We start from the raw sequence: 70,243 nt of genomic DNA on the forward strand, positions 1-70,243 counted from the left end.
GAACCGGCGCCCATATGGAATGCTGGCACTGCAGGTGGCGGCTTTACCAGCTACCCCACAGCGCCGGCCCCTGGTTCACTTCCTAAAAGCCTGCAATGGCTGGGACTGGGCCAGGGTGAAGCCAGGAGCCAGGAAGGCAGCCCCAGTCTCCCCCAGGTGGTGATAGGGACCCAGGTACTTGAGATCTCACCGCTGCCTCCTGGGGTCCACATCATAGGACACTGGAGCCAGCAGCCTCAGCAGGGAATCAAACCCAGGTGTTGTGCTGTGAGACTCCGAGGTCCCACCCTCCAGGCTAAAATCGGCTCTCTGGTTTTAATTAATAACCCCTAGACTAATTGATTTTTGTCCCCTGATCCTTTATGTTTCTAGATTTCAGATCCCAGAATTGTCTAGACTTTCACCCCACTTCCAGCCTGGGGACCCAAGGCTAGGACAGCCTGGTCTCAGGTGGTCTAGCGCCGGGACCCCCACTCCCAGGGCAGGGTCTCCAGCGCGCCGGGGCGGGGGGGCGGGGGTTCACCACCGGGAGTCTCCTTCCCACCCAGACCACACAGGGGTACACTCAGTCTCAGGCTCTCCAGTAGAGGGGGCGTGGGCATCACAGCCAGGATGGAGGGGGAAGGCTAAGGAAGGAGGGTGCAGTGTGAAGGAAAGAAAGCCGATGTCACCGGCAGAGAGAAAAGGAGAACTGGGGTCAGTGTGGGAGACGAAGGCTGGAAAACGGAGGGGAAGGGAGGGAGGGGGAGGGGAGAGGGGAGGGGAAGGAGGCGTGGAGCGGAGTGCGGGAGGGAGGGAGGGAGGGACCTAGGGACAGAGGAAAGGAGGGAGGGAAGAGGGAAGGGAAGGAGTGTTGGAGAGCGAGGAGGAGCGAGCCGGGGGCGGAGACGAGGAAGTGGGTGCGAGGCGCGGGGCGCGGGCCGTGCGCGCCGCCCGCTCCATCCCTGCCCGGAGCGCAGCCGGCGCGGGCGCGGGGCCGAGGCGAGCCCGGCGCGGAGCCCCCGCCCGCGGCCGCAGCACCAGGTAAGGCGGTTGCCGCCTCCCTGTGGGGGCCTCGGCTCGCGGTGGGGACTGAGGCGGGCGCTGGTGGGGCCGTCCGGGGCGGCTGCTCCCGGGACCCCGGCGGCCGTCGTGGCTCCGACCCCCGGCTCAAACCCGGATTCCGCCACCTCCCTGGCTGTGCCTGACCTTGTGGCAGGTGCCTCCAGCTGCCAACCTCAGTTTCCTTCTCCGGGGTCGTGCCTGCGCGGCCGGGTTAGCTTTGCGCCCCCTCCGACCACGTAGGTGGAGCTTGCTTTGGAGAGTCCCTGGCTCGTCCCCGCGCCTGGGAAGTGGCATTTCCCCGGGGCGCTGTGCTTGTCGTGGGCAAGGGGTGACTTTGTGCCTAAGGCAAGCCGGTGGAGAGCCCGGGGGTGGCGGGCAGGGGACCGCCGGCCTTCACCCTCTCGGTGAATGGGACTAGGTGGCACGCGGGCCGGGTAGGGGGTCTTCCCCGGGACGTGGTGAGAGGGATTGGCCCTGGGGTGAGAGGGGGCAGTGGCCTCTTAATAGTGCGGTGACCTTGAACCTCCCCCCCCCCCAAGGCCGCCGTGGGAGTGGGAGGCTCTCGGAAAAGTGACTGGGCTGTGGTAGCCCTCTGGGCACCTGCGGAACCCTGAGTCGGGGGAACTCATTTGCATGTGCCAGGTCTCCTCCTTCTCCTTGGTCAGAGATGGCCAATGGGTGAGGCCGGATGGGGGCCCAGGGGAGCAGGGAGCAGGAGCCCCACCCCTCGGCCCAGACACATCCGGAGGCCCGGCTGCTTCTCAGGTGACGGTGTGGGTCGGGGGAAGACTCTGGGTTCAGTTTCTCAGAGCCTGTTTGTAATGGGAAGCTATGAATTCCAACTAGCAATGAGTTCTGCTGCCGGGAGTTCATCAAAGGCAATTGGATGGATTGGGTTTCTTGACATCGCTCACCCTAGGATATCAGGTGAATTGAATACAGCGAGAAAAAGAAGCATCCCTCCCGTTCCTGCTCCGTGCGAGCCGGGCACTCCGTGCCTTGGGTCTACAATATTGGCTGCAGTCCTCACGACGGTCCTGGGAACCCGGTGCCATTAAACCCCAATTTACAGATGAGGACACTGAGGCTTACAGAGCTAAGTCGTTTCCATGTGGCCACTCTGAAAAAAAAAATAATACTAATGCTGGGGCTGGACCTAGGTCTGCCAGCCTCCAGAGTGCTTCCAACATCACCACCCAGGCCCCAAACTGTGGCAGCGTTAGGTGCACGCCACAGGGCACCTGGCGTGGGCTGGTCAGCCTGGCTTGCTGGTCCCTCCTGTAACAGGAAGAGCTGCTATGTGATCCCTGGGTGGGTGGGTGGGGGTGGAGAGTGCACCTGTGGGTTTGGGTCGTTTGCCAGATGACTGATTCCCCCAGGGTCCAGGAGGCAAGAAGGTCATTCTTCCATGCTACACGGGAAGCAGATACCAGGCTGACCCACCCACCCCCCCAAGCCCCAGCCCGCCAGCTTCTTTCCTTTCTGCATCCCCTTGTCCCCATCGTGCTCATCTCCATTCATCTCAGCCTCCACCGGCTCTCCCGGTGCTTGGGCGGGCACTTTCTGCCCTCTACTCTCGGGCGGATGACAAGCCGAGCTGACCCAGCCAGCCCACAGCTCTGTGGGGGAAACTTGACAGCTGTGGTTCACCAGGGCCTCGAAGAAGGGAAAACAACATTAAGTTCCAATCCCAAGGACTTAGCTGAGCCTTGGGAAAGAGATCCCTGATGATGGGGAAAAGGGAGTCCCAGTGGGCCAGAGGGATTCCTTTGCCAAAAACGCTTTAAAAGACGGGGAGTCCATCCAAAGGAACAAAGGTCCTTTCAAAGGCCAAGATCTTCCCAGTCCCCAAGGGCTGGAGCGCGCCTGGTTGGCCGGTAATGGGGGCGGCCGTGCACCCACTGCAAATGGGAGTTTTTAACCAACAGGGAATGCATTTGAATGCATGCAGATTCATGGCGCAGTCCCAGTTGTGTGGCAAGAACTTAGGAAAAAAGACTAGAAGGAAGCGGACCGAGGCACGTGAGCAAGGTTTGCCCACAAGCGGTGGGAGTAGGGGAGATTGGTTTCCTAACTGTTTATTATGGAGGACTTTTCCATAGTGTATGTGTCGAACGTAGTCTTTAATAACTAGCAGACACAGAGCTTTCTGGCTTCCAGTGCTGTGATTTTGTGGAGAGCAAAGAGGAGGGTCCCTGGCTGAGACAGCAAATGGGTGTGCAGCTCAGAAGATCTCTGGGAGACTGAGTTGTCTCTGAAACAGCGCCCTATGTGTTTACCAGATTGGATGTTTCAGTCTTGTTTCCTATCTCATCCCCTGCAGTTCTGCAACACCCTTTGTCCCATCGTGAGTTTGCTACTATAGGTCTGAAGAACGTGCTTCCTCTGTTAGAAATAGCCCAAGGCGCCCCAATCCTGAGTGAGTCGTGTCCAGAACCATTGGACCGGCATTCATGGCCCACCCCAGTGTGGGTTCTGCCCAGCTGCTACACCCCACCCCCACCCCCTGCTGGTCCATCTAGCCATCTACACCCAGTGGGCTGCATAAGCCAGGTGCCTGTGCACGCCTGAGGCTGTGCCCTTGCCATCTCTCCTGCCTGTGATGCCTTCTTTTTGCTTAGCAACCTCCTTCTCACTCAGCTTTCAAGATTCCATTCAAGCCGGACCTCCTTGGGACCCAGTGATGTGTAGGCATGCTCCTTCCCCAGGGCTCCTCGAAGAAGGGGACAATAGGATTGGCTCCCCCTGCCTCCCCCTGCCAGCACCCAGATCAAGGCAGCCACATACATACTTATCAACAGCAGTGCTGCCTCTGTGTTGAGGCCTGGCAGGCCCCTAGAGGATGATGCAAAATTACTAATGCCAAGAAAATCCGACATTTGTTGCATTCTTCCTATGTGCCGGTGCCTACCCGAGGAGGATGGCACCACCAGCATCCCCACTTGCAGAGAGGTAGACTAGAGTCGGATACATTCAGCCTCTCACCCGACGTCACACAGCTTTCAAATCCAGGCCACCTAAATCCACAGCCTATGCTCCTCACCTGAGTCCGGGAGAGCCGACAGAGTGGATCAGCCAGTGTTTAAGTACTCATCAGAGAGTCCCTGTGAGAAGAAATGAGTCTCTGCGAGCACTGGCTCCATGGTGACGTTGATGGGCAAAGGTTTGTGCCAGATGCTAGGGACCCAGACACCTAAGTGCCACCTTCACAGGGAGCTCGCAGGCAGCAGGGTGGGGGTGGAGGGGGTGTGGGGTCTAGTGCAGCACTGCCACGATGCACGGCCTGCCTCCCCATCCTCAGAACATCATCCTGTCCCCGCGTGTCCACTGCACAGGCTGGAGAAAGCCTGGATTGGAGGAGAAGGGCTTTCCCGGTCAGGGAGCAGCTCTTGGGTGGCATCCGCAGGTGTTTCCCGAGCGCCTCTCATGGGTTGGGCACTTTGAGTCCTGATGGGCTGCCCGGCCTCCCTGCTTGCCGACCATCAACCTTCACGGAACTATGATACTGTCAGATGCACCCATGGTTTTTAGTTTCTTCCCAGAGCTGTGCCTCCAGCCCCACTGTCTAATTTCAGAGCATTTCCCTCCTCCCCAAAAGAAACCCGCAGACAGGAGCTGTCCCTACCTCCCCACTCGAGGCTGGCCAAACTGTCTTATTCTGGATATTCTCTGTAAACGGGATCCTGCAATATGCAGCCTTTGGTGATCATCTTCCGACCCCTCGCTGACTGTTTGCAAGGCGCAAGCACAGCTCGTGATGTCTGGATAACGCGGCGTGTATAGGAGATGCGGTACCGCCGTTCCCTTATCTCTTAGGTCCTCCCTGGGCACTTGGGTTCTTTCCACTTTCTGGCTATGAGGCATAGCGCTGCTGTGAGCGTTTGTGTACAGGCTTTTTTTGGGAAGCATATCTTTTCCTTTCTCCCGGGTAGTTACCTAGGAGAGAATTAGTAGGTCATATGGTAATGCGGTGTTTCACTCTTTGAGGACTTGCCAGATTTTCTCCCCAAGCAGTTGCACATTTTTTATATTCGCAGCAACCAGCGTGCAGGGGCTCCAGCTTCTGCAACGGCCTCACCGACGCCATTCTGGCAAGGGTGAAGTGGCATCGTCAGGGTTTTGATCTGTGCACCTCCGGTGATGGGTAGTAAACTTGAACCCTGTGGTGTGATTGTGAACTTGAACCCTGTGGTGTGATTGTGTGTGTCTTTGGAGGACTGTGTCTTCCCATCAGGATCCCCCTTTTAAACTTCCTTCCTTAGGCTGAAATGCAAATGAGGCCCCTCCCCATGGGGCACCCCGACTTTGTCTCCCCCCCCCCCATCTCCCCTGCTGTGGCCCACTGGTCTCAGCAGCCTCCAGTGCTTGCGCTCACCATCTCCTCTGCCTGGATCCCTTGCATCGGAGCTCCAGCTTGGGTCAGCCTCAGAGAGGCCCCCTCCCTCTTCCCACTCCCACAGGCCTCCCACCAGGCCTGCTCCAATGCATCTCAACATTTCCTTTGATTGTTTTTTTGTCTTTCCTGATAAGATGTTGAAAACCTGGGCTCCAGATATGATACTTTTGACTCTTGTATGGCCCCGGGCAAGTCACTTCCTTTCTCTTGGCCTCAGCTGCTCCATCTGAAAACCAGAGTGGGGCGTTGGCGTGCATTGAGGCTGTAGGCCAGCATTGCTCTGGGAAGATACTCTTCTAACCACCAGCCCTTCTCTGTCAGAGCTCTTCATTTGCTTAGTCAGTCATTCAACAAACATTCCCCAAGGTCCTGTTTGTGCTAAGTCCGGGGCAGTGTGCTGAAGACACAGACATGGATAAATGTAGCACCTGCCAAAGGAGTCCAGAGGGGTGCAGGCCTGGCACCATTGCAGTGAGAGAGGGGTGGCTGGAGCCACATTGGTCACGGATTAGAGCAGGCAACGTGGCCAGTTATCACCAACCTCTGGGGTCCATCTCCAGGAGCTGGTGGTGGCTTTGGCTCGAACTCAACCTGCAGAAGCACCAAGAACTGGACATCTTGGCCACTTTCCACTCCAGAATCACCCAGTTTTCCTGGTAGAATCATCTTCCAACCACCAAACCCCCTCTGAGGATCAGAGCTATTCATTCAACAAACAGTTTCCAGGATCCTTTTGGTGCCCAGTCTGAGGACACAGAGACGGACAAATCTAACCCCTTGTGGAAGGATTCCAGTTAGTGACAAAGGTGTCCCCCTGCGGTGGGACAGCGCAGCCCCTCAGCTGCGTGGGGAGGCCCCGCATCCTGTACAATTCGCAGAGTCGGCTTTGCAGGGGAATGGGAGAGCAGCAGGTGGAAGAGCATGCGCAGAGACACAGAGCTGCAGCACCGCCCTGTGTGCTCAGAGCATTGGGAACACTTGGGCTTTGCCTGAGGTCTTGGGGCAGCAGCAGGAGGTGCCAGAGAAGCAGCAGGGCACAGATCCTGAGCGGTCTCCCGGCCAAGCCCAGACATCTGGGCTTTGTCCTGCAGACTGCGGGAGTTGCAGCGAGATTGGGAGCTGAGGACAGAGGCCATCGGTTTGCATTCTCTGAAATGCTCTTTCTGCACAAAGGAGAGTGGGACTGGAGAGAGAGAGAGGAGAGAGAGAGAGAGAGAGAGAGAGAGAGAGAGAGAGAGAACAGGAAACTAATCATGGTGCCCTGGCTCTTGTTCCTCGCTGGGACAGGGCTGAAGGCCAAGCGCTGCAGCTGGAGAGAAGGGAACAGGTTCAAAAGCTGCTTGGGAGGTAAAGCCACCTGAGGAGTGAATGTCACGGAAACAGCTGATGGCAGCCTCCTGGGCTCCCTGCGACCGTACAGGAGGCACAGGGCTGCAGGCAGCTGGAGTTTGTGTGCGGCGCTTTCTAGGTGGCTGGAGGTGGGGGAATCGAGGTAGCAAGAGACAGTGGCCCATTCCCAGAGATGAAGATGGGGAAGGGCAAGAGGTGCAAGGAGCAAGGGTGAGACTGGGTGTGGAGCACAGAGAGCATGCTGGGAGGAAGGCAGGGGAAACAGAGGCTGCTGGGGGTCGGGGCAGTGATGTTTGGCTTTGGGGAGCCAGGAGCGAGGGTCCTGGCTGCGAGGCCACCGAGTTTTGCTTGCAGATGCAGAGCAGGCAGCACCCCCAAGGAAGCCGCGGCCAGGGTTGGACAGCTGCTCCCAAGTCCTTATCAGCTCTCAGGGCCCACGTCTGTCTCAGGGTGAAGGTCCCTACAGGCAGGGGTGAGTTCTGGGGTCTCAGTTGGCTCTTTGGAAGCCCTGCCATCCACAGCCCCTGCATCACAGTGCCCGCTGGCTGGTTCAGTGAGGTCCACGGGGGAGACCCCAGTTGGTGGGACTCACCCCTGAACTCCAGCACAGATTCTGTTCCTTTAACAGAGCCCTTGGGTGAATGCTGCTTCCTTCTGAAGCTTTATCAGATGGCTGTGTGTTTTTTTTTTTTACATTCAGTTTTTCAGCGGGGTTCAAAAGTACATGACACAAAGGCACACAGAGAAAGGCCTCACGCCACCCTGGTCCCCACCTGCCCAATCTCTCTCCCGCCAACCAACACGAGAGGGCCACTTTATTGGTTTGTGGTCGTGTATCCTCACACCAAGACGAGCAGAAGTGTGCAGTAGCACACCCTGTATCCTTGGGGGATAGGTTCTGAGACCCCCATAGTGTGCCGGAAACTGCAGAGTACCAAACCCTGAAATATTCAATGCTTTTCCTGTACATATGATAAAGTTCAATTTATAAACTAGGAACAATAACAGATTAACAATAACTAATGATAAAATAGAGCAATTATGAGAATAGACTGCAATAGTAGTTACATGAGCAGGATCTCCCTCCCTCCCTGTTTCTCGAAATGTGTCACTAAGCTAGCCTCACTCTTCTTGTGTGATGGGGTGAAATGGAGGGAGCCCCAGAGGCACTTCCAGGTAGCTTTGGGCTACTATGAAAGGGTTCCTTGAACACAAGCCCTATACTATACTATACTATACTATACTATACTATACTATACTATACACCTATACTATACTATACCATACTGTAATATAATATAATGTAATGTAATATAATATAATATAATATAATTATACTATACTATAATATAGACCTGATAACTGAGAAGGCTCCTAAGTGGCTGATAGGTGGGTAATGTATACAGCATGGAAACGCTGGACAGTAGGAGGACTCATAGCCCAGGTAGGGCAGAACAGGACAGTGCAGAAGTTCTTAATGTACTCACACATTGCACAATTTAACACTTACGAATGATTTAGTTCTGGAATTTTCTGTTTGGTATTTCTTGAATTTTCCGTGTGTGTATGTGTGTGTGTGTGTGTATAATGTACTTTCCTAGTTTTGACACAAAAAGGAGCATATTAAACACACTGCTCTGTTCCTTTCATATTGTTTTCTAGTCATCATAGAATTAATTTTTGAGGGGCTGGTGTTTTGGTGCAGTGGGTTAAGCCACCACTGGCCACTCTGTCTCTCCCTCTCTGACACTTTGTCTTTCAGATATATAAATAAATCTTTAAAAGACAGAATTAACTCTCAATGTAGAACATTTTGAATAATGAAATATGCAAAGACGACGGTAACCAGTACCAGTAGCCAAAGAGAACCACAGTATTCTTCCTTTCTGGGAAGATTTTAGCTGTTGTTTTTGCCCTGTAGGTAACAGGGGAGGAACTCACAGTTAACAGTCATTCTCTGCATACAATTTGAATCCTGCTGTTTCTTTGACCTACATATAAGCATTTCCCCTGTTATTACCTCATAGTTTCCAAACTGTGATAGTAACAGCTATTCTAATTCCTGTGACACAATCTACTCAATGACTCTGCTAGTTTTGAACATGGAAGGACCAGTTGTGGGGCCGGCATTGTGGTGTAGCTGGTAAAGCCATTGCCTTTGACACTGGTATCCCATATGGAGGCCAGTTCATGTCCCAGCTGCTCCACTTCCAATCCAGCTCCCTGCTAACACACCTGAGAAAGCAGCAGCAGATGGCCCAAATGCTTGGGCCCCTGCCACCAATGTGGGAGGCCCAGAAGAAGCTCTTGGCTCCTGGCTTCAGCCTTGCCTAATCCAGCCACTATGGCCATCCAGGTAGTGAATCAGTGGATAGAAGATTCTCTCTCTCTCTCTCTCTCTCTCTGTCTCTCTCTTTCTCTCTCTCCCACTCTCCCTCCCTCCCTCCCTCTTTCTCTATAACTCTGCCTTTCAAATGAATAAATAACTCTTCATTAAAAAATAAAAGGTAATTTGCCCTGAGTGCGCATGCATCAAGAATGTGCGGTGTTTACGCTCACTGAGTATGGACTCAGCAGTAAGTTCTGGGGCTTCACTCACAGCAGTCAGATAATCTGCTGGGGGACTTTTGTTATTGAGGGATCTAGTGTGGAAAGGCATCAAGCCACTGCTCAGCCACCAAGAGCAGCAGGTGCAGGGACAGAATGTGACCCCCCTGGTTGGCTTCAGAAGTGCCCTGTTTTTAACCCCCATATTCTTCTCAACACCTTGTGAGGGTGGGATTCTTGTTCCCCACCATGCAGGAGGGGGCATTGGGGCTGGAAGCAAAATCTCTTATCCAAACTGCAGGCTGAGATGAGAGTCGCGGTGAGGGACAAGCTGGTTGTGGAAGGACAAGCGCTGGCCAGTGGAAAGAATTCCAGAGAGTGGTTCTGAGGGCTGACAAGGTTGAAATTGTTTGCTCGCTGCAGCAGAGTGAAGGTGAAAGGCATTCAAAGCAGCTAAAGGGGGAGGCAGCAAGGACATGGGCAGAGTTGTCCAAACTCAGAAGGGCGCTGGGAGAAGCCGGGGAGGCGGGATTTCCCGGGAGCAGAAGGGAGGTTGAGGCCAGCGCTCATCCTGGGGCTGAATTGTGGGGAGAAGTGGGATACTGCTGGTGCAGAGGGGTTCGTGCAGACTCTTGCGGGGGAGTCCCAGTCTTGTTAAGCCGCTCTGTTATTGATGTTCAAAGGATCCTCAGCAGCAGGGAAAAGCATGCAAGGAAAGCTTCCGTTCCCTTTTGCTGGCCAGTCTCAAGCGTTCAACTTTTTCCCAATGATCTTTCATCCATTTCCCACCACCACCTGTATTTTTGTTTGTCCAGATGAGGACTTTAAAGTGAGCCTGGGGCATCATGCACTGTGCCAGGAAGAGTTCAGTGTTGATTTATAACGGATAAGCATACAACGACTTTTCCTGAGCCTGTGCTCAGATCAGGATGCACACAAGGTCCAGGTCGTGTTTGGATGCCCCATCCCTGGAAGGACCCTTTTCAAGCTTCCAGAGAGCATGAATGCTGCACTAAAAGGATTTTGTCTTTTCTGTTCACAGACTGAGCAGAACCTTGGCGATTAGGTGTTTCTGTAACTTCGCATTGCTTTTCTCCTTCTTCTTTTTTTTAAAGACTTGTTGATTTCTTTATTTGAAAGAGTGAGAGTGAGAGTGAGAGCAAGAGAGATCTTTCATTCACTGGTTCACTCACCAAATGGCCACAACAGCCAGGGCTGGGCCAGGCCACAGCCAGGAGTCCACAGCTCCATCTTGGTCTCCCCCATGAGTGGCGGGAGCCCCAGTACTGGGGACCATCTTCCACTGCCTTTGCAGGTGCATTGGCAGGACACTGGGCTGGAAGCAGAGCAGCCAGGACACAGACCCAGCATCCCAAGCGGCAGCTCAGCCTGCTGCCCCACACCACCAGCCCTGACAGTGCTTCCCTAAGGTTCCTGACTCTTATTAGCCTCCTGAGCAGCTCCCTCAAGCTGACAAACTCTGATGCTTCAGAGGCCGGGCAGAGCACAGCACTGCCCACTGTTGTTTCCTAGTGGGTCCATGCCTGTGCAGAGAGGGGCTCCTAGCACTGAGCCCCAGTGTGAAGGCGGCAGGTGAGATGTGGAACAGGACCCTTTTAAGATTTATTTATTTATTTATTTGAAAGTCAGAGTTACACAGAGAGAGGAGAGGCAGAGAAAGAGAGAGAGGTCTTCCATCTGATGGTTCACTCCCCAGATGGCCGCTACGACTGGAGCTGCGCTGATCTGAAGTCAGGAGCCAGGAGCTTCCTCTGGGTCTCCCACGCATGTGCAGGGGCCTAATGACTTGGGCCATCTTCTACTGATTTCCCAGGCCACAGCAGAGAGCTGGATCAGAAGTGGAGCAGCCAGGTCTCGAACCGGTGCCCATATGGGATGGTGGTGCTTCAGGCTGGGGCGTTAACCTACTGCACCATAGGGCCAGCCCTGGAGCAGGACCCTTCTAGAACAGCATGTGCTCCTCGACTTACAGTGGCGTCACATCCCAATAAACCCATCTTAAGTTGAAGATCTCCCAAGTTGAAGATGCATTTGACTACACAGAACCTGCTGAACATCATAGCTTAGCCTGGCCTCCCTTACACGCGTTCAGAACAGTTACCCCAGCCTGCAGTTGGGCAAAGGCCTCTCAGTCAAGCTCTGTTTCATCATGCAGCGTTGAATAGCTCATGTATAACTACTGGACTGACAGTGAAAAGCAGAATGTCTGACTGTGTACAGCTTTCGCATTGTAGAGTCAAAACACCAGGTTGGACCGTTCTCAATCTGGGACCCTTTGTAACTGGAAATCTAGAGTTTTCCATGAAATCCCCCAGTCATTCAGTGTTGGCACTTTTTAAACAAAAAGCGTATACATTCTTGGAACCAACAACAACACTCTTTAACAGGATGAATTCAGTCGATGGCTACTTCTTGTGTCTTTGCCATGTATGTTATTGAAAGGGAGTGACTTCCCCATCTGAGGAGGCAATCTAGGAGAGGCAGCTTGGCCATGGATCTGGAATGCTGGACAAGCGTTACAGCATCCTCAGTGGCCACTGGGTTGTTTCCAGTCCTCCATGCTACTAGTAGATGACCCAGAGAGACCTCACGCCCCTCCTCTCTCGGTCTCTCTGTCTTCCTCTCTCTCACTTTCTCCTTGGGTCATCAGTGTGCTGGAGAGCATAGAAACATTCAGGCTGCAAACCAATCATCTGCCTGAGGCAGGACCCCAAGACCCTTGAGCCCACTGGGGACCATTTGAGGATCTGCACCATTCAGATCGCTGCTTAGTCCTCACCTCCACCCGTGGCCAAAGATCTACCACGTGGGGACAGCCAAAACCTCTGGCCGGTGGACAGCCATGTGGGCTGGCTCAGGAAGCCCCTTGCCAAGCCCTGTGTAGACCTGGGGGTGTAGCAATGCTTGTCAATGCCTCCCCTACATGCCACGTTGGGCACACAGAGGATCCCTGCCCCGTGGAAAGTGCCCTCTCCTGTGGGGTGCGGGGGGCAACAGAGTGGCTCGGGGGGTGTTAAGGACTGGTACAGTAGGTGCTGTGCCGGAAGTATAGGAGTGACAAGGACGTTTAACCAAGGCTGCCCACTGTTGCGAGATCTAGTTGGGGCTGGAGTGATGTTTTGGGGAACTGATAGGGCTCCTGTGGTCAGAAGATCATGAGCAGGAGGCAGAGAAGTTGAAAATTCCTACCAGAAAGGCCACCAGGGGTTGTGTGGGCGGCCGCCTGAGAAGAGGGATGTGCAAGCAGGACACTCGGGAGACAGCTCCTCCCCCGTCTACACGGCCTGCGTCTGTGCCATCCTCTGCTGGGAGGGCGTGGCCACACCTATTCCCAGGGCGGGCTTCCAGCTCTGGAAACAGCCCAGCACCTCCCAGCTGCCCTCCGCCCTGTGTCCTCTGCCTCCTAACCCAAACACAGCACATCTGGCACCCCCGGCACTCAGGCTGTTACAACCTGGGTTTGCCTGGCGTATCCACTGCCTCTCCCAAAACCTGGTGACCTCTGACACAGGAGAGCTGGTTTGCCCAAGAGGAATCTATAGAGTAGCAGTGGGATGGTGTGGGCCATTTACCGTGAAGCCACGATGCGCCCAACCCCGCCATCCTTTGCGGTGGCTGTCTGTGTCCTCAGTGCTGTGTGCTCGCTGGATGTGACAGCCCTGGAGGGACAGTCTCCGAGAGGTCTGACGGCTGCCAAGAAGTGCACAGACCCAGGTTGGCCCAGGGATGAGTGAAGAACTCCCTCCAGGTGGGGGCGGGCAGCCAGGGGGGTCCTGAGATGGATTGGGGTGGTCCATGACAACGGCTTCCGGTAGGCATGCAATCAGGCCGTGGCAACACACCTCTTCCAGTTCTCTTCCTTGCCTTCTTCTTTGTGGCCAAGAGAAAGCACGAGCCAGTGTAAACCCCTGGGTAGCACCAGCCCGGCGCAGGCCAGCTCCCCTTGTAACCAGGAGAGGGTCAGCGGGGAGCCACACGCAATCGTCTTTGTGTGAGGTCCGTGATGTTTCAGGAGCCGGTTTGAAGGAACAGAATCCCGGCGGCTGTTGTGATGATCACACAGTTCCTTGGGCAATAGATTCATCCACTTGAAAGAAAAATACATTTAAAAAAATAGTCTGGGACTGGTATTATGTTTGTCAAAGCTCATGCATGGGGTTTTGGAAATACAGGAGGCAAGGGAGAGAGAGACAGAGAGAGAGAGAGAGACAGAGAAAATCTCAGGAACTGAAAGCTGAGAGGGCTAGGCTCTTCGTGACTCTGACCGGCTGTGTGACACCAGCTGAGATCTTTGGCCTCTATGTGCCCTGTTGGCAGAGTGGGCGCTGGTGACTGCCCTGATGGCTCTCCAGAGCTCTCCCACAAAGCTCACATGCAGGTGATGGGCAGGCTAAAACAGCCTGAGACAGTGGAGGAGGACAGAGAGGGTCTCAGAGGCACCCAGCAGGTCTAAATGATGCCAGCCAGCTCAGCTGTTTGCTATTGTGTATTTATTTATTTATTTAATTGAAAGGCAGAGAAACAGACTCAGAAAGACAGAAAGACAGAGATCTCCCACCCTCAGATTCACTCCCCAAATGTCTGCAGCAGCCCGAGCTGAGCCAGGCTGAAGCCAGGAGTCCAGAACTCAAATCTGGGTCTCCTGTGGAGGGGGCAGGGATCCAAATCCATAAGCCATCACCTGCTGCCTCCCAGGGTGTGCATTAGCAGGAAGCTAGATTGGACAGTGGAGCCAGCGGGGACTCAAATCAGGCACTGTGCCAAGTGCCTGCCCCAGCGCTGTTCTCGCTGAGGTGACCCAGCCCAGCAGTGAACATGCCCGTGAAAAAAATCAAGTTGTACCTTGCTGAAAGAGCAAATCGTTCAAGTGCGGGGCGAGGAGGAGAGAGAGGAAGGAAGAGACGGCTTCGGTGTGGGCAGCTGGGTGTCCAGTTCATCGGGTAGCAGGGGAGGCGACAGTGATGGCAATTAGCACGGTGCTGATGAAAGTGTCAGCAATGATGATGGTGGTGATGAGACCACGTGGAGGACCGGAAGGCTGTTTAGGATGGAGAAGAGCAGGCAGCGGAGGACATGGAGCTGTAGGGGACTGCCGGGATAAAGGGACTTAACACTTGTTCTGCAGGGCTCAGCACTTTTCAAAAACCACACACACACATACACACACACACACATGGAGTCCCAGATCTGAAATGCAGAAAGCAAACTGCCAAATTCCCCTTGATAAATGCCCAGCTGGCCTCGCACAAAGGTCGCAGCATGCCAGTGGAGGGGAGTGGCAGCTGGTGACACGTGTCTGCACGAATCCTATTTTGTGGGATATTTCCACGCGTGTATTAGTTTGCAGTGGCCACAGCCTCCTAAAGAAAGAGTGTGCAGGTCTCTGTAACTGTGGTTAAATGGCTGTGGCTGATGGGTAAGTGCTTTGTAAGAGAGTGAGTCCCCCAGCAATGGAGGTATGCAAGGAGAGCTGGTGGCTGCCTCTCCAGGACACTGTAGAAGGGATTCCTGAACACGGGGTGACCGCTCTGTTTCGCTTCTACCCAGAGCTCTCCTATGCCATTATCTGAGTCAGTATGCATTCAGCCAATCCAGTGAGTCTCCATCCATCCCCAGTTAAGCGCCTGTCAGGGAGCAAGACGGTGCCTTCTCACTCCTGACCCTCATGGAGCTCATATAGCAATGGGGAGAGACAGTGAAGAAATAGAGAAACAAAAAATAAGGCAGGAAAAAAAAGAGTGTGCTCCACAGAAAGGAGACCTACTGGAGGGGCTGTGATACCTGCAAATCGTGCAGCTTTGCTGGGTGGGGCGGGGGCAAGGGGGGGTCCAGGTCTGCCCCTTTGCAGAGCGGATCATTGCATGGAGGTTTGAATGCCTGGCTCAGTGGGCTAGGACAGCAGCACCTCCAGCACACCCCCCACCCCCAAGATACATCAGTCGCTGTCCCCCCACCAGCCCTTAGCTATCTATCATCTATCTAGCTATGTGAGGTATCCCTAAAAAGCTTATGGAAGATGCACATTGCCAAAATAATAGGCATGGATTTCAAAAACTTTTTGCACCATTTTTTTTGTTCTTGTTTTCACCATAAAGAGATAATAAGTGGGGACTGGCATTGTGGTGTGGCGGGTTAGGCCACTGCTTGCATCCCTGGCAGTCCGTCAGAGTGCTGATTCGAGTCCAGGCTGGCTGCTCCACTGCCCACCCAGCTTCCTGCTAGTGCACCTGGGAAGGCAGCAGAAGATGACCCCAAGTGCTTGGATCCCTTGCCATGTTTGTGGGAAACCCAGACGGAGTTCCTGGCTCGTGGCTTTGGGCTGGCCCAGCCCCAGCTGTTACAGCCATTTGGGGAGTGAGCCTGTGGATGGAAGATATTTCTCTTTCTCTCTCTCTCTCTCTCTCTCTCTCTCTCCTTCTGTCTGTCAATCTGCCTTTCAAATACATAAATGTTTTTTAAAAATGTTTATTTATTTACTTTAAAGAGTTACAGAGAAGGAAAGACAGAGGCAGAATGAGAGACCTTCCATCCTCAAATGGCCTCAGTGGCTGGGGCTGGGCCAGGCTGAGCCAGGAGCCAGGAGCTTCATCTGGGTCTCCCATGGGGGTGCAGGGACCCAGGCATTTGGGCCATCTTCTGCTTCTTCCCCAGGCCATTAGAGGGGCACTTGATCAGAAGCGGAGCAGCCGCGACACGAACCCAGTGCCCATATGGGATGCTGGCATTGCAGCAGGCAGCTTTACTTGCTACCCCACAGCCCCAGCACCAAATATTTATTTATTTATTTATTTATTTATTTATTTATTTATTTGAAGGGCATAGCTACAGAGGCAGAGGCAGAGAGAGAGAGTGGTCTTTCATCCACTGGTTCACTCCCTAAATGGCTGAGGCTGGACCAGGCTGAAGTCAGGAGCCAGGAGCTTCGTTAGGATCTCTTCATTGGATACAGGGGCCCAAGGACTTGGGCCATCTTCTACTGCTATCCCAGGCCATGGCAAAGAGCTGGATAGGAAGTGGAGCAGCCGGGACTGGAACCGGCGCTCAGATGGGATTGCAGTGTTGTTGTGGGCAGCGTAACCTGCTGCCCCACAATGCCATCCCCCGAGATGCTGTTTTAAAGTCTATGCTTTACAGTGGCTAATTGTGTGGGATGTGAATTTCAGCTCAGTTGAGAAAAAGTGAAAGAGAAATAAAAAGCTTTCTCAGGCACACGAAGAGCATTGGGACATCCTCATGAGACTGTGGAGAGGCCGGACAAATGGGGTACGCCCCTCCCTGGTAGGAAAACACCACAGCAGGAACCCTCACACTAGGAGGCAGTGCTGGAGCCCGAACAGGCTCCATGGCTTCTGGGTGCGTATGCAAAGTCACAGCCTCTGGAACCAGGCCAAGTTCAAAGTGTTCCCTGCCTCGTCACTAAATGTGCAGGCTTGGACAAACGACTTCTCTTCTCTGAACCTCAGTTTCCCAATCTGCCAAGTGGGAATAGCAGCCATCATCTCTGCCCCACATGGAGCCTGGCCCACAGTAGGTACCTGGACAATGGGCGTGGTCAGTGTCCTAGCATCAGGCCCAGGTTTTGTGCTCCCTCTCTCTGATGCCAGGGCGTTGACAGCCATCATAGTAAAGCGTCACCTTGGCTGCCAGCCTCCCGCTGGGCTGCAGGAAATCTGTCTCCGGGATGCAGAGGCCCTTCCCAACCTGAGCCAACAGCAGCAGTTACAGAACCACCTCCACGGTCGATTCCTGGATGCGTTCACCTTTCAGCCTGTGCCGGGGGTCCCACCTACAGGGCAAGAGGCTCTTAGGGATGGAAGCAAAAGCATGCAGGGCTTTGGGCCCTCCAAGGCTCGGGAGAAATGAAAGAACGGGAGCAGCGCCGCTGCGGGCCGAGCCCTTTCTCCCTAGTGAGCAGCCTCCAGCGAGCTCTCTTCCAGCTGTTCAGGCTTCGACCAACGCCCAACCCACTAAGAGGAATAAGTTAGAGACTGGCTACCATGGAGATGCAGGACGGTTCTCGCGTGGGAAGAAGTGGTGTGTTGCTGCGCACACACAATGGCCCCATCCCTTATTTTAAAAGTACATGGGGACTCTGGAGGCAGACAGACCTGGGTTCAAATCCTGACCTTTCTTCTCCCTGGCTCTGAGACTCCGGGCAAGGTCTGTAAATTTTCAGAGCCTTGGTTTCTGCATTTAAGAATGGAGGGGAGAAGCATCCGCTGTCCTCACAAAATCGTGGGAAAGCTGACACGGGCAGCATGCTCAGAGCCGCAGACCCGCTGTGCAGTCAGCACGTGATGTGCGCCGGTTCGTAGTCGCGGTATCCGCGTTAGCGTGAACTGGCTGGGACCGGGAGTCATAGGTTCCCACAAATGCTGCCGGTGACCTTCTTTGTGCTCCCTGATGGTGGCTGCCTGCCAGGAGCTGATGTGGTTGATCCTCCTGGCCTGCTCCCGGGCGATCTTGAAGATGCGGTAGTAGGTGACACACATGATCAGCAGAGGCAGGTAGAAGGTGACCAGGCCGTCCACCAACCCATACACCTCATTGACCTGGAATTTGCACTTGGGGCTGGTGTGGTGGCCCTCGCTGGTCGTGTTCCTGCTGTTCCAGCCCAGGTGGATGGAAAGGAAGGACAGGGTGATGGAGATGACCCAGATGGAGACCAGCGAGATGGTGACCCGGCCGGGGGTGACGAGCACAGGGTACCGCAGCGGGTCCGTGACGGCGCAGTACCGGTCGATGCTGATCATGAAGAGGTTGAGGATGGAGGCCGTGCACAGCATCACGTCCAGGCTGATGTAGATATTGCAGAAGACCTTGCCGAAGCTCCACCTGCAGGACAGCTGGTAGATGGCCAAGAAGGGGAGCACCGGGAGGCCGAGGAGCAGGTCGGTGATGGCCAGAGACACGATGAAGCAATTGGTCAGGCTGCGGAGGTGGCGGTTCAAGCCCACGGCCAGGCATAAGACCGCACTGCCCCCAGGCTAGTCTGATTGCAAAAGCAGTGAGGAGAGAGTGCTGAGTCCTGTGAACCATGAAGGGACTTGTGGAGTGAGCTGTCTTTCCACCCAGCACACCCGACTCCTTCCCTTCATCCAGCAAACCATGTGGCTAGCAGACTTTGAGTAGGTGAAACCCACTCAGGATGCAAAGATTGGACAGGCCCCAAAGGGAACATGGCGAGAAAGAAATCCCCCTGCAGCCATGCTCCCTGGAGGTGGCCACCAATGCCCTGCCCAAGCCAGAGCTGCACCCCTGGGGACGTGTGGAGCTGCCTGCTCCACACATGGGTGCTTGTGCTCCACACATGGGTGCTTGTTCCTCTTTCTAAGTGGCACTGGACACACCCTGGGGCCTGCCTGCATCACCCTTGACCGGAACGTTCCCATTATGCCCGGTGCAGTTTTGCTCTCCCTCCAGACTCTGCTGGTGCAAGCAGGGCTGTGGAGAGACACACAAGACAAATTCTTAGAAATGCAACTGCTTGGGGCTGATGCTGTGGCGTAGTGGGTAAAGCTCCTGCCTGCAGAGCCGACATCCCATACGGGCGCCGATTCGAGTCCCGGCTGCTCCACTTCCGATCTAGCTCTCTGCTATGGCCTGGGAAAGCAGTAGAAGATGGCCCAAGTCCTTGGTCCCCTGCACCCATGTGGGAGACCTGGAGGAAGCTCCTGGCCCCTGGCTTTGGATGGGCACAGCTCCTCCTGTTGCGGTCATTTAGGAAGTGAACCAGTGGATGGAAAATATCTCTCTCTCTCTCTGCCTCACTGTAACTCTGCCTTTCAAATAAATAAGTGAGTCTTAGAGAGAGAGAGAGAGAGACAGAGAGAGAGAGAGAGAGAGGAAGGAAGGAAGGAAGGAAGGAAGGAAGGAAGAAATGAAACTGCCGAGGCCTTGATGTTCCAGACCAAATTGATGCCACCTGCTACAAATGCACGCATAGCCCACCCTCCCAAGGCTGTGGCCCACGGGGCTCATTCTTCCTTCCAGGCCCCATGGACTCAGGGCACCTGCCCACAGACCTCACTACACATCCCCTGGCTCTGTCTGAACTGGCTTTTCCATGTGTCTCCCCAGCCCCACAGTCTGTCTGGGCTCCTGAGTGAAGAGAGAGAGAAGCCTCCGACTGCGGCCATCAGTGTTTCTTCCCGGGGAGGCCGGGGGTCATTCAGGTGTGACCATGGAACCTAAGCCACCTTGGTCAGCACCCATGGCAGGGCGTCTGCAGGGGCTCGGAAATGCGTCTCCTTGAAGAACATTAAGGGGCGGCATCCAAATCGCTCTCAGCTCCCTGGGCCCACTTGGGGCAGCTCCGCAGGGGATGATGCCGGGGAGCTTTTGGGTGCCCTCGGCACGCGGTGTCTGGGATGTCTGAAGCGGCTCACTTGAGAGGAGTCCTGAGAATTCACGGTGCGTGGAAATGAGAATCTGCCTTCCAGCCATCCAGGGGCATCAGTGTCTTGGTATTCACAGTGATGTCTGGGGGTGGACAGTGGTGTCCCTGGGCAGGGGGGTTCACCACACCCCCACCTCCTGATGTGCAGCAGGGACACAGGGACCCTGGAGTTCTCTTGCTGCCTCCCGGTCACATGACCTTCCTCTCAGCCGCCCCCTGCACCTGCCAGAGGCTTCCTGGGTTACAACCCACGCCTCCCTCCTCCAAGCTTTTGCTGAGCTGTTCTGGATCGGGAGTCTGTTAGCTCCCCTCCCCCATTTGCATGTAGTTCCCTGCCACTTTCCCATTGAACACAACTCACACGGCACCTCCAGGAGGGGCCTTCAGAATCTGCAGGGCTGGGTTCCCTCCCAACCCCCATCCCCCCACCCCCACCCCCACCCGCCGCCGCCGCCACCAGTGCACATTTGTGTCTCGGTCACCTTCCCCTTCACCGGAACTCCAGCCAAGGTGCAGTGAAATGCACAGCACCCCAGTAGCTCAGTCTTTGTCATCTCCCCCAGCCTGAAGTCAGGGCTCCCAGCCATGTCTGCCCTACCCTGCCCCTGCTGCACCCCCAGAACCCACCCTGTGCCAACACCAGGGGTCTTTCATGCCTTACTCTCTGCATGTTCATAGCCACAAAGTGAAGACAGACCCATCATCATGCCCATTTGACAGAGGAGAAAACCGAGGCTCAGAGGAGCGAAAGGGAAGTGCCTGCTGAAGGACGGAGGGAATTACCAGAGTCCCTGCTTTCAGCCCCGGGGATCCCCTGTGTTTTCCAATCGTCTGTTCCAGCAGAATAGGACTCAAACCTCCCACCCTGTGGGGCTGCTGCGCGGCTCGTCGGGAAGGGGCCTCACACACCGGCTTGCTCGGGGAGGCTGGTGTATTCACCTGCTGCAAGTGAGTGCCTGGAGAGTCAGCTTTGCCCTCCAGGCCCCCCGAGAAGCCCGGTCAGTTCACTGAGTCCCCCAGACGGCTGACTGCTGGCATGCCATTCACGTCCCCACGTGGCCGGGTTTCGGGACTTGGACCTCTAAAAGGAGCTCCAGCTGACTTCCCACGGAAAAGAGAAGGGAAAACTCTGGGCTGGGATTGCTACAACTGGAGGCCCCCCCGGCTGGATGCTATCTGGGGAGGCCTCCCCCTTGGGAGGGTGGACACAGTGCCCACCAGCAGCGCTACTGGGATGGGACGGTGGGAGCGAGGCTGTGACCAGGGCATGCCCTGTTTTCATTGCTGTCAGGTGGAAAGATGGAAGCAGGGAATTGTATTCTTGGTCTCCCTTCAGCTCAACTTCCAGACAGGCCTGATCTCATGGAGAATCACCAGGGATCCCCGAGGAGTTCACCTGAGGCCCGGAAAACTCAGGACTCTGCCCAGAAAGGATAAAGAACCCCACTTCCTCTCACCCCAAGAAGCATGAGCCTCTGCCCAAAAGGTGGAAGATGGGAGTGAGAGATGATAAAGAAACTATCCTGGAAGGCTTCCTGGAGTAGGTGCCAGAGGGGGCCAGTGCTTGAAAGAGGAATAAGAGCCCACCAGGCACGGAAGGGAGGGCGTTCCAGGCCATGGAAACAGTGCATGCAAAGGCTCAGGGTCAGTACAGGCACTTCTCAGGACTGGGAGGAATTAAATGCCAGGCCACTAAAGGGTACTTATCAGGCAGGAGTCGAGGCTCAAGAGGGAAGACAGGACCAAGTCACAAAGAGCCTAGAATGCCAGGCTGAGGATCTGTGCTAAGAGTACTGAGGCTAGGAGAGGGGAAAGACCAGGGCACAGAGCCTGGCATGGCCAGGTGCATTTAGCCCAGAGTGCACCAGGGCCTTGGCTGCGACTGCTCCAGAGGACAGCGCCCCAGGCAGCTGCCGTGGGAGGGGCACTGGGGCCTCAGGGCTGGCCAGCTGCCCCCTGTGTGCCTTTGGTGGCCTAGTGAAGATGGCAGGTAGAGGCTCGAAGCCTCCATGGGCCGAGTGGGCTGAGGGGCATTGCCCCCATGGTAAATTCTCCCCAAAGGGCCTCTTCCCAGGCTGCTCAGGCCAAGAGGAGATGATTCAAGAGAAAGCAGTGCATGTGTAACTGAAACATCTGCGGTCAGCCTGCTGGGCGGGGAGAGGAAGTGGCTGGAGCCTGTGTTAATGAATTTCATCTCCTCTCCACCTACGCACACACGCGTGCGCACACACGCACACCAGAGAGGGAGAATAGGAGAGGTGGTAGAGCGGCTGTTTAATGTGGGCAGGTAGACAAGATGTCATTTATGTCATACTGTTTTTTCACCCTTCTGTGAGTGATTGAAAAACATTCGTCATGAAATGTTGGGGGGAAATAGTACCACCCTTGCACACCCGTTCGGACACCTCTCCAGGCCCCAGGGAGCACATCTTAGGCCTCGAGGTGGGAGAGCACATGCACCTGCTCACACATGCATGCACACGATCCACCCAAACCTCTCCTTCTACACAGAAAACAAGAGGTGTTTACTGGATGGGTGGATGACGAATGGATGGATGGATGGATGAACAGACGGATGGACAGGTGGAGGGATGGATGATGGATGGATGGATGGACAGGTGGAGGGATGGATGGAGGGATGGATGATGGATGAATGGATGGATGGATGGAAAGGTAAAGGGATGGATGATGGGTAGATGGATGGATGTGCAGGTGGAGGGACAGGTGGAGGGATAGATGGATGGATGGACAGATGGATGGATGGATGGGTGAAGAGAGGTCCAGTTAGAAAGTCAAGCTGAAGCCTGATCACTGGGCGGGCATTAGAGGCACCAGAGGAATTTGGATTGAGTTTGGATCCTGCTCTGCCCCTTGAGGTATGACATCATATTGGCCCCTCAGTGCTCACCCACCTCGACTTTCCTCTGTGTTAAAAGGGGACAGTGACTCGCCTGTCCTGTGGGGTTGTTGTGAAGACCCAGGGGTATTTCGCTGAACGCGTGTGTTACACCAGGACTGCCCCCGTGCAGAGGTAAGCCATCACCTGCTGATGGGCGCTTATTTGCCATGTCCTTTCCTGCCGGCACAGACATCCTGGTCCATGCATCTTCCCATGAGGTGGTTGCACTGCAATCGGCTGGGTTCCCAAGGGAATTGTGCCTAAGTGCCTAAGTTCCCAAGGGAGTTGTGCCTAAATGACCAAATGGGGCATCCGTTATGTATTGGGAATTTTTAGAGAAATTAAGGCTTAAAGAGGTTGTAGAGTTCTGTGTAGGGTTATGTATAGAAGGGAAATTCAGAAAGGCCCCCATCACACCAAACTGTCACCCAGAGCCGCCTTCCTGACATGAGGGCTTGGGTATGTGAGGGCTCTGACAGTTGGCCCTTCCTGTATACCTCAGGGATACTAGGTTTTCTATAAGCTTATAATCACTATGAAAGTTGGAAAGACTGTTCAAAAGAGTGTGTCTTTCTTTTTTATTTGAGAGAGAGAGAGAGAGCTCCCATCCATCAGCAACTCAATTCAGGTCTCCCATATGGATAGTGGGATCCCAACTACAGGCCCACCTTGTGGTTCAGGGCGTTAAACCGTCCCTTGTGATACTGGCATCCCATATGGGCGCCGGTTCCAGCCCCAACTGCTCCACTTCCTTGCTTGTTCACCTGGGAAAGCAGCAGAAGATGGCCCAAGCACTTGGGCCCCTGCCACCCACATGGGAGACCTGGAAGAAGCTCCTGGCTCCTGGCTCCTGACTTCGGCCTGGCCCAGCCCTGGCCATTACAGCCATCTAGGGAGTGAACCAATGGATAGACGATCTCTCTCTCTCTCTCTCCCCCTCTCTGTACCTCTGCCTTTCAAATAAATCAATAACCAAAAGGAACTCAATGACTTGAGCCATTACACCACCTCCTAGGGTCTGCATCAGAATTGAATTCTGATCCAGCTCCCCGCTAATGTGCCTGGGAAAGCAGTGAATGAGGACCCAAGCACTTGGGCCCCTGCACCTGCATGGGAGACATGGTTAGAGTTCCTGGCTCCTGGCTTGGACCATTTGGGAAGTAAACCAGCAGGTGAAAGATCTCTCAATCTCTCCTCTCTCTCTATTACTCTGCTTTTAAAAATAAATAAATTAAACCTTAGGGGGAAAAAAGAGAAACATTTGTTGAAGAGAGCAGAGAGAAGAAAGGGGAGGAGAGGGGAACCTAATTAGGTAATAGGCTGGTTCATTCAGATTTGAACCCCCAACCCCCGAACACCAGCTAAAATGTCAGCCCCATGCCAAAATGCCTAGACCCAGCTGCTAAAGGAACCCGGACAATTTTGATCAGAAACAGAGATTCTAAAAAAAAAAAATTTCCCTTGTTGCTACCCCCTCCAAAGTTAATTAAGTGTGGTGGAGAGATTCATGCTGCTTGGGCTATTTATGTAATGAAAAGATCTTCTAAAAATAATACCCAGAGGCTCGGCTCGCTCACTGGAGGGCCCGGCGGCGGAGCCAGCTGGAGCGGCAGAAGGCGATGGGGAGCCCTGATCCTTGCTCCAACGCGGTCGTTCTGAGTGAGTGACGCTTCTCAGATTCGGCTTTGCACAACTGCCCCAGGCAAGAGCCTGGGCGAGGCTTCATTCACATCCTGCGGGGGTGGTGGTGGGGGGACCGGCTTGCTCCGGAGTTCTGTCACTGGATTTCTGCACCCTTAGACCTTGGGGGATGCCTGCCGGCTGCGCTCTGAACAGTCGGGAGGGAGGAGCGTGTGGGAGAAGGGCCCCCGGGAACCCAGCAGGGCCTCAGCTTGTCTCTCATCAGGGGCAATCACAGAATGTCATCACCAGGAGGGAAGCCTGGAGGTGACCAGCAGCCCTGATGCAGTCACAGGCATGGTGTGCGCAGCTGTGTTAGCAAAGCCGTGTTTGCGGTGGGGCTGGGAGGCAGACAAGTGCGCCCACGAGGGGGATGCAGGGACGGCCCGCCCCTCCCCCACAGGCTGCCCCGCCCACGCGCCTTCCGGCACCAGCTGACCACAGGAGTTGCTAAATAAGACCAGCGTGAGTCAGGGCTGTGCTGTGAGCTAGCGCGGGGTGGACGGACCGTGGAGACGACAGGTGGAGACCAGCAGGCTGAATCTGGCCCTCTGTCTGTTTTTCTGACGCCCGCGAGCGGAGAACGGGCTTCCCATTTTCCTCCTGTACTGAGCGCTTGCAGAACTCGGTGCAAAGCTGAGCCTCACAGACCCTTACCTGTGGGCAACAATTGCTGGTGTCACCTGAGAACATGGCGGGGGAGGCGCTGTGGAATTCGCCTCTCCGTGTGAAATGAGGCACACGGAGCCTGCAGTGTGTTTAGGATGCAAAATGAGGACTCCGGCATTTATCTATGGCTGCTCTCTGAATTCTCAAACGGGTTTTGTAAGCGGCAATCAGTCTTCCAACATCAACTCGATGACGCTGCCTGCGGTTTTTATTTTAATTTTAGAAGTGGTTTAATTGACATACAATATTTGTACCTATTGATTGGATATGGTATAATTGGATACGAGCACACAGTGTAATGATAAAATCAGGGTCAATCAGTAATTCCAGCTCCCCAAATATTATTTCTATCTGTTGGGGACCGTCAAACTCTTCTCCGCCAGTTATTTGGAAGTGCATAATTAATTGTTGAGGACTATAGTTTTCCTACTGTGCTGTAGAACATGCAAGCCAATTCTCCCACGTCGTTCTATGTCGGTACCCTTTAGCCAAACCTCTGTTTTCCCTCCTCCCCTTCCTAACCTCTGATAACTTCTGTTGGTTTCTATATTTTTAAACTATTCTTAAAATTTCTTTGAAGGAGAGAGAGAGTGTGTGCACAGAAAGTCCTCCAGTTCTCTGGTTCAGTCTCCCAATGCCCACGAGGGCTGGGGCTGGGCCAGGCTGAAGCCAGGAAGCTGGAATTCAATCCGAGTCTCCGATAGGAGTGCCAGGGACCCAGTCACTTGAGCCATCACCACTGCCTTGCAGGATCTGCATTGACAGGAAGCTGGGGTCAGGAGCCAGAGCTGGGACTTAAAACGCAGGTATTCCAGTGTGAGACACATATATCTCAACCACTGGGCTAATTGCCCACTCCTGATTTTCTTTCAATAAAGATTTATTTATTTATTTGAAAGGCAAAGTTACAGAGTGTGTGCAGGGTGTGTGTATGTGGGGGCGGGGGAGACAGAGAGAGAAAGAGAGAGATCGATCTTACATCTGCTGTTCACTCCCCAAATGACCACAACGGCGAGGGCTGGGCCAGGATAAATCAAGGAGCCAGCAGCTGCATCTGGGTCTCCATATGGGTGGCAGTGGCTTAAGTACTTGAGTCATCTTCTGCTGTTTTCTCGGGTAAGTTAGCAAGGAGCTGGATCGGAAATGGAGCAGCCAGGACTCTAACCAACATTCATACGCTGGCACGGCAAATGGTGGCTTAACTCACCATACCACAATGCCAGCCCCACCACTCCTGGTTTTAAAACATCAGAGAAGGGGCCAGCACCATGGCGTACTAGGCTAAACTTCTGCCTGCAGCACCTGCATCCCATATGGGCACCGGTTCAAGTCCTGGCTGTTCCACTTCCCATGCAGCTCTCTGCTATGGCCTGGGAAAGAAGTGGAAGATGGCCCAAGTGTTTGGGCTCCTGCACCTTCATGAGAGACCCATAAGAAGTTCACAGCTCCTGGCTTCAGTCCAGCTCCAGCGTTGCGACCATTTGGGGAGTGAACCACTGGATGGAAGATCCCTCTCTCCATCTCTCCCTTTCTCTATGACTCTGCCTCTCAAATAAATAAACACATCTTTTAAAAAAATTGGAGAAAATCAAAATAAGAAGATTTTGTGCCATGTGAAGATTGTATGAAATTCGCATGTCCATGTCCACCACTGCGTTCTGCCTGGGGCGCAGCCACACTCACGCACTACGTGTTGCTTCACAGTGGCCGTAGCACAGGCAGCAGAGGCATTGCTGGGTGCCCAGCAGACTGTGTCCGCTCCCAGCTCTCTTCTGGAAACCTCTGCCGGGCCCCACTTTAGAGCGTAGGGACACTGCCTCAACAGCGGCAGGCACGGATCTCAGCCTTTGTGGGGGTGAATTTGCATGTGTGTATATTCACTTCTGAATTTTATCATTTACTCATTGTTAAGCATCATCAGATGCTTCGTGCCAGCTCGAGGGCCAGCCATGAACAAACAGCTGCAGCCCCTGTTCTCCTGGAGTGTGGGGTCTGTCTAGAAGGTTCTTTATCCACTATAAATCCTTCCTAGCCCTTCCAAGTGTTGTCCTACAAGACAAGGTGTTGTTGCCTCTGACATCCTGCCTCTTCTTGTGTACCCTGATTGTGACAGTCTCTCCTAAGGAGGGGTACCCACAATGGCCTCCACCTGCTGGTGTCCAGGCGGCAGGTCAAGATCTAGAAGGATCCATCTTGGATCAGGCCGTGCTCTCGGTCTGGTTTCCAAGTGCTCAATGCTCAACCCTTGCATTTTCAGCTCCTGCTATCCAGTGACCTCAAAGGGACACCATCAGTCCAGATGCCGGCTATGGAGGAGGACACGGCCACAAGGTCCCATGATCCCTCCCGCATAAAACCAAAGCCACCTCCGGACATGCGCCCTGGTGCCTCAGGCTCTATGCAAAACCTGGAGGGTGCAGGCCTACCCCAGACCCAGGACGAAGCCAACTCAGCAGGGGACCCTCTTGGGACTGGAGTTTGAGCCCCAAACTTGGCTTCGAGGCTTTGTCTTGCCCTCTTCTTTATTGAGATACACGCCAACAAGTTCCAGACGACACTGAGTCAGGGATCGAAGGCCTTCCGAATTCGCACACTTGCCTGGGCTCCACTGGGAGCCCGAAGGGGTTGGCATAACTGACACACTGGGAGGCTGGAGGAAAGGCAGCCAGGGATCGTGGGCTAAGGGAAAGAGCTGGAGGGTCCCAGGATGGAGCCCAATGACACAGCCAATGACACAGCCTCTTCGTCTTGCCTGGAATCTACTGCGTTCAAGGTCACCCTCAGTGTGGTCCTCACCATCCTCATCCTCATCACCGCAGCCGGGAACGTGGTCGTGTGCCTGGCCGTGGGCTTGAACCGCCGCCTCCGCAGCCTGACCAATTGCTTCATCGTGTCTCTGGCCATCACCGACCTGCTCCTCGGCCTCCTGGTGCTCCCCTTCTCGGCCATCTACCAGCTGTCCTGCAGGTGGAGCTTCGGCAAGGTCTTCTGCAATATCTACATCAGCCTGGACGTGATGCTGTGCACGGCCTCCATCCTCAACCTCTTCATGATCAGCATCGACCGGTACTGCGCCGTCACGGACCCGCTGCGGTACCCTGTGCTCGTCACCCCCGGCCGGGTCACCATCTCGCTGGTCTCCATCTGGGTCATCTCCATCACCCTGTCCTTCCTGTCCATCCACCTGGGCTGGAACAGCAGGAACACGACCAGCGAGGGCCACCACACCAGCCCCAAGTGCAAATTCCAGGTCAATGAGGTGTATGGGTTGGTGGACGGCCTGGTCACCTTCTACCTGCCTCTGCTGATCATGTGTGTCACCTACTACCGCATCTTCAAGATCGCCCGGGAGCAGGCCAGGAGGATCAATCACATCAGCTCCTGGCAGGCAGCCACCATCAGGGAGCACAAGGCTACTGTGACACTGGCGGCCGTGATGGGGGCCTTCATTGTCTGCTGGTTCCCCTACTTCACCACATTTGTTTACCGGGGGCTCAAAGGGGATGACGCCATCAACGAGGTGGTGGAAGCCGTTGTTCTGTGGCTGGGCTATGCCAACTCAGCCTTGAACCCTATCCTGTACGCTGCCCTGAACAGAGACTTCCGCAACGCCTACCAGCAGCTCTTCTGCTGCAGGCTGGCAGGACGCGGCTCCCATGAAACGTGTCTGAGGTTTAACAACGCTCTCCTGCCCAAGAGCCAAAGTCAAGAGCCCAGGCGGCAGGAAGAGAAACCCCTGAAGCTCCAGGTGTGGAGTGGGACAGAAGCCACAGCCCCGCAGGGAGCCACAGACAGGTACCAGCCCTTGCCGCTGTTCGTACGCAGGACGGAGGCATGGTTGGGGGGTGGTCGTGTGCCCTGATGGGGCTGTTGTGGGGTTAAACAAGGAACTAGAGCTCATGGTAGCCTTTATGGAGCACCTGCTATTATGCGTCTGCTCTCGGCGTGGAAGTGCTCAAGTCAGTGAAGGAGAATGGCCAGGTTGAAGAGGTGGGGCCCAGGGCCAGGCTACGGGGGTGGGCCTCCTAGTGGCCATGGTCGGGAGAGCCGCAAAGGCGGGGACAGCCTCAGCACACCTGTGCTTTGGAAAGAGGGCTCTGATGGCCCAGGAGGTGTGGACCAGCACAGGGTCAGTCTGCAGGGGGCTCTGGTCTGTGAGAGAGGGAACGAGAAGGAAAGCCAAATCTGGGAGGCATAAAAAAGCCATAATAACACTCTCAGATGTTCAAGAGATGCGAGAGGAAGCCGCAGGACTCCAGCGCCAAGAGACGTCAGGCTGACAGTGTCAAAACGAGGTCTGCAAGACTTCATGGGGGACAAGGCCAGTGCAGGGTGGTGATGGGAACCACACCAAGGGCCTGAATGTCCCTGAGGAGGCTGGCCATGTGCAGAGGCGGCTGCTGGGCTGGGCTGAAGCTGGCGAGGGCGGTGAAGGCAAGAATGCTCATAGAATGCTCATAGAACACCTGCCACATAGAAGTTGCTCAATAAATGTCGCTTTCCTTTCTCTCCCCACAGACCATGCCTTTGCCCCCCAGAATGCTGGTTTGTGGAACTGACCATTCATTCATTCATTCCTCTGGTCCGTCATTCATTTGCAAACATTTCTCAGATACCCACCACATGCCAGGAACCATGTTAAAAGCCAGGGGTGTAGAAACAGCATCTAGGGTGGTGACTGTGGTGAGAAGATATGGGTAGCCTGGGCCTCAGCTCTGAGCAAAGCCCTGCCCCTCCGGGGGCTCCGAGTGTTGCCCCTATCTTCATGCAGCCTGCCCTGCTCGCCTCTCAAAGTTGCCTGCAGCTAAGGGACGTGAACAGGTGCTACAGGCTGAGGAAGCAATGCTATGCTCCCCCGCTGGGATCTAAATCCTCTCTCCAGCGCTGAGTATCAGATGCAAGAAAAAAAATTTGGGCAGCACTGCATATCCACACCCTGGGGCCCTGGGTTCTGCCTAATTAGACCACTGGGCCTTATAGCCCCTGGTCCTTGTAGCTGACCCCAGACCCCCAGCTGTCCTAGGTCTTCCTCCACTGTCTGTCTGGGGCGAGCTCTTGCTCCTGCACGTGGCCTCTTGCCACAGCCTCCTCCCTGGCCTCCCCACTGCCACACTTCTCACTTCAAAGCCATCCTCCAGGCCAGCCCAAGGTGTCCTTCTCGCACAAACTTCTAGAACCTTCTACACCCAGTCCTGATGGATGGAATGCCCATCTGTCCCCATCCATCCATCATCCCTCACTGAGAAATCAGCCTTGAAGGCAAAGCCAATTTAATTCACAAAGCGAGAGAGAGAGAGAGAGAGAGAGAGAGAGAGAAAAGTACAGGGTTATAGATAGAAAGCCGTTGACCCGATGCAATTTGGTCCTGCAAAACACTTTGTGCTGCTCTTCCCTGTTTGGCCAGAGTAAATAAGCAGCCTTTTAACTCTGATCCTTAAGGAAACTCACTCAAGCAGCGCCTGGCAACGTGGCTGACATTCAGGGAGCACGCACTCTTTGCCAGTCCGACGCTTTCGACATGGTTTCTGGGCATTAATCGGGGTATGAGCCCTCCTACTGCCAGCCCTTGCACCAAGTGCCAAGAGTGCAGGAGGGCATGAAACCAGCGCCCCCCACCCCCCAGCCCTTTCACCCCTTGCAGCTGCTCTCGTCACCTGCAATTGCTCCCAGTCCCACTAAGGAGCAGACTGGTCACGGTGCAGGGCAGCACATGCCAAGGTTGGAAGTCCTGCACCCCTGGCGTCCAGAGGGGCCAGGGCATGGGCCCCGGAGGGGAGCACTTAACAGGTCAGACCTCTGCACTGAGCTTTCTAGCACAAAGGGAATGACCCATGCGCCCAGGGCAGGGCTAGGCTCTGGAGATTAGGATCTCATTTCAGTCCCAGTGCAGCCCTGTGAAGTAGGGACTTGCTTAATCTCTGCCTCACAGATGGAAACTGAGGCCCAGGAACCCCCAAGGGACATGGCCAAGGCTGCCACCGTGCAGCACTCAGAAGAGCAGCTCCCCTATGGGCTGCTGCCTGGTGCCAGGGACACCACGAGTCAGCCGTCCCCTTACGCCGGGGATACTGGGAGTCTGAAGCCCACAGTCTCTTCTGACCCCCTTGGCCACCCTGGGGCATGGGGGCTGTGAGCACTTGGAAACAGTGCTCCCTGGGTCACAGGTGGTGGCCACAGAGCCCAGCTGGAGCACGGGGTCCATGCATCCGTCTGTCCCCAGCTGTGGTGTCCTCCAACCCCCAGTACCAGGGAGACCAAGAGTTTTTGTAGAGAACAATGAGAGGCCAGTTAGGACATGTCACCCCAGGGAGTGAGCGTGTGGACAGGCAGCAGGCCAAGCACAACCAGAGGTTAACTTCCCCTCTGAGGCTGCCATAGAGGTCGGGGCCTCAGGGGCCCCTTGATAAGCTGGCTCCTGGCTCTCCGCTGGCTGATAGCACAAAGCTGCTGCCGACCCAGAGCCCTTATCACTGCCAAGTTTTGGGTGTCTGCCTGAGCCAAGAATTCCAAAGGGAACTGATCCAGCCTGCCCTGGGACGGACGGGGACGGGAGCCCAGTCAGCCAAGAGGAGGTCCCGGGAGAGAGAGTGGCCAAGCTGGCCGGTCAACCCTCCCTTCCCTGTGGCCACCCAGCTGCCTCCTCCCGCCCCAGTGTGAGTCTCTGTCTGTCCCTTCCTCAGCCCCTCACCCCATCTCAAGTCCCTTAACTGGATCCCATGTGCAAGGTCCCTTTGGCATGTAAGGTGACATTCCCAGGTGATGAGGTCGTGGACCGATTTGGGGGTGCCTCATTCCACCCATGTGTGAGACCCACGCCCCTGGCCTGGCATGAGAGGCCCTTCATGGGGTGGCCCATGAGCCCCTGGTTGCTTCGTTTCCTGCCCACACCCACCCTCTGATCCTGCCAGAATAAGCTACTTGACGTCCATTCACTTCAAAGGCATTCGCCAAGGACTTGCAAGACGCAACCCTGTTTAGGGCTCAGCAGTGAGCAGAGCACACCCTCCCCGCATGGCAGTGTTTTCTAGAACATTTGGTTCCCCAAGGTCGACTCCCAGGCTGGCAGCAGCCCTCCATAAACAAACTGGGCTCTTCCCACAGAGAAAGGCTGCCTAGACTCGAACTTCACCCTGGGACTGACCATCACCTCGGTGCTAGTCCTGAATATCTCAATGGGGAAACTGAGGCACGAGGAGGCAGGCCAGCTCTCTGAGGCTCAAAGCAAGGTGGGAGTGGAACTCTGTACCTCCAGACCCCTGCGCAGAGCTCTTCAGGTTCCTTTCCCACCCACTCCCTTGCTCCGGGCAAACTCCAGAGGCACCTGGACTACCAGCAGCCTCTCGCTTCTTCATCACCGTAGATCCCCTGCACCTGCACCCATGGCCTCCATATTCCCAGACTCCTGAGGGTTGGATCAGAGCTGGGGGCCTCCTCTTCCTTCCCTAAGCTCTCCTCCTGCCAAGGGACCAGTGTTGTCCTAACGGACCCCTGGCTGGCCCCTTGCCCCTGCAGCCAGAGAGAGCATCTCCCACACTGACCACACAGCAACTCCTGTTGCTGTGAGAATAAAAGTTCCTCCGCCTGTGGCGCCGGCACTCCAGGTTCTAGTCCTGGTCAGGGTGCCAGATTCTGTCCCGGTTGCTCTTCTTCCAGTCCAGCTCTCTGCTGTGGCCCGGGAAGGCAGTGGAGGATGGCCCAAGTGCTTGGGCCCTGCACCCGCATGGGAGACCAGGAGGAAGCACCTGGCTCCTGGCTTTGGATCCGTGCAGTGCGCCAGCCACAGAGGCCATTTGGGGGGTGAACCAACGGAAGGAAGACCTTTCTCTCTGTCTCTCTCTAACTCTGCCTGTCAAAAAAAAAAAAAAAAAAAGAAGTTCCAATAGAAAGCTCTTACCCCAGCCCCCAAAGCCCTGCACTGCCTGGTTCCTATCAGGGCCCTAACTTCCTCCCAGGCCCCTCTGCTGTGCCGCCCCACGTGGCCTCACCCCGGCCCAGACCCTCTTCTTACCCCTTCAACACATTCTGCCAGTTTAATGGGTTTGCTATTGGGTCCTGACACTGTGGCAGGCGTGGAGCAGGCCCGGGAGTATTGCTGAATGCATGAGAGAACTGATGTCTGTACCTGGTCCCCAAGAGCCCTGGGAAGTGAGGCTCAGCAGGGGAAATCCCCGGAGCCCAGTGAGAGCTCCGAGACCCCCGGCTCCCTTCCAAGCTGCGGCATTACAGGGGGCCTCTCTCCCAACCCGAGCATCAGGAGCAGGCCCTCAGCAGAATCAGCAGAATCCTGAATTCCCACAGCATGCGTGCTGGGGTGGGAAGAGCCCAACCTGTCCCAACAGGTGGAGCACAGAAAGTGATTGGCAACCAGAGGTGCCCGCTGCCCGGGCCACACCTGCTGTGTCGTCTTGGAGGGGACAAAGCTGGCTCTGACTTGTGCTCCCTGTGCTATCTGGAGAGCTGAGGCCCCCTGAGGCTGCCTGGGCGCTCCTTCCCCGGGGTACTGAAGGGTAGGCAGAGCCTGCAGGAGTCACGGCTCCTCCACTTGCTGGCCACTCCATCCCAGCTGCAGATGCCTTCCTTGCAGAGCAGTGCTGCTATCGGCATGTGTGAGAAACGCAGGAACAGGCACAATTCCTGGCATGAGGCGGGGACCTTGACAAATGCAGCTTTTTGTTCTCCACCATCAGGCACTCGCTCTCTCTCTCTCTCTCTCTCCTCTCTCTCTAAGTTTTATTGAGATATATGTCATGTACTGTACAATTCATCCACTTAAAGTATACGAGGGGACTTCAAAAACATTATGGAAGATGGAATTAAAAGACAAGTTTTTCCAGTGCAAAAAATGCTAAAATCCAGGCAAATGAGGTTTCTTCAAAATATACATGGAAACGCATATTATGAAAAAACTATGCATAGATTTCAAATTTTCATGTCAAAATAAATTTTTTAAAATTGTCTTTTCTATAGGATATAGTTTTTTTAAATCTGTGTGTGTGTTTTAAGATTTATTTACTGGGGCCAGTGCTGTGGCATGGCTGGTTAAGCATGGCCTGCAGCACTGGCATCCCATATGGGTGCTGGATATGGACACCAGTTTGAGTCCCGGCTGCTCCACTTCCAATTACACTCCCTGCTGATGCCCCTGAGAAAGCAGTGTAGGATGGTTCAAGTGCTTGGGCCCCAGCACCCACGTGGGAGAGCTGGAAAAAGCTCCTGGTTCCTGGCTTTGGACTAGCCCAGTCCCAATGGTGACTATTTGAGGAGTAAACCAGCAGACAGAAGATCTCTCTCTGTCTCTCCCTCTCAGTGAACTCTGACTTTCAAGTAAATAAATCTCTAACAAAAACAAGTTTAATTATTTAATTAAATTATTAATTAAATTATTTAAACATTTTATTAATTAAATATTTATTTAAATATTTTAAATTTTAAGTTTTATTTTATTTTAAATATTTGAAATTTTGAATATTTTAATATTTAAATAATTAAATATTTAATTGAATTATTAATTGGATTATTAATTTAAATTAAAGTTTATTTATTTGTGAGAGAGAGAGAGAGAAAGAAAAACTTCCATTCACTAGTTCACTCCCCTAATTCCTAAAACAGCCAGGGCAGGGCAAGGTCAAAGCCAGGAGCCCAGAACTCCATCTGGGTCTCCCACATGGGTGGCAGGGACCCAAGTACTAGGGCCGTTATCTGCTGCCTGCCCAGGCATATTAGGAGGGAGCTGGATCAGAAGCAGAAGAGCCGGAACCCAAACCAGGCACTCTCACATGGGATGCAGGCATCCCAAGCAGTGGCTTAACCCACCATGCCATGGTACCTGACCCTACAATAAAGGGCTGCTTGACTTCTATTTTTCCATGAGCTTGTCAAAGTCCCCTCATACAATTCAGTAGTTTCTAGTACATTCAGAGTTGCAAGGCCATCACCCCAATCCATTGCAGAACATTTTCATCCCCTCCTAGAGAAAGCCTGAACCTGCACCCTGCACCCTGTAGCTGCCACCTGCCAGTCCCTGCCTGTTCCCCCCACCCCCAACCTCTGGCCTCCCTCCTGTCTGCATCCCTTCACCTACTCCAGGCACAGGCCACCTGCTCTGTCATGCCTGGCTTCTTTCACTTGGCATAGTGTTTTCAAAGTGCCACCCTTGTGTTGTGCCTTTCCAGCCTTTGTCTTGCTTCCACTCTTCCTGGTCATCTTCTTCCCTGTGCCCCTCCTCATCTCCCCTTCCCCCCTCCCCAACCCGCCCCTCCAAGGCCCCACTCCTCTCCTTCCCCAGGTGCTCGGCTGCCCTTGGCCGTCCACAGCCTTGGGTGGAGAACTGCAGGTGTGAGGCTGCGCCGCCGTGCACCGCCCAGGGGGGCCTGGAGCACCCCACTCTTGGGGCCTGCACCCTGCTCAGCTGCCCAGCCCAGCGGATGGGCTCCATCCGGGAGTTAATCCTCTGTCTTCTGTCTCTCCAGAGTGTTTGGGGAGTGAGCCCTCCCCCGTCCCCCCATGAAGGCAGGGGAAGGAGAGCAGAGAGAGAGGAGGAGGGAAGCCCTTCACAGCCTCAAAAGTCAAGGAGAATAAATCGTGGCCCCCCAGTCACTTGAAAGGTAGAGAACCTCTCCATTACGGGTCTGGGGATCGCGCTTCGGAAGCCACCTGCAGGCCCCAGCTTGCACCTGTCTGACTCCCCCTGCGCCCCCCAGCCTGCACCCCTTCTCCCCAGGAGCCTCCCCAGCCCCTCTGATGCAGATCTGAAGGCCCTGCCTTCCCAAGGGTCCTGGCAGGGAGGGAAGAGACACTGTACCTTCAAGGCCACTGCTAGTGTCTGTGTGCCCTTAAGTGAACAAAAAAAGAGGTAAACACACAAAGAAAAGACCCTTCCTTCAGGGGACCCAACCCCAAGGCACACAACTTGGGGAATGGAGGGAGGGTTGGGTTTCAGCCCCTCCTCACCCCTTTTCAGCTGATACCTTTGTGCAGTGAACAACACGTGCAACCGTACAGGGGCTGTGTGGCTTCCTGCCCTGCAAGAGATACTGTGGCTTAAGGCAGGGGTCCTCAAGCTTTTTCCACGAAGAGTCAGCCTGTCACTGCCTGAGGCTTTGTGACACTAACTGTACCTAAACGACTGACAAGGCAAAGACATCACGCCAAGCCCCCTCCCCAAACCCCACCTCCTGCTGGGTCGTGTCAAGAATCTCAAGCAAATGCGTCACACAGAGCATGGAGGCAGTGCAGGAAAGTGAGTCCTTGTCACGACCTGAGTTCAGGTGCAAGAGCCAGGGGCCTGGCGAGGATCTGCAGAGAGAAGCCCCGCCTGGGGTGGGGGGTGGGCGGCAGGGAGCCTGGGTGTTTTACGCCTCCACCGAGGACAGGCTGTGTGAACTTGAGAAGGTGACATCCCTTTCTGAGTCCCAGTGTCCTCATCAGCTAAGGATGCTGGCAGCGGGAGAAACACATGGAGTCTGTCTCCGGGTTGTTTGCTTCGGGTGACACTGGTATGCATCAGACTCCAGCAGTGATCTGTGGTCGGGTCAGGGGCAAGCATGGGGGTGCCTGACACCAGCTGTGTACTGCAGGCTACTCACAGCCCCCAAGGCTGTCCCAGGGCATAAGTACCGCTCCCTTCCTGCCTAGAGGCAGGACACAGGCTGGCCCAACTGTCCCAAACTGGCCGACAGTGCTGCAAAGCCACTGTGTGTCTGCCCCTCCTGTATCTGATCCGTGCAGACAGCCGCAGGGTACAGGGAGAGCCGTGCAGACCAGGCCCGCGCATGCGTGGGACTCGGCCGCTCCTCGCTGGAGGATGGGCCACGTGTGCTGTCGTCACTCAGGGAGAGTGGCTGGCCCCAAGGCCGCCCTCTGACTGAGGCAAGCGCCTTCCTGTCTCTGAAGCTCTGGAAAGTGGGGTTGAGCGGGAGGGACCTCCCCTTGCTGGCCAGAGAAGGACCCGCTGCATGACCGCTGTGGCCCGAGCAAGACCACACCTGGTGGAGGTGTTTGGTTTCCTTCTTCCCAGCAGCTCATGGGTAGTGGGAAAATGTGAATGACCCAGGTAGTGGGCACAACGTCCGTCCAGGAAGCTGGCTCGGCCACTCCCGGCAGGTCTCTGTCCAGGCACCCAATGGAATGCTTCAGCCTACTCCTGGGCTCCCCCCAGGAGAGTCGGGAACCAGCCACAGCCTTTGCCATAGGTCCCCATGCCCCAGGACTCCCAGGTTCAGCTCACTGTAGGTTCAGGGAGATTTGGGGGCTCCCTTGTACCCCCTGAGGGAGAGAGAAAGGGCGTGCAGCCATACCTCCTTTCATTGCACATCAATGTTCCTTGCAAATGTTACGCTTTTCCAAAAGGAAGGTGTGTGGCAACTCAGCACAGAGCAAGTCTGCGGGTGACATTTTTCCAACGGATCAGGTGATGCAAGTGAAAACTTGTAGTAAAGAAGGATTTTTAAATTAAGGCACGATGCTGTTGTACAGTTAGGAGACGTGTGTGCAGACACAACTTTTATAGGCACCGGGAAACCCAGCACCTTGTGTGGCTCCTGTAGGGCAGTGGTGTGGCGCCAGGCCCACGCCGTCCGAAGTGCACCTGTCCTGGGCAAGCTGAGGCCCCCACCCACCACCTCTGCTCCCCTGCACGTGCCCCTACCCTGGATGCAGCCCTGTGCTGGGCTTCCAGGAGGGAAGCCTCTGCAGACCCCTCCACTCCTCCTCTGCCAACCCCCACCCTTATCTCCAAGCAGGGTTTCCATCCCAAAGGCAGGGACACAGGCAGAGCCCACCCAAGCCCAGCCTCCTGCCCATCCCCAATGGTACTGCCTCCTCCCTGCATGGTGGGGAATTAGGAACTGCTCTCCCGGTTATTTTCTTTTTAAGGTTTATTTATTTATTTGGAAGGCAGGTTACAGAGAGAGAGAGTGAACCATCAGCTGGTTCACTCCCCAAATGGCCACAATGACCACAGCAGGGCCAGGCCAAACCCAGGAGACAGGAACTCTATCCAGGTCTCCCACAAGGCTGCCAGGGGCCCAAGGACTTGGGCCATCTTCTACTGCTTTCCCAGGCACATTAGCAAGCAGCTGGACAGGAAGTGGAGCAGCCGGGACTCGAACCGGCGCCCATATGGGATGCCGGCGTCACAGGAAGCAGCTTAACCTGCCGCACCACAGTGCCAGCCCCTCTCCTGGGCTCTTGAAATCCAGACAAACTGCACCTGTCTCTCGCCTCCATCTCTGTCTCTGCCTCATCCGTGGTTGCTGCCCAAGAGGTAGCGAGCAGTGCTGATGTAGATAGGCAAGGGTGAGGGGCTACAGCGAACCCTCACATGTAAAGCACCGCCCTACCTTGCCCCGCCCCACCGCACAGGCACCATTGAGTCACCTGGAAATGGTAACCAGCAGTCACCACCGCTGTGGTAACAGCTGAGCCTGGGACAGTCACACCAGCCTGGGAGCTGGCTGACCTGCGATTTGTATCAAAGGCCTTGCTTCCGGAAGCCACGTCACCAGCAGGGGCCCGGGCAGTGTTGTGGGGCCCACAGGGAGGAGGGGCCACAGGCATTTAAAGATGGGAGCGGGGCGGCTCTGAAGGGACTGAGGGGGAGCCACATGAGAGGGAAAACCCTGTTGCATCCAGAGAGGGTCCACAAAGGCCCCACCCAGGAGACCAGCATTGGCGGTGCAGGCAGCTAAGCCTGGGGACGCGGCGCCTGGCGGGCCTGGCTTGAGCCTCAGCTCTGGTGCTCCCTGCTAGATGACTGCGGGCAAGTGGCAGGCCTCTCCCAGCCTCGGTTGTCCTATAACCCCATGGCTCTACAGCCAGGCCGACCTGGGCTCTCTGGACTCCAGGCCCAGCAGCAGAAGGAGGCGTGGAGGCTGGGGGGGGGGGCAGGAAGTAGTGCCCCTCATGCCTCACCTCTCCTCAAGCACCATGCCCCAGTGTGCTGGGACACACCTCGCACCAGCTTACTGGCTGTTGTGACCTTGGGCAAGTTTCCCTAAACTCTCTGCAGCACAGAGAGGGGAAAGAATGGTACCTATCCATGGGGTTGCGTGAGAATTCACTGAGTTGATACAAAATGCTGAGAGGAAGCCCTGCATGCAGTAGGAGCTCAACAGATGAGGATGGGTGGCTCCCCTGTGGTTGCACCTGTGGCTCCGAGCAGAGGCTCTAGCCCTAGCAGACACGGCACAGGGCCTGTTCCCTCACCCTCCAGCCGAGTGCCCTTTGTCAGGACACTGAACCCCATGGAGGGTGCGAGGTTTTGAGTTAGGTGAAGTCCTAACATCATAAAATGGGTGGTAGCAAGAGCGTGGAAATTTCATTCAAAGGTGGTGTCTGGGCAGTGGGGCCTGGAAGAAGGTCTCTAGGGGATCAGGGGCGTGCCCTCAGAAGGTGGCTCTCACGAGAGGACTGTGTGTAACAGCCTGCGGGGGGGCCCCCCCCCTCTCTGCTTCCTGGCTCCGCGTGTGACCCCTCCTCTGCCTGTGCTCCACCACTGTCAGCCTCTGGCCTCGCCACACGGGTGAACCCCGGTGGGGGTGGGGGTTGGGCTGCCCAATCTTGGACTGTGAACCTCCCAAACGGGAGCCAGAATACACTTCTGTCCCTGCTGAGTAGACTGTCCTGGGTATTCCGTTGCAGTGACAAAAAGCCCATGGCTACGGAAGGCCACAAGGCATAAGCTCACCAAGTGTCCCATCACACATGTCCCCTGGAGTTTGGGATTAAAAAGGATGTCAGTGAAAACTGCCTAGATGCACCTGCCTACAGCCCTGACTCTCCCAGAGGTGGGCGAACGCTTCCTTACCCGTTCCTGCCTGGGGCTCTCACAAAATTGGAGGAAGCTCAGTCTGGGTCATGGGCTGAGACCAGGCGGGGGTCGGTCCCGACAGGCCTCTGCTCCAGGCCTGCCAGCTCACAAACTCCTCAATCCAGGCCATCCTATCCAGCTACAGACTCCCTTTCTGCCTCAGCTCCGTCCCTCCGTGTCCCTCCTTCCCTTGATGAGCTAAACCATCCCCGCCCCCACCCCACAGCATTCACGGTGAGCCTGGTGCCTGAACAGCTGTCCCTGCTTCCCCAAACTCCCCTGTGAAATTGCCCACTCAGATACCACGTGCCCCATGGAGCTTCCCCGCTGCCTAGAGCCAGAAATGGCTTCTGGGTCACACCACGCTGCGGGCTCCCACCCGGGCAATCCCACACGTACTCTTGTACCCCTGCAGAGCTGCCTGTGTGCGCCCGTTCTCATGCACATGCATGCATACACACATCCCACTCGCACGGGCTCACCTGCAGGCTCACATCCGCACACACGTGGCGTTCTGGGGCTGCCTTTCTTGGAGAACGTTCACTGTATTTGGCACAAAAGTGAACCCGGGGCATTTGCAAAACTCTCGCAGGAAGTCCCTAACCCCCTTCACTTTCGATGCCGACTACTGTGGGGCGGGAAGCAGGCTCCGCCGTGCGGATTGGGTGGCAGCCATGTCAATCACCCCTTGCCCTGAGCCCGCCTCCCCTGCCCTGCAGACCCTGGGTGCTGATGCACCCTCTGTTTACTCCCAGGAAGTGCCCCGGGGGGCGGGGGAGGAACACTGCTTTCACGAGCTGAAGTTTGGTCATTGGGCGTATTCGGTAACATTGGTAACATTGTAGAGCCCTCGTGCTGGTTTTGTGGTAACCTGGTGGCCCGACACTTCTGTCTCATTTAACACGTGCTAAGTAAACATCCAAAAATTAGATGTGGCTCGGGGAGGAGGGCCGTCCCTGATCACTTAAAAGCCGCGAGGCGATGAGGACCACCGACCGCGGGGTGAGGCCGGCTGAGGGCCAGGGCCACCCCTTCCTGTCTAGGCCCCGCCTTTTCCGGTTCCGCCGAGTGAAGCCAGGCCCTCCCCTGACCGTGTTCCCAGAGTGTGCGGGAGCCTGAGCGAGGCTGAGTACAGGCAAAGCAGGTCTTGCCCTGGACCTTCAGCTCGTAGCCCTGGCGGGATCCAAAGGAGAAAGAAGAAGTGGATCCCTTGGAATTTAAAAATTTCCCCCCTCTCATCTCATCTCCTGGCTCCAACAGCCAGGATTTATCCCATTTTCCACATGAGAAGGGGGCGTAAGGATGGAGACCACGGCAGAGGAGTGAGGGGCCGACGCTAAGGGCAGGACTCCTGATTCCAAACCTCCCACGTCCTCCCAGCTGCCCTTGCTGCTCAGGGAGGGCTCAGCGTCCCCGCAGGCAGGCTCTCCAGGGTTCGCTGCCCTCGAGGCTGTCACGGGAGAACACAGACACAGGAAGAAGACAGACACAGACGTCACAGGAATGCTTCTGCTTCTGACCATTGGTGGATTTGAGAAATCGGAAGACAGGAAGACCGCTATGTGGAATCAGGCTTGGGGCACGGCTGCCCACAGGCTGTATAAGCCCTGCGAAAGCATTTGCTCCGGCCGTTGTCAAGGCAACCACAAGCAGGAATCAGCATGCAGTAACTCTGTAGCAGGCTAATCTTTAAGTTCATAGTTTCGTATGGCCCACAAATGATAGTTATACCTATCTGCACAGCCCTTGGAAGAAAAAAATGTTCACTGCTCCTGAGAGATCCTTGGGAATTTGCATCCACGGGTTCACACTCTTGAACACCTTCTATAAACCTGGACAATGGGGTAGAAGATAGAAGATTCCCTATCTGCCTCTGTAACTATTCCTTTAGTCCAGAAGACAGACAAGGCCACTGACCCATAACCCAGTGATGTGCACAGAGGGCCTTTAGGAGCCAGGAGGGATCAATAATCCTGGGAGACCTCCCAGACCAGCTACCGAAAGGAGGCAGTGGCTGGATCTTCTTTAAACAAGAACAGGAAGTGATCAAAGAAGAAAAGAAAAGAACCTCAAGCAATGAGACTACCGCGTGCACAGGCACAAGAGGGAGCAGGTACACTGGTGGTTCTGCCTGATAATCGGTCCTCAAACAATAGAGGGGAGGGGATTGGAAGGGGCCCTGGCATTCACTGTCTGTTGTCTTTATAATAGTCCTGTGAGGTTGCTGTCATTAATTTACTTTACAGATGAGAAAGCTGAGGCTTAGAGGATCTGTGGTGGACGAGCATATTATAGCGACCTCAGTGTGAAAATATAAGATTCAGATCCAAGTAATGTGTGTTTAGGAATATTACTCATCTGGACACTTTTAGCTGCAAGTGGAAGAAACCCTGTTAAAAAGAGAGGGAGTTGGTGGGAATAGGTGATTGATTCATAGAACTGGAGAGCCCAAGATTAGCTTGAAGCATGGCTGGATCCAAAAGGTCAAATGTCATTAGGAATTGTTCTTTCTCCAGCTTCCAACTCCACTGCTGCCCTTGTTGATTTCATTCTCAGTCAGATTCTCCCCAGGGAGCCACCAGCAGATCCAAGCCCCTGTCTCATCATCTTTGCGGAGCCAACAGAGAAGTCTCCCACCACTCCAACAAATAGTTTGAAGCTTCGTCATCACTGGCTGTAATGGGTTGTGTGTTTATCTCTGAACCAACTGTCATGGACCCAAACCTGGAGCCAGAGGCTCATTCACATGGACAGAAAGTGAGGAAGGTTGCACCCCAAAGAAAAACCAAGATGTTGTTGTCAAGAGAAGGGGGCTTGATGATGGACAGGTGACAATGACAAGTGTTTATCACAGCATTGATTCTGTGTTATGTTTTTCCTCCTGGAATCCCACTTGGCATCTCCTGCCTTTAAGCAGTACCACTCAGGGCAAAGATGGGCCACTGGGCCCATTTAGCATGATGCTAAACCTATTAAGTATCTCTGCATGTGTCTAATCCAGTCTACACCATGCAAGAATCCCAGATCGGTGTCATCCCAGCTGACATGTGGCGTGGAAGGGCCACTAAGTAAAGAAGGAAAGGGCTCCACGCCAGGAGACTGTTTAAGATCAAATGTGCCTGTGAAAACGCCTACAATAATCACTTTTTCAAAAATATGATAGAAATTCCAAGTGGCAGGGAGAAAAGAGCAAGTGGAGTATTTAATTTAAAACAAGGTATGAAAAAAAAACAGAGGAAATTGAGGAAATCTGAGATGAGCATAAACACAAAAACAGATGGGAGAAATGAATAAAATCATATCAGTAATTACAATGAATGCAGTGGGATAAACCAGCCAATTACAAAAATGAAGATGGTCGGATTTGATTTTTAAAACCCAAATAAGTATTTTTTAACCAAAGAAAGGCTTAAAATATAAGGAAATAAGATTGTTGAAAGTATATGGGAAAAAGTCATACATAACATTACTTCAAAAAATTCATAGAAAATAGAAGATAGGTTTATTTTGGTGGGGAAAATTTTGAAATTCTTGCAGGTTTTTTTTTTTTTTTTGTAATCCAAATTTCCATGAACTTTTTGAGGGCACCTTAATTCATGGATTTCAAAAGTTTTTTCCACCAAAATAAATTTTAGTCCAATGTTTCACAGACTTTTTGAAATATCCTCATACTAGTCAAATATTAATTAAAAGAAATCTGAATAGCTATATTAATGTCAGACAAAGTAAACTTTATGTGAAACTTATTATTAAAAATAATAAAGATGGCCACCATATTTGGAAAAAAAAAGGTCAATTCACCAGGAACATAATTATTCTAAACTTGTGTATGCCACATAGCCTAGCTATAAAAATATGTGAAATTGACAGAACCAAAAAGAGAAGTTAGCCAACAATCACTCTAACAGAAAACATAATATCACTTATCAACATTTGAAGATCAAGAATATTTAAAAATCAATAAGGGCATATAATAATTAGAAAACACAAATAAAAAGCTTAACTTAATGAACAAATGAAGCAGTACTTCTAACAATGCAACTGCCAACACATTCCATTTAAACATCCCTGGAGTATTAAAAAAGCTGACTGAGAAACAAGGAAGCCAGAATCAATATATTTAAAAGAATTATCTTACCATAACAAAATTAAATAACAACAATGAAAAAACCCTCACTTATGTGCAAACACATTTTTAATAGATCATGGGATAAAGTAGTTATGGATATTAGAAAATATTTTAAAGTAAATGACAATGAAAATATTGTACACCACAACTTATGCTGTTAAAACTCTATTCAAAGGAACATATTTAGCCTTAAATGCTTATATTTTACAATACGAATTTGAAGTTTAATGATCTAAGCATCTAGTTTAGAACTTAAAAAGAACAACAAAGGGGCCAGCACTATGGCAAAGTGGGTAAATCTGCCACCTATGGTGCCGGCGTCCTGTATGGGCACCGGTTCGTGTTCCAGCTGCTCTACTTCAGACCTAGCTCCCTGCTAATGGCCCAGGAAAGCAGCAGAAGATGGCCCAAATGCTTGGGCACCTGCCACCCACGTAGGAGACCGAAAGAAACTCCTGGCTCCTAGTTTCGGCCTGACTCAACCCCAGCTGTTGCAGCCATCTGGGGAGTGAACCAGTGGATCTTTCTCTATCTCTCCCTCTCTTTCTGTAACTCCGACTTTCAAATAAATAAATAACTCTTTTAGAAAAACAACAACAAAGTCAATCCAACAGGAGTTCTTAAAAAGGAAACAGCAGAAACAAAGACAGAAATTAACGGACCAAAAGACAAAGGTTTAGTAAAGAGAAAAGCAACAAAATCAAAAGTCAGTTATTTGACAAATTCTGGCATGAAGTGAATTACATTAATAAAACTGATTATAGTAAAAGAAGAAAAAGCATATAATCGGAGCAGAAAAACATTGGACAGCTTTAACATTGATTCACAATCTGAAACACAAAGCAAAGGAGATTGCAGAGCACATTAAGAGTAGAAGAAACCCTCTTGGCCCTGGAAAAATGTAATGAAGCTTTTCTGCTAGGAGAGGCACGAGGCTGGCGAGCACACTCCTAATTCAGTGTTTTACTGGAGATCAATGCAGTAAGTCAAGAAAAAAGGTAATTAAAAAAATAAGAATGATTGAGCCGGCGCCGCGGCTCACTAGGCTAATCCTCCACCTAGCGGCGCCGGCTCACCGGGTTCTAGTCCCGGTCGGGGCGCCAGATTCTGTCCCGGTTGCCCCTCTTCCAGGCCAGCTCTCTGCTGTGGCCCGGGAAGGCAGTGGAGGATGGCCCAAGTGCTTGGGCCCTGCACCCCATGGGAGACCAGGAGAAGCACCTGGCTCCTGCCATCGGATCAGCGTGGTGTGCTGGCCGCAGCACGCTGGCCGTGGCGGCCATTGGAGGGTGAACCAACGGAAAAGGAAGCCCTTTCTCTCTGTCTCTCTCTCTCTCACTGTCCACTATGCCTGTCCCAAAAAAAAAAAAAAAAAAAAAAAAGAATGAGAAAAGAACAAAACTAGGTTATTCATGGCTGATAACTATCATCTATGTAGAAATCAAAAAGTACCTACTAACAGATGAATAAGAGCAGTGCAGCATTGGCAGACATAAAATCAAATTACATCATTGCTATGGTTTGACTATGATTTGGCTACCCAACACATGCAGGCAGCTAAACTCCACAGTGGTATTAAGAGGGTAGAAACTTAATCCACTCATCATGCTTAGAAAGAATGTGAGCCTTGGGGCCAGCGCTGTGGCATGGTGGGTAAAGCGACTGCCTGCAGTGCCAGCATCCCATATGGGCGCTGGTTCAAGTCCCAGTTGCTCCACTTACAATCCAACTCTCTGCTACAGCCTGGGAAAGCAGTAGAAGATGGCCCAAGTCCTTGGGTCCCTGCACTCATGTGGGAGACCCAGAAGAAACTCCTGGCTTCTGGCTTTGGATCTGCACAGCTCTGGCCATTGCAGCCATTTGGGGAGTTAACCAGTAGATGGAAGACCTCTCTCTCTCTCTCTCTCTTTCTCTCTCTCTGCCTCTGCCTTTCTGTAACTCTGCCTTTCAAACAAATGAATACATCTTAAAAAGGAGAAGGAGAAGTGCCTCGTGGAGGGCCCTTAGGTTACCGGGGGCTTGCCCTTGGAAGGTAGTTCTAAATGAAGGCTTGCCACAGGGTCCTTGCATTGTGCACACTGCCATTGTCATCTGCCTCCGTCGTCAATGGCCAAACCAACAGAGTCACCCAATCCACCCAAATGGACTTGAACTTCCAAAATCATGAGCCAAGAAAGACTTTCCTCTTTACCAAATTAGCTGTATTTTTGTTACAGTGACAAAAAGCTAACCAGCAAAATGGTCAGCTTTTTAAAATGCCATTTATAAAAACAATTAGAAAAATAGGCATAGAATACCTAAGCAGAGATCTTTCTATCACTGTGTATTTTTCTTCATAAAAATATTTTGTTAGATTAATACCTGGGGGCCCTGTGAGTTTTGATATTGTCCAGTGGTGTCACTTCATAGAGTACATTTTCTAACTATGTGTTGCTGGCACATAGACAGAAGGACTCCAGCAGTAAAACTGAGTCTTGTGTGTTTATCTGTTCCAGTCACCTTGTTGTGCCCTCATTAATTCAAATAACTTGTAGATTCTGGATGAAAAGATTCAGTGTTGTAAAGAGGTTTGTCCTTGCCAAATTAATCTGTACCTTTGGGACTCTCCCCCATTAACATTCAAAACCATGTCTTCATGGAAATTGACAAGCTGATTCTCGAATTTATATGGTTAAGAACGGGCTCAGAAATAACCAAGACATTTATAAAGGAGAAAAAATAAGCGCAATTAAGTCCTTGTGTTAGTGCTGCAAGGACAGACAAGCAGGCCAGTGTAAAGGAATATAGCATCCACTTAGCACATAGCTCAGTGAGGAAAATCAGTCTGTAGATACTGGAATTGGAGACAGAGAGGGGAGCAAAATGATGTTGGATCTTACATGAAACACAAAAGGCAACTCCACTAATGGTTGAAATATAAAAGACAAAATTTTAGCTTTTAGAAGAAAATACAGTGCACTTCTATGACATTGGGATAGGAAAGGATTGCTTGAGTAAGGACAGAAACCAAACCATGAAGAAAAAGGAGATAAAAAGGACTGTTAAAGTTAAGAAATGCTGTTTTGCAAAAGATACCATGAAGAGGGTGAACAAAGCAAACCCCACCTTGGGAGGAGATTTGCAACACAAATCACAAGCTGATATTTAAACAGACATAAAAACCTCTGTGCACCAATGATAAATGGGGAGAGGGAGGAAGGGGAAGGGGAGGTCAGAAGAGACAGGAAAAGAGAGGCAGGCGTTAGGGGTAGCAGTCAAGACACCTGCTTTTATATGGGCGTGCTGGCGCCATTCCTGACTTCAGTTTCCTGCCAGTACAGAACCTGGGAAGCAGGAGGTGGCGACTCAAGGAGCTGGGTCCCTGCCACCCACCTGGACACTTGGATCATGTTCCATCCCCTGTCTTCAGCCTAACCCAGCCCAGACACTGTGGGCATCTGGGGAGTGAACCAGCAGATGAGAGTCTGTCTGTCTGTCTCTCTCCCTTCTCTCTCTCTCTCTCTCTCTCTCTCTCTCTGTCTCTGTGCCTCTCAAATAAATTAAAAAAGAAAAGAAAAAGAAAGAAAAATAAACATTGGAGGGAAGGAAGGAGGAAGGAACAGAGAGAGGGAGGGAAGGAAGGAGAGAGAAAGAAATGTGTAGAAGACTTCAACAGGCATTTCACAGAAGAGAAACAAATGTATATAGTCAATAAAAATAAAAAGGGCTGCAACCTCATGTGTAATCAGAGAAACAAAGACCAGAAGATTCCATTTCACAGCCAGCAGACCGACAGCATCTTCAGAGGTCCGACAAGCCCAGATCCCGGTGAGGAGGTGCCGCTGCGGCACCTCCTGCCCTGCCGCTGGGAATGGAGTGGGTCAGGCACTTTGGAAAGCAGTGTGGCCGCACCAACCATGGCTGAAGCCACCAGCACTCATCACTTAGCATCTCAACTCCAGGGTGCACCAGGGGGCAGGTCCAGGGATGCTCTGAGCAGCACTTCTTGTGTAAGGATAAAAATTGGAAACAGTGCCGGCGCCGCGGCTCACTAGGCTAATCCTCCACCTAGCCACGCTGGCACACCGGGTTCTAGTCCCGGTTGGGGCGCCGGATTCTGTCCCGGTTGCCCCTCTTCCAGGCCAGCTCTCTGCTGTGGCCAGGGAGTGCAGTGGAGGATGGCCCAGGTGCTTGGGCCCTGCACCCCATGGGAGACCAGGAGAAGCACCTGGCTCCTGCCTTCGGATCAGCGCAGTGCGCCGGCTGCGGCGGCCATTGGAGGGTGAACCAACGGCAAAAGGAAGACCTTTCTGTCTTTCTCTCTCACTGTCTACTCTGCCTGTCAAAAAAAAAATGTGGAAACAGCCAGATGGCCATCAGCAGGTAGAAAGCTAAATAAATCGGAAGATGCTCAGACATTGGAATACTCTACAGCAGTGCAGATTTAATCACAGGTTCACCCCTCACCCAACCCAGTTTTAATCTCAAAAATATGTTAAAGAATGACAAAAAGTCAGCTGCAGAAAAACTTCTAAAACCTGTTCAATTTATTTAAAAATAAAATACAAGACGAACAACATAGCATATCATTTAGGGCTACAGAACTATTTTGGACACTAGATTTCTTCTTCATATTCTTTAAACGGTGTATACGTGTATTATATAGAGTCTCTTTGGAAGATTGATGTATTTCATGTAAGCGTATTTAATAACCAAATTGATATGTAAGTAAAAGGTGTGGCCATTAGGGGGATTTATTTTCTTCTTTTTGTTAATCTCTATTTTCTGCTATTCTCTGATGAACATGTATCTCCAGAAGACTCCTCAATGTGATTTTTTTCAAAGAAAAAAACGTGGTTACTTCCTAGGCTAGGGTGAGCTCTTCCTCCACAATTTCATTCATTGTGGTGGGAGTTACTTTCTCAGAGCCAAGGGCTCCTTCTGGAATGTTAACCCAAGGGCAGACACCTGTGTGCTTGGTCAAATATGTACACTGCTAACACAGAAGGAGACACTGCCGAAATGCCAGACATGTGACCTTGATGTCCAAGTGAAGGTGCAATGTCGGGGGGTGGGGTGGAAGGCTGCCCAACTCCTGGGACAGCTGGAGCTGGACTGCGTCGACGCTGGGGAAGGAAACTTGGGGGCTGGCTGTGTCCTTGCTCACGGAGCCTGACAAAATCAAGGCTGCAAATCCACAGGCACCGTGTGATGCACTCTAGAGGAAGCCCCATGCGCCTCCCTCCCTCTCTCTGTGCGGGGGAGAGAGTACAGTGAACTTGATCTCCTGATGCCAGGCTGCTTGCTACCGATTTCCACGCAAGGCAGAATAACTCTATTTGCTTCTCCCAACCTCCCTGACTTGTGCAAAGCACGCCAAGTGCACACAGGAGTGATCTCTGTTAAAATTCAGAAATGGCAGACATGAACTAGGCTCCTACTACGAGCTAGCCTGTGTGTGCTATAGGAGGGAATTCAAAATCATTTGTGGACTTAAAAGATAAGCAATTTGGATGTAGAACAATTTCTAAATCCATGCACTCATAACAGGCACTCTCCACTTCTGAGGACCCTGGCCGTGGCACACGTCTAGGTAGAGCTAACAACAGTGACTGGGAAAGGTGGCTGTGCTTACCCTCATGTGAGATTCAGAGGCTAAGATACTTGACCCAGGGCACAGAGAGTTGGGATTTGAAAGCAAGTTTCTGGAATGATCCTCCTTTTGCGTTAAAAGAAAGAAGTCCCTGTTGCACCCGGGCTGCTCTGGGTAGTAAAAGGGAGGTCCCCGGCTCACCCCACCCCACCCTCCCCCGGGCCAGGCTTAGGAAAAGCAGTGGGAGCCTTGCCCATGGCCGCCAAAGCCCTGACCTGTGCTTGTGTCTCCTCAGGAAGCCGGCGCTGCCCCACCCGGTGCGCTCCAGCGACCTCCTGAGCTGCTGCAAGAGCCTGTGGGGGCTGAGGTTCCCTCAGAGACACACAGGAGGCCCCCTCGAGGAGCAGCCCAGAGAGCCACTGCCTGAGGGGCTGCTGAGGACACTGCGATGCTGCGCCTGGTCGCCAAGATTGAACTCCTGGAACCTCTCAGGACCCAGCTCCCAGGATGCACCCGAGCCCGAGTCGGGGGGCTCCCAGAACACACAGCAGAGTGCTGGGGTGCTCGCTCCTCCGGCAGAACACCAAGTCCCACGCCCGGCCTCCCAGACTCATGCCCAGGATGCCTCTGGGCCTGAGCATGCCGAATCCGATGGGTTCAAAACTCAGCATCGATGCTGGCCCTAGGAGTCGTGAACAGAGATAGCAGGAGGCACGGTGGGCATGTGAGCACCTGCGCACGGCTGTGTGCATGCAGGAGCATGTGTGTCCTCTGGGTAATGTGGAAGGTGCTGCCAGCCGGGACTGTCCTCGCACTCCCTCGTGGGAGCTACAGAATGAAGGAATGGGAAAGACAAAAAAAAGGGCAGGGCAGGGAATTAGCCTGTAACAAGCACCTACTATGCACCAGGTCCTTCATCTGTGTGAGGTCCCATAATCCTTAGAACCACATGTACTCAGAATAAAGATCACCATCCCAACATTACAGAGGTGGAAACGGAGGCTCAGAGACCGAAGGGGATGTCCCAAAGCCGCTCAGCTAGGAAAAGTGTCCCTGGCACACAGGAAGCATTCAAAAATATTAGTTGAATGAATGAGTAAGAGTGAATGAGTGGGAAGATGGGTGAATAGTCAGACATCAAGCCCATGCTCTTGACACGACTGGACACTGCCTCCCCGGAGATAGGTCCAGATGTTTCTTGGACTCAGACTGCCCTCTGCCCAGCAAGGTTAGACCCCCAGAGCCCAGGGATCCCATCATGCTATAGCCTGACCCTCTCTGGCGTTTGTCCACAATGAGAAGTGATATGCAATGGACTTGCTGGAGAAAGTGTGTTTGTCTGTCTGTCTGTCTCTGTGTCCTGGAAGAGGAGGTGGAATTTGGGGGAAATCCAAGGGCTGTGACTAGGCGAGGTTGATCCACCAGCGCCTCTGCTTGACCTTGGCCACATCACCTGGTCCCTCTAAAAGGCTTTTTTTCTCTCCTCTGGATAAGGGGGAAAGTTCCCCTTTCCTATTTACAAGACTGTGGAAGAGACCTCCAAGAAGATGGGACCCTCAGAGAGGTGAGAGCGTCTCCAAAACCCCAGGGTTCCTCGGTGGCATGTCTCCTCGCTGACCACCACCCCTCCCGGGCACACTCTCTTCCCCAGACTTCTAAGACCCTCCCCTGTCCACCCATGACTTCCAGGCCAAAAGGGTACAACACACCATCCCTCCATCCAACAATTACATACAGCCTTTTCCCCAGGTTCAATCCTGGGCCTCCTCTGCACTCCAGTGTCCTCCCTCTGTGACCTTGCCTTGACCACAGTTGGGAGGCACAGGGGATTACATAGAGCCTTGCAGCTGTGGGCCAGACTCCTCAAGGAGCCACTGCTGCCTACACGACGTCTCCACCTGGGGGTTTATAGGGGACCACGCCTTTAACATGTCTGTAGCTATACTCTCCACCTTCTCCCTGCACCTGCACCTGCTCCTCTCCCACTGTGGATTTCAAAGGCTGAAGGTCAACTCCGGCACCTTCCTTTGCCCCAGTTCTCATGGTTAACCCTCTTGAGTCCACTGTCTGCTTGATTTTTCTCCACCGTCCGTGTTATCACTCAACCCAACTATCATGGTCTCCACTGGGAGAACTTCCAAGCCCTCATCTCCACTCTCGTTCCCCCTGCCCAGTTCCCATTCAACAGCCAATGTGGATTGTGCAAAATGCAAACCTGATCACATCACACACATGGAAAGAAAACCATGGTCCACATGAAGCTCAGGCCCTGTGTGGTCGGCCCCCACCTGTCCCTCCATCGTCCTCCTATGCTATGCTCCCTCCTTCTCCACGCTCCAACCCTACTGGCCTTTTCCTTTTCATTTATTTCATTCACTCCGCTCTTCCCAGCTCCCAGGCCACGCACAATGCTGTTTTTATGCCTTGAAATGTTCCTGCTGCCCCTTAGACCACTTAACTCCAGGAGATCTCAGCGAAAATGTCACCTCCTTGAGGAAGTCCTCTTTGGCCCTCCATTGCCTGCCACACAGACACCTCAGAACTTTGGATGGAAGTCATTGGCATGCTTATGGATGTCACAGTCACTTGTGTGACTCCTCGAATGTCATCTGTCTCCCTACACATGGGGCCACAGGGCCCGCCTGTTGCCCTTGGCCGTTGTCTATTTGGCCCTTGAAGAGTGTTTGGCACATACATAGTAGCATTTCAGTATTGGTTGTTTGAATGAGCAGAGACGATTAAAAGCACAGAGAGCAGCAGGCAAAGCTGATACTTTAAGCAATTTACCTTCCAAGTAAGCCCTGATGAGCTCCCAGAGACATTCAGTCCCTCGACTGAATTCCTTTTGGAAGCCTCCAGAATACCCTCCCCCGAGGTTTTTCCAGGATTCTGAGGGCAGGTGGCTCTCTCAGTCACAGCTAAGGAGTTGAAGACGGAAGACCTGCCTGGTGTGCCTGATTATAGACTCAGATGGTCGGAGCTCCAACTCACGTGCCCACACGCCACCTGCCCCTGCAGAGGGCTCCCACAAGTCTGTCTCAGAGCCACCCCCGCCTTTCTGGAGGCCTCCTGGTGCCTCTGCAGGCTGCAGAAGCGGGGTGCATGCTGCCTGGGGGAGGAACATCTGTGGTGGGACCCCAAATCCATGTTCTGCGTTACCATCGTGTTCCAATAAAGCTATGGAAACACGCACTGCCTCACAGTTTTATTTTTAACTTCCTGGCGAGGAACTACTTCCCCAGTGTCATCACATGGTATCTTGATTTAGAAAGAGTCACGATAAGATACTTGGATAGAGGCCAGATTGAAAATTGCCTTCCAAGGTAAGCTAGATTTCAGCTTCAAAGACCACACTGGAAAGCAAGGCACGTGCTGGTCAGGGAGGAGAGTAGGAGCTTAATCAATATTTCTCAGATGAATGAGCAGAGAGGATAGAGCCAGCAGATACTCCAAGCAGCTTCTCTGCCAGGAAACCTGAAGGCGCAGTTTGCTCAGAGTCTTAAGCTCTTGGCTTAATTCCGTCAGAGAGCTGCTTGCTGGCCACGCCAGGTCCATGGCAGGTCCCTGGGAGGACTCACTCTGAGAGCGTGGACAGGAATACTTCTAAGTGGTCGGAGAAACAGATCCTGTGCTCATCAGATGAAAAGGACATATGAAAGATGGAAAAACCTGCCAATCAGATTCAGTTGGTATGAGAGGTACAATAAAAAAAAAAAAATGCATGGACTTTATGCAAGAAGGGAATCCCGTGAGAGGTTTCTGAAACGGAAGGAACTTGCCTGAAAACCTCGCCTTCGGCCATGAGCAGTGTGGCCTGCGATGGGCGGGGGAGGGTGAGAAATTCTGACCTTTAGCCCCTCCAGAGAAGTCATTAGGACATCCCTTGATGGGTTTTCACAGGAAGCGGAGAAGAGATGGGAAATAAAATCAAAGCACAGCAGAGCTGCTCTGCTCACAACGGAGTCTGGTATATTTCGGGAAAAATACAGAGGCTTGGGAAAGAGGAAGGTAGCAAGCTGAGCTGCCTGATGGTGCTAAACAGTTCTTCACCAAACTGCTCTCTCCTGGTCAGCCCTCTGGACCCAGGAGTTCTGTAGCTGGGGATTCAACCAACTGAAGATCAAAAACACTAAAAAAAAATTTAAAAATACATACTGAGCATGTACATATTTTTATTTCTTGTAACTAGTCCCAAAATCATAGAGTGTAACAGCTATTTATATAGCATTGACATTATGTTAGGGATTGTAAGAAATTCACCATTGACTCAAAGTATTCAGGAGGGAGGGGGCAAGTGGCAGAGCAGCTGGGTCCCTGCTTGGGATGCCTGCATCCCATATGAGAGTGCTACTTCAAGTCCTGACTCCTCTACTTCTGATGCAACTTCCTGCTACTGCACCCACATTCTGGAGGGCAGCAGACTATGGTCAAGTACTTGGCTCCCTACCAGCCACGTAGGCAGACCCAGACAGAGCACTGGGCTCCAGCTTCAGTTTGGCACAGCCTTGACTGCTGCGGGCATTTGGGGAATGAACCAGTAGACAAAAGGTGTTTTTCTCATTCTCTCTCTCTTTCTCTCTCTCTCTCGCTTTCAAATCAAATGAAAAATACATTAAGTTTACAGGAGGATATGCACATACAAATCTTATGCCACTTTATCTACGGGACTTGAGCATCCATGGTTTGGGTCACTGCTGGCGTCCCAGGACCAATCCCCCATGGATGTGGGGGACAACAGTGTATCTGGGGCATGATGAATGCTTAGCCACTTCATTGGCCACCAGCTGGGGCTGGTGGAGTCTGGGAGCTCGGTTTCCAGCATCCTGTTTTAGCAGCTTCGGATTCCACCAGTGGGAATGGGAAGAGACCCAAAGCCATCATTGCCAACTTGGGGGAGGAGCCGAAGACCGGAGAATCTGGCAGGAACTTCTGCAGCAAGTTCAGTGCTAGATGCCAGAGTGGGCTGGGTGAGCAGGCTGGGGATGGCAGGTGCATTAGGAGCTGTGTCAAATTCTGCAGGTACAGGAGGTCTTTGTAAGGGTTAAAATGCTGAGGTCTGTGTTATGGAAGAAGCACTCAGGCTCCAATTTATTAAAAAAAAAAAAAACAGACTGGCGAGATCAAGGGACAGGGTCTCCCAAAGCAAGGGAGGGTAGACAGTCACATTTTCTGAACATCTGCTTATACCACAGACCCCCTCCCCCCAACTCAGCCACCCCACCATCACACCACTGCCCACCCTGCTATGGGCTGGGAACTCCCTGCCGTCCAGGGATACGGGCTTGTACCTGCACATCACAGGGGAATTTGGGAAAGGAATGGGATAAGAAGGTAAGGGGGTGGGACAGGGTGGTGGTGCCCAAGGCAGGAAGGTGCAGCATGCAGGGTGTGGAGAGTGTGCACTCAGCAGACAGGAAGTTCTAAGGGAAGCCCTCCTGGGCACACAGGGCCAGGCTGGGTTGACAGCCATCTCAGCTGAGCTGTGAGACAGTGACTCCCATTGAAGTGAGTGTGCCTGTGGCCCTACAGGTACCTGGGAACACAGTGGGGTCCCCCAGTCCAGCTTCAGAGGGAGAGTTTACCACCCTCATGGTGCAGGTGGATCAGGAGCTCGCCCAGAATAGGTGGCTCACCCAAGGTCCCTGAGCAGAGGACACACAGCTCCCACCAGAATCCCAAGCACTGCAGTGAGGATGCAGGAGCCCCCAGTGTTCCCTCACAGCCTGCAGGGTGCCCACAGCCCCAAGGGGCTCGTCACTCAGCATTTTGGAGGATCAAAGATGTCAGCACCAGGTCCCCGACCTCCTGGCTCCAGTCACAGAGCACAGTGTGTTTCTCACGCCCCGCCATGTCACTGTGCTAGCCGGAGCACCGGCCTGGCTGGCTGGCGGCCCACAGCCCATGGGGGTGTTGCCAAATTTCTCATGTGCCCGGTGGGGCTGGCAGGGCTCCCAAGGAAATAGGGCCCCCGAGGGACATGCAGTCTGGGCCCGGCGGCTCCAAAAACAAAGTCCTGTCTGTAGCTTTCGGCTGACACTGAGGGGCCCTTCCTGTGGCCAGATGCTCTGTCAGCCCCTTCTAAGGGCATCAACTCATGTCTTTCAGTGGCCACCCTTTGAGGGAGAGGCCAGCGTCCCCACAAACCAGAGCCTGGAGAGTGGAATGACTGGTCCCGGGTAAGTGACACAGCTGGGACTCCAAGCCTGGTCTCCCCTTGACTATTCACAGTTTAAAATTCATTTTTTAAACACTTGTTTATTTATTTGAGTGTCACAGCTGCAGAGAGAGAGGGAGAGACCAAGAGAGGGATCTTCCATCCACTGGTTCACTCTCCAGATGACTGAAATGGTTGGAGCTGGGCCAGGCCAAAGCCAGGAGCCAGGAGCTTCTTCCAGGTCTCTCATGTGGGTGCAGGGGCCCAAGGACTTGGACCATCTTCTACTGCTATCCCAGGCCATAGCAGAGAGCTGGATTGGAAGTGGAGCAGCCAGGACATGAACTCCCTACCCATGTGGACTGCCAGCAACCAGGTAGTGGCTTTACCTGCTGTATCACAATGCCAGACCCTATCCTAGAGTTAATTTTTAAGGCATATGGAATAATAAAGTTATAATCTCTTAAACATTGAGACTTTCAAGGTAGGCATTTGGTCTAGTGGTACAGTTGCCCACATCCCACATCCCACATCCCACATCGAAGTGCCTGCGTTTGACTCCTGCCTCTGACCCCTGACTCCAGTTTTCTGCTAATGCCCCCCTCCCCGGAGGGGAAGCAGTGATGACCCAAGTGACTGTGTTATCCCACGTGGCAGACCTGGGTTCTTTCCCTGTTACAGCTCAGCCTCTGGGTCCTCGTGGGCATTGGGGGAGTGAACAAGTAGACAGGCTCGCTTTTTCACTCTCTCTCTCTCTCTCTCAAATAAATAAAAGCTTGAAATAAACACCTTGAAACATTACAAAGAAAACTAGAGTTAACTTGACCAACCCCTCCCCCATCATCTTTGCTATGCAATTTTCTCCGAGGAGGCTCTGACCCCAGTCACTACAAGGTGTTTAGTTCCATTTCACTTATTTTTTCCTTTAATATAAGAGCTCTGCTGTCTCTAGCAACTGACCTCAACATTAGGGCTTTGAGCATCAACCTCGACAGTCCATAGATGCTCCTCTCACTGTTTTGAACTGCTGGAGGTAGCCCCATGGTGTCTCTGCCCCAGTTTATTGCACCTTCTCCCTAGCCATGGGCATTTGAGTCCTTTCTAATTTCTTTTCTTGCTGCTTAAACAATGATATGTGGACCATCTGACAGTGTTTCTTTGCATACATGCCCAGGGTAGAATTAACAGACATGCACCCCGAGTAGCTGGGACATTCCCAGTCCTTGTTGCACACCCAGACATCTTCAGGGGCCACCAGAGTTCACTGGCATGAGACAACAGAACAGGGAATACCAAATGCTAATACACCACTGGGGTAGGTCTGTGCCCCAGCCACACCAACTACCAATACTGTGAACATCACTCTGGCCGAAAGGGGCTGCAGCAACTCCACTAACCGGGTGCTGCCATCTGGGAATGTGGGTCCCAATTTGGTTTCTTAAGAGAAGACATAGATATGGATTTCTGTTAGTGAGACTGGGCGAGTTAATATTTGTAAAGGTCTGAGAATAGTGCTGGGTGCATAGTAAATGCTGAATAAGCATTAAAGTAAATGGGAGGAAGGAAGGATACGTAGATGGCTGAGCTAGATAGCTAAATGATACAGATAAATAGGTGGGTAGACAAATGATAGATAAATAGACAGGTGGGTAGATAGATGATAAGATAAATAGGTGGGTAGATAGCTAGATGATAGATGGATAGTGATTAATAGGTAGGTAGATATAGATAGATGATTGATATATTATAGATTGATTGATAAACAGATATATGATAAACATAAAGTATTGATCAATTGATAAATGATAGATAAAGAGAAGATAGATGGATATACATGATGCATGGATAGGTGATGGATCAACAAATTAGGTTGATTATGAGTGATAGGTGATAGATACATGATAGATTGACAGAGAGATAATAAACACATAGGCTATCTTTTTTTTGGGAAGTCAGCCATTACAAAGACAACTCTACACAGACAAACCCACGTCTTTTCACCACCCACATCTCACTGAAGATAAGTTTTCAGCTTTGATGAAGAACTTCCGTGCCGCCCCAGGGCGCCCCTAGAGGGGAAAGTGGGGACAGAGCCCATGGCCTCCCAGGCAGAGCTGTCCTGACTGCTGACCACATCCCACCTTCCGCACACCCCTCTGCCAGCGCCCCACCCCCTGCCTCCCTCAGCAACACCAGGCAAGCTGGGAGTATGGAGAAGACCCTCCAACTCCACAAGAGACCATGACGGCTGTAGCCCAGCAGGGCTCCCCTGCAGCACTCAGGGTAGAGCCTCTTGGACCTCCAGAAGGGTCCTCTGTGTGCCCCCTCCTCCCACCTCCGGGGCCGGTGCCCCAGGCAGGCCTCGCTGTGGCTCTTGTGGTCTCCTAGCTAGCCTTCCAGTCCCCTTCCAGTCCTCTTCCTGCAGTGTGAATGGCCCCCTTGCTCAGCCCCTAAGGGCCTTCCAGGGTGAATGGGTCTTGGCATCCAAGTGACCTTGAATTTGAGTTGTGTGAACGAGTGACACAACCACCTCGCACACCAGCTCCCTCCTCACAGCATCTCACAGACGCACTGCGCCTACAAACAAGGTCACGCCTGCAAAGCACCGGGAGCAACACCACAGCAGAACTCCAACGCCAGGACATGCTCAATAACCATCAACGGTTGTGCTTGCTGCCCGAGTGCAAACTGTTGTAAGCACTTTTCTGCTTCAACACCTCGGGGACCCTGTCACCTGCCTTCTCAAGCCCCAGTTACCCCTCCATGCACCTACATGCAAATAGGTTCCAACCACAAGATGTACACACCCGACCTGGAAGGGTGCATCCCTGAGCCTTCCAAACACCATGCCCTTGCAGGCAACCCTTTCCCCTGCAACTGCAGAAATCCCTCCACACCCTGGGTGCTCACTCCAGGACGTGAGTACCAGGTCCGTGCTGCTCTGGCCACTCCTGTATCTCAGAGGTGTTGAAGGACAGAGCCCATTCTGAGTTTTCTCCTCAGGGAGCCAGGGTTCATAAGACTTAGGGACTGGGTAGAGGTGACAACCTAGGTGACAAACATGGGCCATTCTGAGTTGTATTTTCTCCCCCATGAACTGATGATGCTGGGCACTCTTTATTGGCACTGTACGGGAGAGAAAAAACCTTCTCTTCACTCTCAAGGCTCAGGAACTGGGTATCTGAGATGAACTGATATTTGACAGACTAACAGAAGAGAAGCCATATTGAACCATAGGCATCTACAAACCTTGAAAAGAGCCAGCTGATTGGAGTTTAAGTAACACCATGAGCTACAGACAGGAATCAGGGTCTGGGGCCTCTCAGGGGAGACAGGAACAAACTGGCAGGGGTAGCTAGGAAATATTTGGTGAATCAAGGTTGTGTGGCTATGCAGGTAAAAAGTCTCTGGGGCAGGAAAGTTGTCTTGGAGGATCCAAGTGTGATGGCCAGGGCTGTGGCATCTCCTCCCCTGAGAGTTAATCTTCTCGGGTTGTTGAGGTTCCTGGCAAGATCGCTCACAACACTAAAGTTCCTTTGTGGACAGACAACCTGCCTCCAGACAGACATGGGAAATTCAGAGACAGAGCCCCTCCCCACACGTCAGGGGAGAAAGAGGGGTGGGGGTCAGGAGGGCAGGAGAGGGCTGGGGAGATAGAGACTCTAAGGCTACTCCTGAGTCTCTCCAGTCTTCTTGAGTTCATGGTGCCATGGCATGCCGAGTGCCACCCATTGGAATCCTGCTTGCTGAGCCCCAGGCATGCTATTAATAGCTCAAACCACCTTCACAAGAGAAGGCCCCTTTATTGCTAACTGGAGCCCTTGGTTCTACTGAATACCTGGATGAATCAGAAAGTATTTGTAGAGGGGGCTGGCACTGTGGCGTAGTAGGCTAGGCTTCTGCCTGCGACACCAGAATCCCATATGGACACCGGTCCGAGTCCCGGCTACTCCTCTTCTGATCCAGCTCTCTGCTATGGCCTGGGAAAGCATCAGAAGATGGCCCAAGTTTCTGGGGACCAGCACTCATGTGGGAGACCAGGAAGAAGCTCCTGGCTCCTGGCTTCAGATTGGCCCAGCTCTGGCCTTTGTGAACATTTGGGGGTGAATCAGCAGATGGAAGACCTCTCTCTCTATCTTTCCCTCTCTATATATAACTCTGTCTCTCAAATAAACAAAATCTTTAAAAGGAAAAAAAGAAAGTGTTTGTAGTCTGCATAATGATGGGAGAAGTACAGACCGGGGTGGCAGGTGGTGATGGGAAGAGCTGAGAGAAGAGGAAAGAGACAGGATGATGTTAATCACACACATTCCCAAAATAAATGAGTCATTCCTTTCATAGGTGTGTGCCCTGAGGGGTATAAATGCTCCACCTCCCTGCCCACACAAAGATCTCCAAGAGGATCCATGGCAATCACGTGTGTTTTGCACAAGAGGCTTTTGAGGGGACTCTAGCAAAAGGGTGGAGCTTCCTACCTGGGTCCACGTAGAACACAGCAGAAGGGCACATAGAGAAAGCAAGCAGCCCAAGGCAGAGGAGGCCATGAGATCAGAGAGTAAGCGCCCCTGAGACACCAGCAGACTCTCTGGGAAGACCATGGGCTTCCTAAAGGGTAGTGAGTGGGTGGGATCAAACCAACCTTGCCCAGATCGCAAGAGATCAGGAAGCCACAGATGTCATTTTGATCCACAGTCTCCATGAACCTACCTTGTGCATTGCAGGGAAGACAAAGAAATGAAAGATAAAAGCATGTGTCGAATGCACAGTAAGTGCTCAACGAATGAGAGTGACAATTGCTGTTTGAAGTCTGTCTTTCTCGTGATATCCACCTCCGGAAAATGAGCCCCCTCACAATGCCAGAACAGCATGATAGAAATTTTCTGGTCTGAGGACTCTAGTCTCACGCAGCACAAAATGCAAAAGCACTGCTTGGATGTAGGCAGGTGTCTCAAATGATTTTCAATCCGTTAGACTCACGTTACGTTCAAGAAACGGAGGGAGGCAGACCCTCTCAGATCTTAGAGCCTGTCTCTGTGGAAGTGTGCTGCCAAAGACAGGCCCAGCCCAAGCTGAGTTACAGTTGCAGCCAGCCAGGCAGGGCGGGGAGCCCTGAGACATCACAGACATATGTCAACTCAACCTTCTGGAATCATCCTTCTCTCCTAACTGGCAGAACGTGCACCCATTCCCACACTGGCAGTGAAGTTACTTGTGCCCTCTTAGGGAACTTTTGAAAAATCCCTTGAGCTGCCCCTCTTCTGCAGTGTTTTGTCTTAGTTGCCATGTAAGTTACATGTTATAAAATTTCATCCTTTTAGAGTATACAATTCCAGGCCAGTGTTGCAGTGCAATGGGTTAAGCCGCTGCCTGCAACTCCAGCATACCCTATCGCTACGTGGGTTCAAGTCCCAGCTGCTCTATTTCTGATCCAGCTCCCTGCTAAGGCACCTGAGAAAGCAACAGACAATGGCCCAAATACCTGGACCCCTGCCATCCATATGGAAGACCCAGATGGAGTTCCAGGGCTCCTGGCTTTGGCCAGGCCCAGCCCTAGCCATTGTATTCATTTGGGGAGTGAATCAGCAGATAAAAGATCTCTCTCTCTCTGCCTGTCAAATAAATAAATAAATAAATAAATATGTACATATAAATAAATTTTTTTTGAAAAAATAAAACATTCTATTCAGTGTATTTAGTATATTCCCAAAGCTGTGAACCATCACCACAAATTCCCGAATATTCTCACCATCACAAAAGTCATACTCATTAGCAGTCACTCTCCCAGCCCTTGGCAACCGCCAGCCTACCCCCTACTCTGCGCACTTGCCTCCTGGGCCTTTAGCTACATAAACACCTGCAGTGCAACATTCACAGTGTCATCTGCTCAGATTCGGACACCCAGGAATTCATGCCATCGATACAAAGAACGTGCGATCTCACACTGCAACTCTTTCCTATGCTTTCCACGAAGTCCTTCGACTTGGTGACTCACTGAAGGAAACCCGAGGAAGAGACAATAACCACACCCTGTCCCCACCCCCATGGGAAACTTCCTGCTGTTTTCAGAAAATCGACTCTGCTGCGAGTGACTGAGTGACTGTTCCTGTGTCCAGCTGTCCCTTGGTATCTGGAGGTGGAGCTTGGTTCCAGGACCCCTGTGGACACCCAAATCCACAGCTGCTCAAGTCCCTTCAATGAAGTCATGAAGTTGTTGGCACAGAACCCATGTGCATCCTACTGTCTACATCATCTGTAGATGACTCGCGATACCTAACGCAACGCAAAAGCTCAGTGAACAGCTGTTCTCTGGGCTCTGGGAGACCAGCGACAAGGAAATCAGCTACACAATGTTCAGAGCAGACACAGCTTCTTCCCCGGTGTTTTTGGTCTGTGGTTGGCTGAATCCATGATGCAGAACTCGTGCAGACAGAGGATCAATTGCTTAATTATTAACAGAAAAATAAGTGCTGCTCTGAGCCCACTAAATGAACGTTCAACAAAGATTGAAGGAGCGGACAGAACCGTTCACCACCTGGGCCTTTAGCTTCAGCCTGAGCCCAGCAAAGCCTCACCCTCTTTTCTCTCCCCATTCTGTGGTTAAGAAGACTTATCCGGAACTCGGGGTGACAGCGCGTCCTTTGAGTGCCATTGCAGGGTCACAGCGTGCAGGGCTGCCTGGGATTATCTGATTCGCCAGGGAAAGGTGCTTGCTTTGCTTACTGACTGCTGATTAGAGCCACACTCTGCCAAGACACATAACTTGTGGACATTCGATAAGTGGCGAACGTTCTCCTTGTGGCCCAGGAGAAACACAAATGATTTCAGCCTGGTGGGAAAGGTTACAGTTTATGGTCCTGCAGGACACTGGCCAGTTTGCGTCTGACTTGGCAATCCTATTTCAAGACAGCCTCTCAGCGGCGGTGTGGCTCAGAATCTCGGGTACTTCTCTGAGTCAGCTCAGCCATCCTGCTCATTCCCTTACAAATGAGTTAAATTTTTTTTTTTTTTTTTTTTTTTTTTTTTTTTTTTTGACAGGCAGAGTGGACAGTGAGAGAGAGACAGAGAGAGAAAGGTCTTCCTTTGCCGTTGGTTCACCCTCCAATGGCCGCCGCTGCAGCCGGCGCACCGCGCTGATCCGATGGCAGGAGCCAGGATCCAGGTGCTTTTCCTGGTCTCCCATGGGGTGCAGGGCCCAAGCACCTGGGCCATCCTCCACTGCACTCCCTGGCCATAGCAGAGAGCTGGCCTGGAAGAGGGGCAACCGGGACAGAATCCGGCGCCCCAACCGGGACTAGAACCCGGTGTGCCGGCGCCGCAAGGTGGAGGATTAGCCTATTGAGCCACGGCGCCGGCTACAAATGAGTTAAATTAATCCGTGGTGCGTGCTGACTGTCCCATTGTAGGTGCAGAATCTTTCCAACACCGTGCTTTGACAGTCTAAGCAAGGATGCCCCCTGCTGGCAGGGACATTTTATCCTTTAAATGCTACAATCTCAAGATTTCTAAAAGCCTGCAGATAAGTCAGGGAGTGGGGGTTGGGATGAGGGGTAAGAGGACCTGGAGGGGGATCCAAATCCTCCAAAGTATGGAGAGAAAAGTGTAAATTTGAAAATTTACTAATGCTTTGTAAAAATCCAGAGAATACAGTATTTTCAATGTCTTCCAAGTAGAACTTGTAGCCTAGCTCTCAATTCAGTTACATAAGTGACTTTCAGTGTGGGCATACCTTCTGATGTTGGGACTCTCTGAAGATCAAAGGAGAAGGCCCCACATCCTGGCTCAGAACCCCAAAGGAAGCCAAGAACCTGAATTTGAACTTGACGTCCCAACTGATTCAGAAAGCCAATTTTGTCAAGGTCAGAGGATAAAAGGTATTTAACAGCTTGTGCCTTAGGTACCTATCGTTGTGTAACAAGTTACCCCAGTCACTGGCAACTGAGAATGATCCTCACACAGAGTTTTGCACTCAGGAATTGCAGAACGGACTCACTGGGTTTACTGCTACATGGTCGCCCAGGCTCAGCCCACAGTCTCCAATGGCATCCACGGGCTCAAGGAAGGCAGGGTGGACGGCCAAGCTCACGCAGCTGGAGCTGACAGCATCCTGGTCCTCAGAAGTCATCCTCAGTTCCTTGCCAGGCAGGCCTCCCCACTGGACAGCTTTCACCCACGTGTGCAATGAGAGAATCTTCCAGGACAACAGAACCACCTTTGTGACCTTCTCTGGAAAGGACACACTGTGATAGTGGCCTCTTCCCCCTGTTACTGTTGCAACAACTCCTAACACTTGGGGTCTTGGCAGCAGTGAGCGTCCCTTGTTTGGCAGCGAGCTGACCGATGGCTGGCAGCCTCCCTTGGGAGCTTCAGGATGGGTGCTGGTCTCTGGGAAGAAGGCAGGATTAGAGAGTTGATTTCAGCTCCAGTCCCCAACTTCAGGGAGGTGAGAAGGAGAGGGGGACTGAAGACTGAGTTCTGCCCCAGTAGCCTGCACAATGACATCTCTGTGAAAACCCAACGGGTTTCAAAGGTGTCCAGGTCCCGAGGAGGTGACACACCCATACCTCACCCTGCGCATCTCATGATGTGGACTTCATTAGTACCCCTTGCCATATCCTTTATAAGAAACCAGTAAAAATAAGAAAGCATGCCCCTGAGTTCCATGAGCCACTCTAGCAAATTAACCTACCCCAAGCGTCGGGTCAAGGGAGTTCTGATTTCTACCAGAGAGTCAGAAGCACAGGCGCTGACCTGCACTTGTGACTGGCATTGGAAGGGGGCAGTCTGGTGGGGCCGAGTCCTCAGCCTGCAGGGTCTGATGCTGTCTCTGGGCACCCAGTGAGTCAGGGACACCCAGCGGGGCCCGCTGCACAATCCCACTGCCGAGTCTGCAGGCTTGCTGCAGGAATACAGAATTGCTCACGTGGTTGAGAGAAACCCACACACATTTTGGTGAGCAGAGGGAGGCCCCAGAAGCAATTTTGTGATCAAAGAGTAGAACACAGCAGTTTAAAAAAAAAATCTTGATTTTTTTTTTCCTACACAGCCCATTGCCTTGGTCTTGGTTGTTTTTCTGTTCTCACTGAATACCACAGCCCCACCCCCATGACCCCGTCAAGGGCCCCACCTCCAAATATTAATGGATGTGAATGTGGGGATTAAATTCTCACCCCATGGGTTTGGGAAGACACAAACCATAGGCGCCCTTGCATCACCCATTGGTTATAACGGAGTCACTTGGCCAGCCTGGGCACAAGGGGCAGGATTAGACAAGGGATGACTATTGTAATAGAACACCCCCATACTGGTTGGAGGGATTGCTGTAAGCGCCCCCTCCCTTCCAAACTGGGTCCACTCGCCTAGAGCACAGTAAGCTCATCACTGAACAAAGTAGCATTTTATTTGCAGGGCACCCAGCAGGAGTCAACAGAACAAACGCTCATTTCCCCGACTCCCTGACGGATGGAGGGCAGAGAATCAGCGCTCCAAGCTGAAGATGAGCAGGGCATAACCGCACGCGTGGATCCCTGTGCACATGGCCTTCTTTGACTGGCAGTGGCGGGGACCAGCGTGCTGCCTTTGGAATGGCAAAGACGGGCTCCCTTCTGTGTGTCAGAGCAGATTAGGTGTCACTTTGTGTGACCAGGGTCTGGGCGCTCTGCAAAGCTCCCACAACAGAGGCTGGCATGCAGATTTTACCTTTGGGACAATCTAAGTCTGTGATTCAGGGTCCTGGCTCTGGCTTGACCCTTGTGTCATCCCCCTAATTGCATGAGTCCCTCTCTACAGAAGCACTGCAGGTTGAGGAGCAGGGACTGGCTTGATGAAGTCTCCTTCAAAGGCAGTAGAGGTAGGGACTCAGCGGGGACCCTGTCAGGGGATTCCTACCCCAGTTCGCATGATATGCAACCTCTCAGTGCCTAGAGCAATGGCTTGGGAGCCTCTGAAGCCCACAAACCTTCAGAGCAGAGCTCCTCTTTCCTGTGAAAACTGCAAAGCATCTCCTTGCTGTACCCAAAATGTTCCACTGCAGGGGCTCCCCGGGGATAACCCAAATGCCTCACCTTCTGCCAAGCCCAGTGCTGTGGCCAAAGAGCTGTCACCCATGAGCCCCCAGTGCTGCCGGGGGCACTGCCACCGGGCATCCTGGACAGATGACTAAGGGCCAACTCAGAGGGCGCTTCCATGAAGGACAGAAATTACCACCTCCTGTTCCAATTACCAGCTGAGCTAATTGCAAAAGTAATTGCAATCGAAGGGTCTAATTACCAGGCTGGGCCAGAGAAGCATTTCCTCCCTGCCTGCCTTTGGGGAGCCTGCTGTGCCTCCTGGGGGCTGCAGACAGGGTGAAAATCCCATTCCTATGGGAGCAGGACGTCTGGCCTGGGTATCAGAGGGTGGAGACAGGACGGTCCTTTCCCCTGCTGAGGCTCCCCAAGCCCCACAAGGGGCCTCTCGTCCTGTACTCTCAAACCAAGGGACCACTCCTTTGCAACCAGGGGCCAAGATTTAGGAGCAGTGGATTTCTTGGTCCTGGGTCTTGGCCTTGGTCTTGGTCTTGGCCATGGCCCTGCCTCTGGGTTGCCCCCACCACCACCAACTGCCCCAGGTGTCTCCAGCCAGGAACTGTCAGCCCAGGGCTTACATTGCCTGTCTGACTGGAGTCCCTCCTCCCCTCTGTGATGTGCACCCCAGCCCCCAGATGCCACCACCGACCACAGGACCAATCCACTGCCAGCACTGCCTGCTAGCAGTACCCAGGTTGCTCGGCGCACCTGGCCCAGGACACCCAGCCCCAGCAAGCCCTGGGTAAGCACCTGGACAGCATAGGACAGGAGCTCATAGGTGACTGTGGAAAGAATGAGGCTCACTTGAGGGAGGCCCCTGAGGCTGCCATCCTCCACTGCCCGATGACAGCTCCAGCTGCCCACTGCCTTCTATGAGACCACCCAGCTCGCTCCCTGCACCATCTAAAATAGCTCTCCCTAAGCCACACACCGTCAGCGTGGCCACCTCTTCCTGGCCCCAGGCATGCCTCGCCCCATGGGGAGCTAGACAGCTGGGTGACCAGGACAGGGTCTTTGAAAGCACAGGACCTGGGACAGGTCCCTCTCACCTGGGCCTGAGGGGTGCCCTGGGAGCACGCTTTGAACACAGCCTGGTTAGTTGCCGATTCATCAGACAGAGCTCCCTGCTGCCACTCAGAGCGGCCTTGGCAGTGACCCTCAGGACAAGCTCCCATCTCCAACAGGATCGCCTACCTGCTGTGTGTTCCTATCATGGTTGCCCCACCCCCAACACCCCATCCCAGAGGCCCAGGGTTCTTAGCCACCTCCACCTGTGCCCCTTGTCTGTGGGAGCCAGGCCCCCCGAGCCCCTGAAGCTTACACTGCCATGTGGGTCCCATCTCCTGCGGGAGAGGAACATGGAATGATGTCTGCACTGCGGAGCCCAGAGCCCCAGGAGGGAGGGGGCTCCCTGCAGCCTGGGGGACATTCTTTTTCGTTTTATTTTGTTTTGTTTTAATAAATTTGCTATTTTTAGTTTTAAAATTTAACATTTTTAAAATATTTATTTATTTCAAAGTCAGAGTTACATGGAAAGAGGAGAAGCAGTGAGAAAGAGAGAGGTCTTCCATCTGATGATTCACTCCCTAATTGGCTGCAACAGCCGGAGCTGCGTCGATCCGAAGCCAGGAGCCAGGAGCTTCTTCTGGGTCTCCCACATGGGTGCAGGGGCCCAAGGACTTGGGCCATCTTCTACTGCTTTCCCAGGCCACAGCAGAGAGCTGGATGGGGAGTGGAGCAACTGGCGCCCATCGAATCACAGGGCGTTAACCCACTGCTCCACAGCACCAGGCCCCTAAAATTGAACAATTTTTTAACATTTCATCACGTTCACTTCCAATGTAGACATTCTATCTGTATAGCATTCTTTTCTTGAAAGCAGAAATCTTAGTATCCCAAAAGAAGGGAACACACAAGAATGACCCCAATATGGAGAAGGAAGGACAGTGTCACATGCATGGGATGACACAGTGAAGCCACGTTTATAACTTGATACCAGATGATGGGACATCCACATGATTTGTATTCTCTCTTGTTCACTCTCTTAACTTCCACAAATAAAAGAAAACACATGAGGTTTGTCTTTCTGGGTCTGGCCTAATTCACTCCTCATAATGACCTCCAGTTCATTGGCTTTGACCCAGCTGAGTCCCAGCTCCCCCTCCTCTCACCTCCCTTCAGCACCTTTCCCAGGAGCCTCCCTCCCCCTCCCCCTCCCCCTCCTCCTTCCCCCCCCCCCCCACACTCACACCAGATTGAACTAGGACTCAGGCAATGCCCCTGCTCCAGCCTAGGGCGGTCTGGGCTCCCTGCGTAGTCGGCGTCTGTGGGCCTGACAGCACAGGAATGAGACTGCTTCCACAAGTGAGCCAGCACATGGAGATGTGCTGAGTGTTCTAGCAGGCCGAAACTTTCAGCTGTCCAAAAGCCAGGCCTCCAGCACGGTCTCCCCTCAGCCCACCCACAGCTACCAGCCTGAAACTCCCAAGGAAGCTGACTCTGCCCACCAGGGGGCAGTGTAGGACTGTGAATGCCCATCGGGCCAGCACCTGCCAAGGTCTGCCCTACCCTAAACCCTGTTGGAATCATCTCTGCCCAGCTCCACTATCCTGGGGCCTGGGGTTTTGTCCCTGGAGGAGACCAAGCAGATCCTGAACCAAACCCCAGCTCTGCCAGCTCCATCTTGGTGTGTGCCTTGAGGCAGGGTCCCTCCCCTGTCTGACCTCCAACTCCAGGACTGCTTTCCACGCCTGCAGAGGAGTCTCTGGAAATGAAGAACCACTAAAGACAGCTTGCTTCTTTCGGGTTAATTCATCACTAACCAGTTGTCGCTGTCCACTGTCTGACTTCCAGACAATGCCATATTAACTTTAGGAGGAAAACGTTAAAAACGCGAGCTCATAACAAGGTGATGAAAAGCTGGCATTTCATCCGAATTAAAGATGTCCTGAACAGCTTGCTGATTTCATTTGTAAGGGAGATGAGTGGAAGCCGAGTAAAGCCTGCTGGGTGCCAATTGAATGAGCAGTCGGGAGCGTTATTGCACAGGAGACACCCGTACAGCAGAGTGCTGACTCGGGCTGCTGGGCTCCAGCCCCTGCCCTCTGCCATCTCCTCCCAGGGCTCCCAGCTTGTGGGACAGACGCTGCCCTGCAGCCCCAGTGGCTAGCACAGGGAGCTAGCTCCCAAGCAGCGCATAATAAACATGCACTTGGGACTGGCATTGTGGCACAGCCTAGCACAAATCCAAGTCCCGGCTGCTCCACTTTCTGATCCAGCTCTCTGCTAATACATTTGGGAGAGCAGTAGAGGATGGCCCAAGTGCTTGGGTCCCTGCACCCATGTGGGATACCAGGAGGAAGCGCCTGGCTCCTGGCTTTGACCTGACCCAGTCCCAGCCATTGTAGCCATTTGGGGAGTGATCCAGCAGAGGGAATATTTCTCTCTCTCTCTCTCTCTCTCTCTCTGTCTTTTAAATAAATAAATAAAAATAAATGAGTACACAAGGAAGACTATAGGGAATGATTTCTCCTGCGCTACCTCCTTGCATTTCTGTTCACTGCTGCCAGCTGTGAAGACAGACTAGAGTGAACTTAACCTTAAGTAGCTCAGAGAGATGAAGGGAAGGTCTTGGCCACCCCGGGGGCAGAGAGCGCTTCTCTTTACTGCCACGCAGTCCTGTGGGGAGTGACCTTGCTCTCTCTCTCTCTGGGGTCAGGGCAGCCCCCGACCTGCCCTGGAGCGCACAGGAGTCTGCCACAGTCAGCCCCAGAACAGTGTCACATGCAGCGCAGCAGGGACAAGGCCCTCCAGGGAAGCAAGCACGAAGGCTGGGTGGCCAAAATCCAGCCAAGGTTCAGGACACAAAATCCAATACAGCAAGTGCTGGCCGGGACTCAGACCCTGTACACCTCGCTTCCAGTGTCCCTGGGCCCTGCTGAGGAAGGTGGGGGCGTGGGAAGGAGCAGGTATGAGAGCCAGAGCTCAGTCCAAGGCCGCACCCCACTCTCAGGGAGCCAGGAATTTGGAAGGAGAGAAAGCAGATCCAGGGGATACAGCCAGCAAAGGGGGAGAGGGGAGGGGGGGAGGCATTGTGGCACAACAGGTAAAATCACCGCCTGACACACCGGCATCCCATGTGAGCACTGAGTCACCCCAGCCGCTCTGCTCCCAACCCAGCTCCTTGCTAATGGCCTGGGAAAAGCAATCAAAGTGCCTAGGCTTCTACACCCATGTGGGAGGTCCGGATGAAGTTCCTGGCTCCTGACTCCTGGCTTCACCCTGGCCAGCGCTGGCTGTTGCAGCCATCTGGGGAGTGAACCAGCAGATGGAGGATCTCTCTCTCTCTCTCTGTAACTCGGACTTTCAAATAAAAATAGGGAGGCCAGAGTTGGAGGCCCAGCACGCATCTTTGGGAGGGTCTCCTCTGACCCCCTTGGCATTCCTAGTGGTCATTCATTGTCACCCATTCCTATCGGATCCCGTGCTGGGGAGTAACACTACCACATGGACT

The 70,243-nt window shown here is 53.0% G+C and overlaps 2 protein-coding genes across 4 annotated transcripts; one reads left to right on the plus strand and one right to left on the minus strand.

The window, feature by feature from the left end:
• The first annotated feature begins 855 nt into the window (after positions 1 to 855).
• Positions 856 to 52,701, plus strand: HRH2 (histamine receptor H2). 3 transcript variants are annotated; one of them, XM_051843632.2, is made up of 4 exons: positions 856 to 1,023; positions 27,263 to 28,800; positions 35,475 to 35,609; positions 49,808 to 52,701. In XM_051843632.2, exons 2-3 carry the CDS (start codon positions 27,713 to 27,715, stop codon positions 35,488 to 35,490), a joined length of 1,104 nt encoding a protein of 367 aa, XP_051699592.1. In that variant the 5' UTR covers positions 856 to 1,023; positions 27,263 to 27,712; the 3' UTR covers positions 35,491 to 35,609; positions 49,808 to 52,701. The 3 variants fall into 3 exon arrangements, with proteins under 3 accessions (XP_051699592.1, XP_051699591.1, XP_008253659.1); XM_051843631.2 differs by lacking the exon at positions 35,475 to 35,609 and having other exon boundaries at positions 857 to 1,023; XM_008255437.4 differs by lacking the exons at positions 856 to 1,023; positions 35,475 to 35,609 and adding an exon at positions 24,211 to 24,315.
• LOC103348006 (histamine H2 receptor-like) lies at positions 17,584 to 18,750 on the minus strand. The gene is made up of 2 exons (XM_008255497.1): positions 18,709 to 18,750; positions 17,584 to 18,345 (listed from the first exon to the last, which is right to left on the minus strand). The coding sequence occupies exons 1-2, from the start codon at positions 18,748 to 18,750 to the stop codon at positions 17,584 to 17,586; spliced, it is 804 nt and encodes a 267-aa protein (XP_008253719.1).
• Positions 52,702 to 70,243: the final 17,542 nt, after the last annotated feature.

The sequence above is a fragment of the Oryctolagus cuniculus genome, chromosome 6 (genome assembly GCF_964237555.1).
Source record: "Oryctolagus cuniculus chromosome 6, mOryCun1.1, whole genome shotgun sequence".
NCBI lineage: Eukaryota > Metazoa > Chordata > Mammalia > Lagomorpha > Leporidae > Oryctolagus > Oryctolagus cuniculus.

Bases quoted from the DNA above. Each gene is read 5' to 3' on its own strand.
- LOC103348006 (XM_008255497.1), bottom strand. From the start codon at position 18,750: ATGGGAACGTTCCGGTCAAGGGTGATGCAGGCAGGCCCCAGG. The intron at 18,346-18,708 runs GTGTGTCCAGTG...CAATCAGACTAG, and splicing joins TGATGCAGGCAGGCCCCAGG to CCTGGGGGCAGTGCGGTCTT.
- HRH2 (XM_051843631.2), top strand. From the start codon at position 27,713: ATGGAGCCCAATGACACAGCCAATGACACAGCCTCTTCGTCTTGCCTG. The intron at 28,801-49,807 runs GTACCAGCCCTT...GTGTCTCCTCAG, and splicing joins CCGCAGGGAGCCACAGACAG to GAAGCCGGCGCTGCCCCACC.